This window comes from Gossypium raimondii, chromosome 1 (genome assembly GCF_025698545.1).
Source record: "Gossypium raimondii isolate GPD5lz chromosome 1, ASM2569854v1, whole genome shotgun sequence".
Lineage (NCBI taxonomy): Eukaryota > Viridiplantae > Streptophyta > Magnoliopsida > Malvales > Malvaceae > Gossypium > Gossypium raimondii.
Genome location: NC_068565.1, coordinates 7,537,617 through 7,609,705, shown reverse-complemented (window position 1 = coordinate 7,609,705; position 72,089 = coordinate 7,537,617). Strand labels below are relative to the sequence as shown.

The window sequence follows — 72,089 nt, the reverse complement described above, 5'->3', positions numbered from 1 at the left end:
GTTGTCTGTTTCGTTAGTTTATTTCTTTTGGGTTTTTGACAACAGCAAATTGTGAAGAACAGAACTCTCCTCTCGCGAAATCATAGTCGGAATCGTTCGGGGTAGTAGAGTAAGTGTTGAGCACTTGTTTTGAACCATTGTTGATTTCATAGTTTTGGTTAAATTAAGGTTTAGAACTGATTTTAGGGGTTTGCTATGTCGACTTTAGGTGTTGTTTGGCTCAAGAGTGTTTTCGCATCAAAATCGTACCAGGTGTGTACCCGAAAAGTAGAAAATCGAGTTTCAACGAAAGCCAAAAAACCATTCTATCGACGCCACACGGACATGTGTCTGGCCGTGTGGTTAGCCTTGTGCGAGACACTGCCTTGTGGTTGACGAGGGCATGTTCATGCGCAAGACACAGTCGTGTGGTAGTGTGAGTGCGGTCGTGTGGGCCACACGGGTGTGTGGGTTTTGGGCCAAGCCGTGTGGGCCACATGGGCAAGGCCAATCTAAGCGTGTGGGCCCACACGGGCATGTAGGCCCATAACTCTGAATTTTTCCCTAGGGTCACACGGGTCGTTCCGATTGATTGTGAGCCTATCGTAGGGTCGGTAAGGGCTAATTAAACCCTAAAATTTATGTTTATTTTGATAAGTATATACATATGATCTCTGTATATGAGCATGTTATGCATGATATTACTGTATCTGTTATTTCTTTATCTGTGACTAGGGGGTTTTGTCTGTGGGGAGGAAGTGTTCTGTTGGGCGACCTTTGCTTAGATTCTGGCAGCTTGGCTGCGTATTATCTTGTATGTGTCATAATGACACAATGTGGTGTGTAGAAATAGGTGGGTGTTTTTAACCCCACATAGTGTGATAGGATGGTCAGACATGGTGTGTAGATGATGGGGGTAGGATTCTGTATATTTGTTCTGCATATCTGTATCTATATCTCAGATCTCAGATCAGATCAGATCAGATCAGATACATGTCTGTATCTATATCTGTAAAGGACTTAAAATTTGATTCTGAATCTAAATCTGGTTGTGTATGTGATACTTGTATGTAATGCATGTCTATTTCTATTGGATTATGCACTGAGTTTACGAAAACTCACATTTGTTTGACCGTTCTGTCCAGGTAATCTACAGACTTAGGCGGATCGGTGCAATGGAGTCTCACGGTGACCACGAGTTTGTAAACTGACTCTAAATATTGGTTTAAATTTAATTAAGGACTATTGGATGCATTTTTAATCTTTTATTGCGATGTTTGACTACAACCTCGGTTTTACGAAAACTAATATTTTTTTAAAAATACGAGCTAGATTTCCAAAATATAACGATTCTTAAGATTTCCGTTGTAAATTATGATTTGGCAAATAAATTAATTAAATAACATTTTCAATAAAATGTGTGTAAACTAAAATGGGTTACAAAGCTTGAATGAACATGCACTGTTTCCAAAACCCTTTACTGTAACATTACCAGATTCGGCCACAACGTCTAGGCCGGGTTTAGGGTGTTACATTAAACATATTTAGTAATCAAGAATTAAATAGTTAATCAAGTCTTTAAGCATCCAAATTTCATGCATAATATAATCCAATAATCTAATCTTTCTCTATTCTTTTCAAAATCAAAATAAGTAGATATTCATAACAAGAGTTATTCATGCCAAATATAATCTCCAAAAGAAAATTTTAAAGGAATTTAAAAACACACCACATATGAATTTGATCTAGTACACTTGAGTGTCTTTTTTATTTATATTTTAATTCTTTTTTCTCCATGTTGGGGATCGACCCATATAAACAACGAACAAGTAACACAGAGAAGATCAAATACACATATTTTACGCGAAAAACCCTCAAAGAAGGAAAAACCATGGGCAAAAGAGACTTCAACTTTTCATTAAATGAGCACACAAATGAGAGTACAATATGGAGAAATAACTTAAATTTACAACTTGTACATTATCCAAAACCCCGAATACAAAGTTCAAAATGTCAAAGAGCAAATCGATAAAAAAACCCTAAATCTCATAAGACATTCACAAAAGAGGTATAAAATACTTTTCATAATTACCACGAAACTCTCACTAAAACTCATATGTGACTATATCTTGTCACCCTCAAGAAAAGCCTTTATTGCTTGTCTTATCTAAATCAGGGTTACAAAGACCCTATAAATAAGTTAAGATTAGAGTTCTAATCATACTTAAATACCACTAGATTAATCAGAGTCTAACTAGAGAAGAAGTCTTAGTTGAAGTCTAAAATGCGACTGCCAAATAGAAGAACACGTCGTGACATCGCAACATCCCATTCGCCTTGTCATGACATCATCCATCACATCGTCTCAACGAGCTGATGCACCTTATTCCGACGTCGGGCCTGTTTTAACCTTTCTTCGGTTGTTCGTCAATTCTCGTTTAAGGTGTCTGCAATGTGTTTGATAAATACGAGGCATACCCCACAACTCTCCACCTTAACTCGTATTTATCACGCCTCATTTTTCATGCCCCATCACGGGCTAAACTCGAATTTTGTAGAATGTCAACCAAGTCTAAACTGTGCTTAAACTTAAAAACTGAAGGACTCCTAGTCTTTAAACTAAATTTGTAAAATGCAACAATGGCCAATAATACTCGAATAGGAGAGAAAACATTAACTCTCTCCACCTTAACTATAACCCTTTTATGACCAACCTTACCTTAAATACTCTGTGAACCATTCGAGTTCTTAAAACCAAAAGTGGATTAGATTCTTCTTTAAATCAGGCACATGCTTGACATTTGACATGACTCCACCTTCAACCTGATTATGTTGGAGAACAACAAATCATCACCATTGTCCTTGGCTACATTAGCTACCTTCGTAATCATTTGAAACTGCTAGAAACTGAAATTTGTAGTCCGTCAAACTTCTTGATATCCAAAACCATTGTTGTACCACCGAACGAGTTGATCTGCGAAAGCTGAACCATAGCTTTGATACTAGTTTATTGGGGATCGACCCATACAAGCAACAAACAAATAAAATAAAGAAAATCAAACACAAATATTTTACGTGGAAAGCCTTCTTTCCCTCAAAGAGGGAAAAATCATGGGAAATGGAAAATTTAATTTTTCATTAAATAAGTAAACAGACGAGAGCACAATATGGAGAAAATAACCTAAATGGACAACCTGAACATTACCCAAAACGCCAAATATAAAGCTCGAAATCTCAAAGAGCAAACCGGTAAAAAAACTCTAAATCTCATAGGGCACTCATAAAACGTGTATAAAATACTCTTCATAATTACCATAAAACTCTCATCAAAACTCATATGCGAATACATCTTGTCGCCCTCAAGAAAAACCCTTACTGATTGACATATCTAAATCAGGGTTACAAAAGCCCTTTAAATAGGTTAAGATTAGAGTTCTAATCATACTAAAATATCCCTGGAATAATCAAAGTCTAACTAGAAGAAAAATTCTCGCTTGAAGTCTAAAACGCGGCTGCCAAATAGGAGAAAATGTCATGATGTCGCAACGTCCCATTTGCCTCATCACGACGTGGTCTATTGTGTTATCCCAACGAGCTGACGCTTCTCGTCCCGACATCAGACTTATTTTGGCATTTCTTTAGTTGCTCATCGATTCTCGTCTAAGGTGCCTCCAACATGTCCAATTAATGTGAGGCACACCCTACACTTTGATTTTATTTTGCCCCTTTACTTACGTAGGTTATGTTTAGGGATCACTAAAGTAAGAGACTTTCTTCCTTTTTTATTTTATTTCTTTCTTTATTATTTGTTTTCTTTGATTGTAGTTGTGGTGATATTTGATTCTTGGCTTAGGGTAAGGATGTATGAATACCTTGACTATGGATTTTCTTGGGTTATGGTTTTGGCCAAAAAGGAAATGGTGAGTGGGCTAAGAATGAAGGGTTGTTAAATTGGCTAGGTTAGAGGTGGGGCATGGGGTTGACAATGACTTAAATAGGATTTGGGACTTGAGTTGTTACTGATACAATTTGGATTATTGGGTTAGGGGATAATGGTGCAAAGGTTAAGCAACCAAATTTTTGAATTGTTAACTTATTAATACTTCAATGACTAATTCGTAACTTTTTTAAATTAAGCGACCAAATTGTAAATTTACTTGTTCCCAAATTTAACATCCATTACCAACTTAAAAACCCTATGACTCAATTGGGGGTAGTATACTTATTTTTTAATAAGTTATCATCTAATACAAGTTTAATCACCATTTATAAATATAAGCTTGACAAAAACATAAATCAACCTACACACTAAAATAATGATTAGTATATTAAATGTTGTTAAATTAAAAATTAGTAGTCTAGTAGATAAAAACCTGTAACACCACAAACATGACTTAGACGTTACGGCTGAATATGGAAGGTTACTTTGATAAATTGAAACTTCAACCATTTTTTTTCAAAATAAATATTATTTTGGATATAAAAAATGAAATTATAACTTAGCCTTAGGTTTTTAGTAAGAATGATTGTCACAAAATTGTGCGAGAGCATCTTAAAATATTTGCTTACGACTCATTTTTATAAAACTATAACGCTTCAGTTGCTTGTTTCATAAAACACATTATTCTGGTGAAAACGTTGCAGCGAAAAAAATTCTTAGATTCGTTTAACTTTAAAAATTGTTCAATCAATTTATATTACCAGTAATCATGCCAATTTTAAAACAACAAACTAATAAAAATATTTAGTAAAACTTGAAACCAAAGTAAATGTCTAAAAAATAAAAAACAGTCTAATAGTCCACAAAGTCCGAAATAAAAGTTTCAGAAGAATTAAAATTCAATAAAACAATCCGAGCCTTGGAGCGCTGCCAAATCTTAAGTTTAAGGATCACCTGAAAAATTTTAAATAATAGAGTGAGCTAAAAAGCCTTGTAACAGCCTGATTTTCAATGATGTCAAAAAACAGTGGTTCGAGACCACCAAATCTGATAAGTAAGCTCATAAATTTTATTATTTAGTATGTACGAGTCAAACGTGGTTTAACAAAGATTTTTGAATTAGCAATTTATGTTTTATAATAAACTATTAGGTTTGAGGGGTAAAAACCTAGGTTAAGTGGTTTTAGAAAATGAGGTATCGAGACCTCGTTTCTATAAACTGAGTCGTAAATATTTTTATAAATATTTACGGAGTGTCATTAAGGTAGTATTAAAGTTTCGTTAGAAAATTGTAACGTTTTGATAGTTAATTAATTAAAAAGGACTAAATTTAAAAAGGCGCAAAACTTGCTAATTAAAAGAAATAGTGATTAAATGGATTAAATAAAAATAATGGAGGACTTAAAGGACAAATATGCCCAAATTAATATAGTGGGACGGCATGTTAATTGAAAATAATAAAATAAACCAAATGGATGGTAAAATTGTAATTTGTATGAAATTAAACATACAAATTGAAATTTAAAAGAGAAATCTAGACAATTCTTCATCAATCTTCAGCAAAAACACCATAGGTGAGGGTTTCATGCTGTTTTTACCTATTTTGGCTTCATGTGAGTTCAATTCTTACTAATTTCTTGTAATTTTTATGTTTTTGAGACTTTTACAATTAGATCCAACTTAATATTACCTCGCTTTTTATTTGATTAGAAATTTTGGAAGTTGACATTGATGAATATTGAATGTCTTTGATGAAATAACATGGATATAGAGTTTTAATTTTGTTGTATGATGATTTTATAATGTGATTTTGATAGATATTGATTTTAGGACCAAATTGTGAAAAGGTTAAATATTAGGGTTTATTATTGAATTTTAGATGATCAAGAGTTGTATGATGGCCTAAAGCATTTAGATAAATTATCAATTGAGGAAAATTAGTTCATTTAATGGACTAACAAGTTAAAGGATTAAATTGTAAAAGTTAGGGTAATTGTCTAATTTTGAAAAATTGCGGGGTATTCATTGTGAAGTTAATTGGAAATGAAATATAAGCTAATGAATGAGTAATTTTATATTTTAGATCAAGAGCCCGTAGATACTCGTGAAAAGGGAAATTAGCATAATAGTCCCTGAACTTCTACAAATCTTACAATGTAACCCAGCTAAGTTCGTATGGTTAAAATTTAATAATTACATTGAATTTATGAATGATATCATGTATTTAGTATATTGTTGAAAAATGGAATATTGTTAAATTATAAATTTGAAGTGAATATCCGATTAAAATAGAACATGGGATTGAGTACAATCGTTGTGTGGCGAAAGACATCAAATGAGGAATTGACGGAAAATTACCCAAGTAAATCAAGGTTCAGCATTTTTTGCGAACTTCCGTGTTTACTTTCTGTTTAGCTCTCACGAGCTTCTATTTAACTCATATAAGTTTCCGTTCAGATCTTTTGAGCTTCTGTTTAACCTTTATGGGTTTCTGTTAAGCTCTTATGAGCTTCCGTTTAACCCTTATGGGTTTCTATTTAGCAATTCTGTGCTTCTGTTCAACCTTCGGGCTTCTGAAAATGATGTACTCATATCCGTAAATCGTTCTCCGATTTGGTGAGACTTGGTAAGTGACTTATGTAATTGAAATTGGGAGACTGATTGTTATTATTGGTATTGGTCTGAAATAAGCATATTCATCGATTGAAGTTGTGGTTGACAGGAAATTTACATTGAATGAATTTATTTAATTGATGTGTTATAGTAGGTTCGGTAAGATTTATGTTTGACCTATCGAACTTACTAAGCTTCATTAAGCTTACTTGTGTTGTTTAATGTCCTTGTAGATTAACGTGACGTCGGGAGATCAGATCAACACATCAAGCCACACTATCCAACTTATTCCGGTAGTTTTTGCAACGTATACTATGATTTATATGGCATGTATAGGGTTGGTATGGATTTGACTAAAACTTGGGTTGTATAAATGTTAGGAGTGAAGTTTTGTTAAAATAATCAACTTATATATATATATATATATAAGTTGGTTTGGAAATGAAGTAAATTGAAATGTGGATGTGAATGATTTATGCTTGTATGTATGTAATTAGTAGTAAATTTTAATAAATTAATGAGATGGATTAAATAGGTAAGTTTAAGTATTTGAGTATATGTGATGTTATGTTATGCTTAAAACATGATTTTAGCTTATTTTAATTGCTTGTTTGGGATGTATTGATGTATCAAAATGTTGTGCATAGGTTTATATCAAAATGGGTGAAAAATGTGGCCTTAAAATGGCATATTTTTGTCCATACGGGCAGAGACACGGGCATGTGTCTCAACAGTGTGTGACACATGGCCTAGCACATGGGCGTGTGGTCCGGCCATGTGTCCCCTATATCTTTAAAATTGAGAAATAGAATGCCCGGGTTTTTGCACATAGCCTAGCACACGAGCGTGTGGTTTGGCTGTGTGACCCAAGTCAGAGAGTTACACGGGCATGGACACGGGCTGGGAAACGACCGTGTGCCTCACATCGAATGTCCACACGGCCTAAAACACGGGCATGTCTCTTGATCGTGTGAGTCACACGAGCGTGTGTCCTATGCACCTAAGGACAATTTTAAAATTTTGGGAAAATTTTGAAATTTTTGAAAAAAATTTTTGAGTTCCCAATTTATTTTTGATGCATATTTTGGGTCTCGAGGGCTCATACAAGGGACCATATGAGTGTTTTATGATTAGTTTCTAATATATATATATATATATATTAAATTTTATGAATTATTTGTATTTTCTCTGAAAGGTCTGGTAATGCTTCGTAACCCTATTCTGGTGACGGATAAGGGTTAGGGGTGTTACAAGCCTAGTGTATGCCTTGGCCCACAAGCAAAAATCACATCAAAACGTGCTTAATCTCATATATCAGAACAGACAGATCAAAAATTTCACATTCATAAATGCATGTATCAGAACAAGATAATTCTAACCCCATCTGCTACACACCACACCAATTAGGGTTACAAGAACCCATCCATCCTTCACACCAGAATGTGGTCAGATGCCACTCAAAAAGTTTGTAGTTGTGCTGCCAGGATATATATTGTGGGTATTCCACCAGAATTGTAGTAAAACTGATAGAAACACACTTTCTCCATCACATATCATATCCCACCCTAATACATATGCATAGTTATAAACAGATTCAAATATGTAAGAATGTCATACTTAAAGATATTGTGCTCATTACGAACGAAACATACCAGAACATGCCAATTTTATATAAGTAAACATGCTTTCAATATTTATACAGACATCACTAATGTACTAGGAAATCATAATTGGTTACTTTGTTACCATCTATAAATACATACAGATCATTACATTTGAACCTACGGCCCAAAACATAGCCCGAACAAAGCTACTCAGAATGGGCCCACACACCCATGTGGCCTACACGGCCTAAACCATTGGGCTCATCTGGCCCATACGCCCTTGTGGATCACATAGCCAACCACACGGTCGTGTGATGTCGATTTACAGTTTCACACCATTTTACGATTTTTTTGGGTTCGGATCACACACCTGGACATTTTTTGATGCTGACACAACAATCACAATTCCAACACTTAAAAACAACACCATAACAAGTTGTTCAACTCACACATTAAACCTGAATAAAAAATTGGCCCTTACTCAATTAGAGTATTCGGCCTCAAGAGTTAGAGCATACAGCCTAAACAAACAAATCCAGTCCCTTACCCCAAAAAAAAGAGTCGACAACAATCTTAACCTATCGAAAAAGAGTTTTGCGCCGTTTATGTTTCAATTAACGAAACACAAATAAGAATTAGACCGAAAGAAAATTGAGAAGAACCTCTTATGAACACCACATTCAACGTTCTTAACTACACCATTAGATTGCACTTACCCTAGGATTTTACTATTACAAACGAAGAATCTTCAAACACACAAGACCAATCCAAAAACTAAGATTTTAACACAACAAAACCACCACGATAGAGATGGCAAAAGGGTGAATAAAAGGTATAAGAAAAAATAAAAGGAAAATTTTAGAAAAAGGGAAAAAGAATAAGAAACCAGAGAAAATCTTTTACAGTAGTCTAACGTGAAAAGAAAAATTGGAAGAGTGGAGAGAGAGAGACGGTAAATTTTTGGAGAATTTTGGGGATAATTTCAAAAATAAAATCCCACTAACTAACCACCTATCAAATTTTCCAGAATTCGAATTCAACCCAACTTCTACCACATAAGCGGCACAAAGAGGAAAGAACAAAAATATTTTCACTTTGCACATATAAGATTCAAACACAAGACCTTTGGGTAAGCTGAAGCCTTACCACTAAACCAGTAGGCTCATTCTTGTCAATAATTGAACACAAATAATAGATATGCTTAATATTCAAAATAAGGGGTTGGAGCAAAAATAATAAAAATACAAGGGGAGGGATTTCAACACAAGACCTCAGACACACAAATAAAACACATAACCACTAAATCAAATCAATATACTTGACATGTTTTAACAATTCAAAAACATGAACTTTAGGGCATTACAAAACCTATTTCACGTGTTTAAATAAAAAATATTATACAGAAAAATAAGTACTCATTAACCAAATTCAAACAACGACACTTACTTGAACTAATTTACTTTGTTGGGTTAATTTTTGAACTTCATATTTTTAATATTAACAATTTTGTCCTTATGCAAGTCTTCTACTCGAAATTTAATTATGAAAACTACTCCATAGTAATCTTCATTTTATAGGAAACTCTACTCCTAAATATAAAACATAATTTCAAAATATTGGAAAATATTGGACATGACAAGTCAGAAAAATGCTTCTAAGAAGAAGCATCTTTCTGAAAAGTTTTTAAAGATGATATTCCTATTGTGCCATGAAAAGATGGGATGTAAATTTTATCGCGGGATTTTTGGGTTTCAGAAACTTTATCATAGGATTTTGGGGTTTTAGAAACTTTATCTCAGATTCTCATATTTTCAAAATTAAAATTTACAGAAAGTGGCACGGAGCAAGGCAAAAACGTGTTGTATAGGACGCTTGGCACGAGGCAAGGCAAAAATGTGCCCTATAGGACACGCTTTCACCTTCTCTCCTCCACATTACCTAAAAGCGCGTCCTACAAGGTGTGTTTTTTCCTTGCCCCATGCCACGTCTCCTGAAAGCACATCCTGCACGACACGTTTTTGCTTTCTATCTTCAAAATCATCCTATTTCCTTAATTTCCAAATAAAATAACCTAAAACCCTAATTTTTTTAAACCGATATATATGCCTAATTTCCCAATTTGTTTACCTTTACTTTCGAGGGTTCTCCTAACATAGGCCATTTTTAGCCACAAGATAGTGTTTACCCTAAAGTGAACAAATTTCCTAAACACATTGCCTTCTATCCTCATAAGTACATTTTTATAAAGAATAAGCTAGTGTACTTTGCTTTTCCCTTTAAGTGGTCCCTCTATTTGTTTGCAAGACTTAACTCATTCATCTGAAAGACGTGTCATCGAGAATAAATATTATTGCCTAAGAACAAAGCAAGTAAAGTTCAATGAGGTGTGGTTTTTGCATACCTTTTGGAGGTTTTATTTTAATGAATATAGCCTCTATTGGTGCAACCTTGGAAGCAATGGCTTGGCTTTTCTATATGTTAACTATTAGCACTTAACTCATGTCGCGTACTGTATAAACATGGGATAGAAAAGATTTCTTGGTGAAGCTTATGTTCGAAGAGGAGAGGGAACCTTCTAACTATGCTCACCAATAAGTGTGTGACCACTTGAATGTTGAGCTCATGTTGTCAAAAACCCAACGAAAAACACTATAAAGACTCTTGGTACAGGTATGTGTGATCCTAACTTTTGTTTCTAGAATCTTATGTCTATAGAACCTTCTTTCCTATTTTATAGAAAGTGTGGCTCTTGTCAATGATTCCTTCACCTTAATCTCAATGGAGCTTTCTCCCAAAATTGTTTTTATTACGGATGAAGCTCAAAGAAATGACATACATTTACTTTTCAAAAGAAAGAAATGAGAAACTTTAAGCTACCCATTGGTTAGAGATGCCATCTTTGAGGCTTAATCATTTGTTGATAGAGAATGATTAGTTGAAGTAGGCCAACTAAAAGTACTTTAAGGACTTAAAAAGGGAGAAAAAGAGAAGTTCTATTTGGGCTTAGGTTGCCTATGCTAGGTTTTACTCTCGCCTCCACCAAGAGTCGCACTCGGTTCATAGAGGGAATGTTATCGATTCAACTTAGAATATGGGTTAAAATCCCATCATTTGCAAATTGTGAATTTTCATGCTGGGTGAAAGCTAGATTAATTGTACCCATCTTATCCATTCAACTTTTATATGTAATAGGACATAGGTTCAAATCCCTCTAAGCACAAATTATGAATTTATATGGTGAGTGAAGGCATTCCCCTCATGAGAACCTGGCACAGCTCTTGGTGAAGGAAAGAGACAAAATCTTGGACTAAAACTAAGCATCAACACTTGTGGCCCAATACCATACTTGTTGAGAGGAATTCATCAGCTCTTAACAGACAACGTTTCGAAGACTTATCCATGAATGATCGAAAATTTCCTCAATAAATATAAATTCTTTTTAATATTTTATAGTATATTAAACCATAAACAATTAAAACTTATTATAAAATCACATTGAGCAGAATTAAAGCTTAAACTAAATGTTCTTTTATAAGCCATTTTTAATTTAATTTAACTCAAACAAATCTGATCATGACATTATAATAGTATCTTAACGAAATCTGGAATTAAAGATGTTCACGAAATAGATTAGGTTTAGGCTCAATTTCAAAAAAAAAAAAAAAGAAGATTGAGTCAAAGCTGTTCAAATGGCTTGTTTTACTATTTAAAAATAATAATAAAATAATTTATTTAATTTAATTAATAAAAATATTTAAATAATAAAACGGATGGAAGGAAAGTGAAACTAGACTAACCGCCCATGCTAGAAATACTTTAAAAAAATGGGAGGAGACTCGCACTCGCTTCTATCCTTGATTCACTCGTGTGGCTTGTCGTGTCTTTATTTGTTTGTTTGTATGTTTGCTGGGTGATAAAAGGAAGGGGTCACTAACTTTGTGTCAATTTTTTAAGGTAATTTGTCTGTTGGCACACCCAAAGCTTACAACAATCTGACATCATATTTTGTATATTAAATTAACTTTGCATTACACTATTATTACAACAAACCCAAATGAAATCCAAATCCAATTTACATTATATTATGTTATGTTAATTTGAGAGAAAATTTTTCAATCAATTTTGTTTTTCATCACTATTGTATTGCTTGAGCCAATTTTGATAATCTTTCAATATTTCTTTTAATCTCCAACAGAATAAACACTGAATGGAAATGGTTAATATAATTTTTTTATCTTTTAGAAATTAAGTTTACTATGATATTTATATTGTTTTTCAACTTAAATTTGGTAATTAGAATTATTTTAGTCATTGAATTTACATTTACTAAAATTTGATAACGTATCATTTTGAAATTGTGTCACATCATCAAGTTCAAATATCAAAATAGACAAAATGTATTGTAAAATTCAAAACTAGAAACTATATTAACTCATTTGGAAATCTTAAATTAATTGTAATTAGTTATGTTTCTAAATTTTATAAATGTTAAAGAAGGAAAAAAAAGGTTTTGTACTTTGGTTTAAATAATTTAATTCAATATCCTTTTAACTGAATTTAGAAATATAATTTTACATGGATATATTTCTTTAATATTCTCAAACATTCTTTTTGGAGAAGTGGAAATGTGAAAGCAACCAAAGCAAATCAAGATCGAGGTATGAAATTTATGTCAGTTTGAAACATGGTACAATTTAATGGGTAACAAAAATTCAGTATGTGAAAATGACATGCTGCCTCCAAAATACACTAGGCGCAATTTACGCTTAAATTTTGTCTCACAATTATCTGCATGTTACTGCAATAATTACATTTTCCCGTAGACCTAGAATTTTTTTAGAAAAGAAAAACACTCCCTTGTACTATTGTATACGCATTACGTTGGTGTTTATGTTCATTGTGTTATCATGTGGTCTTGTTTGTTACGAGCATGCCATAATATACTCACCTTGTATACTACAAATATATATTTTGTTGGAAAATTTCATGCAGCACTCTCCATTCTTTTATTTTAAATGCAATAGTGATAGTTATATCCTTATGATCTTTTCTATTTTAAAAAAAGTAATATTCAGGTTTATATGAGTCATCATTAGCTATGGAGTTTTGTTATATTTCATATATTAAGCTCCAGGCCTAAATATGTTTATCAATCTAAAAAAAAAAGAAAACTATAAATGAACAGATTTCATATAAAGGTACTAGTGAGTCTTTATCAAGATTTGATAATAACACGTGCCTAACAAGAGAAACAAGCAAACAACAAGAACACATCTTTCAAGTAAGGATGTCGATCTAAATCAAATTATGCCTCCTGTTAGAGTTGTGTAACCCGAACCCCGTTTCATCCGGCTTGAAAAGTTCGAGGTACAACTCACTTATTAAAGAAATAAAATAGAGACCACTAAACTCGACCGGGGTATAGGGGAGAAGACCTTGTCGTACGGACCTTGCTGCACGAGTTGAATCCGTATACGGGTTGTTTAGCCCTTAAAAATTTTACATAGCCAAAAACCTCTTGTATTGTTGTTTTTCAACATGAGTAAATTTCTTCTCCTTTGCCCATGATTTTTCTCGTTAAGGGTTTTCCACATAAAATCTGTGTGTTCTTATTTTTCTTTCTTTTCCTTTCTTATTTTTCCACCAGTTGGAAAGCCACTTTGCAGACTACAATTGCTTTGTCTACTACTAAAGTTGAGCACATGGCGATTACTGAGGCTTGTAAAGAAGCTATTTGGTTAAAGGGACTCATTGGTGAACTTAGTAAAAACCTTCAGATTAGTACAGGGTTTTGTGATAGTTCAGAGTTTCATCTTCCTTACGAAGGATGAAATGTTTCATGAGATGACGAAGCACGTTGATATTCGGTATCATTTTATGCGTGATATTATTGCTCATGGTGATATTGTTGTGTGCAAAGTTAGCACTCATGATAATCCTGCAGATATGATGGCTAATTCACTTCCTATAGCCAAGTTTGAGCATTGCTTGGACTTGGTCAGTGTTCATTATTGAAGAATACCCTTTAAGGGGTTTCATGGAAGGGGTGGAGAAATTGTTTGTCAAGAATCCATGTCAAGATGGAAATTGTTAGAGTTGTGTGACCCGAATCCCGTTTGATCCATCCTGAAAAGTTCAATGTGCTAATTCTTAACCAACCCTTTGCTTACAACAATATATTTGAAAAACCTCTCATGAAGTGTGCCTACATGGTCACCATAGTTTACTGCCTCAAAACTAAGTTCCCACTTCCATTCGAGTGAGAATTGTGCTATCTAATCATAAGATTCTAAGACAATGTCATATAACATTGATTGAGATAACATTGAAGAGATAAATTAACAAAATAAAAAGAAAGAAGAAATAAAACATTTCGTATGATTTAGTAGCTTCAACCCACAAGGCAACTCCATCAATCTCATAAAAACGATGATACAACAATAGGAGTTACATTTTCCTTTCCTAATGATGAGATAGAGTAAGAAACATGTATAGAGACATGTACCATTTTTCGCAATTATCTTTACTAGTTATACTACATAGTTAAGAGGCATTAACTATTTCCTAACTATTTTGTCTACAAACCCTTAATATTTTAATAATATTAATTGTTTAGATGAAATATTCTAAGTTCTAGAGATATTCCACTCATGTATGCTTATAATCATGCCATCAACATAGGATGTATCTTGTATACCTTTTTTTACACTATGAGCACATAAAATAAAAACCTAAATGAATTACTATAAATAATTCAACTTAGAAACAAAATTGATACATGAAGCTACTACAAACTTCTAATACCTAAATCATGTTTAACCAATGACAAATGATTCAAATATTTGCTAAAATTTAAAAGAAAATCACTAAATTTGTTAAGAAGTACCATTGTAAATCTCCAACAAGCTATGAGAATAAGCAAGCCTAAATAGTATTTACTAAAACTTATATGAATACCATAAGGGTCATAGAAAGTACAATATTCAAATACGTTAAAGCTCATATTCGAAATATATTCAAGAAAACCCTTAAGCTTACAACATAAAAGCTTTAACTAATTCAAAACATGATGCCACGATTCTACATCAATAAAAAATCATTATAATCTTAACAATATCATTAAGAAAAACTAGAGAAAAAGCAATCAAGATATAAGGTCACAACAATTATACATCATAATAATCACACAGTATTATAAAATTAACAAAATTGAAACTTATAAGAACAAAATAAAACTATCCAAGTTTAAGTGACGCCATGGGCCACAATAAAAAAATAGTTTATAAAACAACTAAAGGCAAAAAGGCAACATTAACAAAATTTTAACCCCTTGCATAGGGGACCAATTCCTTCAACAACAAAATGAGAAGCAAAAATATGAACATAGACAACATTAGAAGAACTAGGCCTTTTAGTGGTGGAAATAGCATTGATAGCATCTTCACAAACACGCTACTCCCTCTCAGCTCGTAAAATAGAAGAAGCAACACACAATAGATTGAAGGTTTTTCAAACATCCAAAAATAGTAGAAAAAATTATGTGTAAAATCAATCATATTAGCACCAATTTGTGCTTCATATATCATGCTCTAACAATATAGAATGGTCTCTTTTTAGTCTATGAAAGTAGATCTTCGCTAAATGTTTCTACCTCCTAGAGGTCAATTTGTAGGTTTTTTTTTTTGCAACCTACTCTAGAGCAAGTTGATCCTCCAAGTACACAACCATTCCTTATAGCCTACTAATATCGGCATCCAACTATACCACCCTCGTATTACATGCAACCTTCACTATCACAAGTGCCATTTCTAGTTACAACACTTTCACTTCTAGGTTTCCCTTCTCATTCCTCAACGCCTTCACCCCTGTTACATCATATATGACTAATGAACCTTATATCATATTTCTAAGGGCATCCAATAGAACATTAACAGCCTACACAGATATTGGGGGCTTAGCATGCAAAGGAATCAAATATTACCATACAATCACAACATTCAAAATTTTGCAAACAATAAGAATTACTTACATAAAAGATGGAATAGTTACCCATAGCAAGTTGGCAACATTCAAATAGTCCATCTCCTTCACTTGCCAATGAAGTTAAAGTTGTTTGACCCATTCAAAAACTAATGTACCTTTCGCTTTGGCAAAAGGTACAAAAAAAACCAACACTCTTCTTGCCTATTTTTACTGATATTAATGTATTTGGTGGTTCTTTTACAACTTTCTTCATGGCGTTTCTATGCTCACAAAGTATCTCATTTAGTGTACCATCAGTCAAACCTAGCACAATAAGTATACAAAATCAAAGAAAAAACCATAATGCCTATTAAACTCAAAACATTTTAATGTGATTGTATAAGCAACTTGTAACAACAAACATAAAAAAGCATCATAACTATAAACAACCATAAAATTGTAAGATCAAAACTGTACCCTTAAAACACTCAAACAAAAAGTTTACTCTACAATATTTCAAGATACATGTTAAAAATCTTGATACTCATTACCATTTTGAAATACCACCATGCAACTATATGCACCTAAAAATCATACGAAAAAAATAGTATTTTTGCATAAACTTTAAAGCACCATAGCCCCACCCAAAACAAACCAAATACCATTGTACAACGAAAAATAGACAAGTTGAAAAGCAAAAGAGGGGGAATAAGTAAAGAAGATGAAAACATAAATATGATCAGATAATGTATTTGGGAAACAATTATAAAAATGGTAGAAATAGTGAGTGAAGAGGAAGAAAGAAGTTAGTACTACCAATTTTAGTGAAAAAGCAACATATTTATATAAAGAGAAGTTACATACACTTCATAAAAAAAATCTACATGGAGGGACAAAATATTTGGATTAGACAGTTTCAAAAACTACACAAGCCTCTTCATCTAACAATTGACAATAAATAGAAAAAGACTACATGTGCATAACCTTCAAGCAGCCTATAACTAATGCTAGATGTAATTATAATGCCTACATGTCTTTTCCCCAAGCTACACAATGTCTATGATATAATTAATGTAGCCACCTTTTAAACAATTGCAGCATCAAGATAATTTGCTCAAAGTCACAATTGCACGTTTCACTACCAATATCAACAAACTCAAACATATTTCCATTCTCCAAAGTTAATCAAAATTGTACAGTTAACTAGCATTTAATTTTTCAAAAATATTCTCTATAACCAAGTTCCCTTCTTACTCCTTAACACCTTCACCCTGCAACAACATATATGGCTAATGAGTCATTTATCATATTACCAAGGGTAATTAGTAGAGTAGTGAGAGCCTACACAAATTCCAAAGGTTATGCATGAAAAGGAATCAAATAATACCATACAATCTCAGCATTTAAAATTTTGCAAACAATAAGTATTACTTACATAGAAGAAGCAATACCTGCTCGTAGCAAGTTTGCAACTTTCTAGTGGCCCATCTCCTCCACTCTCCAACAAGGATATTTTTTTTACCTACTCAACATCTAACATATGTCTTACTTTAGCAAAAGGTATAAAAGGACTGGCACTCTTCTTTCCTATTTTTATTAAAGGTGTTGTATTTTATATTCCTTCTACAGTTTTTTTCATAGTGTTTCTATGCTCATGAAGTATCTCATGCAATGTGCCACCAATCATACCTAGCATAATAAGTACATAACATCAAAGCTACACCACAAAGATAATTGAAATCCAAACATTCTAATGTGATTGCACAAGCAACTTGTAGCAATTAACATAAAAAACATTATAATCGTAAAAAACCATAAAATTATAAGATCTTTACAAACATGTACACCCTACAACATTCAATGAAAAAGTTTACCCCTATAATATTTCAAGATACATGTCAAAAATCCACGACACTCGCTAACACTTCAAAATACCACCATATAGAAAAAAATATTTTTTTGAATAAACTTCAAAAACACCATAATCTCACCCAAATGAATCAAATATCATAGCACAACAACAAATAGATAGGTTCAAGAGCAAAAATGAAGTAGAGAAGATGAAAACATCAAACACGATAAGATAATGTATTTAAGAAACTACTATAATGATCAAAAACAATAATAGAAGGGTCAATTGGAAAGAAAATTATAATACTTCCAACCTTATTAAAAACATATTTTATATAAGAAACTAGCACACACTTGAAAAAAAAACTCTATACTGGAAGGAAAAACATTTGGATTAGCTAATTTCAAAACTTTATAGCCTCTTTGTATAGTGATCAACAATAAACACTCCAAACAACCTATTAGAATTGAGTGACCCGAATCCTTATTTAAATAAAATACAGTGGTAAAATAAAATAAAAGTAAAATCCATATAGAACTACACTTCTTTTCTTTTATTTTAGAATAAGGCTTTTTTAAACCTTATTAAATTCTATCTATTTGATATTAATTAGAATAAGGTGTTTCAATCTTACTACACTTCTATTAGAATATAGTTTTACAAGCCTATAAATAGACATAGTCTACTCCTCTTGTAATCATTCGAATTCGACAAAGTGAATTTTTTTCTCCTCTGCCCGTGGTTTTTTCTGAAAAGGTTTCCACGTAAAAATCTGTGTGTTCTTTAATTTTTCTTTATCTTTTCTTTGCAATATATATTGTCATTACTGACATTCTATTTTTTTACAAATTGGTATTAGAGCTTCCGGGTTGTTCATCTCAATCACTATAATGGCCTCTTTAAAATATGAAATTTCGTTGGTGGATCACAACACTAGATTCACGTTGTGGAAGATAAATATGCAGGTAGCTCTTGCACATATGGACTTAGAGAAAGCCCTAATAGGGGTAGATAAGATGCCTTCGATATTGACGGAGAAAGAGAAGAAGTGTAAGGATCGAAAGGCGTTAACATAGTTACATCTGCATTTGTCTAACGAAATTTTGCAGGATGTGATGAAGGAGAAGATCGCCGCTGGATTATGGAAGAGGTTGGAACAAGTATGTATGTCGAAAACTCTAACCAACAAGCTGCATATGAAGCAACATATTTATATTCACCGTTTGAAAGAAGGTGCGTCTGTGCACGAACACTTAACAGTGTTTAAATAAATTCTCTCAAACTTGGAGGCCATGGGGGTTTAGCATGATAAGAAAGATCTAGGGTTAATTCTACTTTATTTGTTACCCCCGTCTTATTCAACCTTTAGAGATACGATTTTATATAACCGCGAGTCTCTCACAGTTGATGATGTTTATGATTTTTTGACCTCGTATGATAAGATGAAATATCTTGTGGTTGAAACTGACTCTTAGGGAAAGGATTTCATTATTCGTGGGAGACAAGATCAGAATTCTGATGATGATTGTGGAAAGACACAGGAACGGAATCCTTGCGGTAAATCTAAGGGTAGATCTAAGTCTTCAAACAGAGGTAAAACTTGTAACTTCTACAAGAAGAAATGGTATATTAAATCTGTGCGTTATAAGCTACAAAACAAGATCAAAAGGGAGCCTGCGAATCAAAAGGGAGGCTACGAATCAAAAGAGAAAACAGTCAGAAAATTCCTGTGAAGCTGATGTTGTGGAAGACTACAGTGATGGTGAACTTCTAGTCGCTTCTGTCAATAATTCTAAAGTGAGCGAGGAGTGGATCCTTGATTCGGGTTGCACCTTCCACATGAGTCCCAATCAGAATTGGTTTACAACTTACGAAACAGTGTCTGAAGGTGTTGTTTTGATGGAAAACAAAGATTCGTGTAAAATCTCAAGTGCTGGAACAATTAAAGTTAAGATGTTTGATGGAGTTGTCAGAACACTTAGTGACGTACGGCATGTTCCAGAACAGAAGAGAAATTTAATTTCATTGAGTACTCTTGATTCAAAAGGGTACTAATATACAGCTGAAAGTGGGGTTTTGAATATTTCTAAAGGTTCCCTCATTGTGATGAAATGGTAGAGAAAGACTGCCAAGTTATATGTTCTGCAAGATTCCACTGTTACTGGTGATGCAGTTGTCGCTTCCTCTTCCTTGTCAGATGATGATATTACTAAATTTGGGCATATGCGCCTAGGGCATATGAGTGAGAATGGCAAGGCAGAATTGAACAAAAGAGGACTTATTGATGGGAAAGGAATTTGCAAACTTAAGTTCTGTGAGCACTGCGTTTATGGGTAGTAAAAGAGAGTTCGATACACCAGAGGAATCCATAATACGAAGGGAACATTGGAGTATATTCATTTTGATCTGTGGGGTCATCTAGAGTGCCTTTGAGAGGTGGAGCTAATTATATGCTAACTTTTATTGATGATTTTCAGAAAAGTTTGGGCGTTCTTCCTGAAGTAGAAAAGCGATGTGTTTTTCACATTTAAGTCTTGGAAAACTATAATTGAAAAATAGACGGGAAAACAAATAAAATACCTTTGCACAGACAATAACTTAGAGTTCTGTTCTGATAAGTTTAATAAATTGTGCAAGTCAGAAAGGATCATAAGACACTTGAGAATTTGTCATACTCCACAGCAAAACAGCATTGTAGAACGAATGAACTGGACGATCATGGATAAGGTTTGATGTATGTTGTCAAATGCCAACTTACCAAAGTTGTTTTAGGCCAAAGTAGACTCTAGTGCATTTTTTTTATCAACCGATCTCTATGCATTGCCATTAAGAAAAAGACTCCACAAGAGGTATGGTCTGGTAATCCTACTAACTATTCTGATTTAAAGATCTTTGGGTGTCCTACATATGCTCATGTTGATAATGGAAATTAGAACCGAGATCCATTAAATTTGTTTTTCTTGGTTATGAAGCTGGTGTAAAAAGGTATAAGTTATGGTATCCTAAAAATAGAAAAGTTGTGATTAGCAAATATGCTGTTTTTTTATGAAACTACTATGCTACCTAACTTACCTCTTAAAGACTCTTCCAATAAAGAAAATCAAAAGTAGGTGGAGTATCAGATTAATCTAGAATCTACAACAGAGTCGACTACTCAAGCCAGTACAAAAATTCAGAATAGAGTTACTTCTTCACCACAATACTCTATCGCCAAAAATATAACAAGAAGAGAAATTTAACCTCCAAAGAAGTATGCTAAGGCTGATCTAGTTGCTTATACTTTAAACGTGGCTGAAGATATAGATGCAAACCAAGAGTCGTCTAATTATTCTGAGGTGGTTAGCTGTGAAGACTCAAAAAAGTGGATGTTTGTTATGCAAGGGGAGATGGAATCACTTCACAAAAATAGAACATGGGATCTTGTGAAACTTCCTAAAGGTAAAAAGGTTGTTTGTTGTAAATGGGTGTTTAAAAAGAAAGAAGGGACTCCAAGAGTTGAAGAACTCATATATAAAGCAAAGCTTGTTAAAAAGTGTTACAGTTAAATTCCAAGAGTGGACTTCACAGATGTCTTCTCACCAGTTGTGAAGCATAGTTCGATTCGAGCTTTGCTTGGTATTGTGGCCATGCATGATTTGGATTTTGAGCAGTTAGATGTAAAAACTGCATTTTTGCATGGAGAACTTGAGGAGGATATTTACATGCAATAACCAGAGGGTTTTACAGTCTCAAAAAAAGAGGATTATGTTTGCTTGCTAAAAAAGTCCCTTTACGGTTTTAAACAGTCACTGAGACAGTGGTACTAGAGGTTTGAGTCATTTATGACTTCTCATGATTTCAAAAGAAGTAGCTCTGACAGTTGTATTTACTTTAAGAAAAAACAGTGATGGTTCTTTTGTGTATCTACTCCTTTATGTTGATGACATGTTGATAACAGTGAAAAATAAATGAGAGATAAGAAAGGTCAAATCCTAACTAAGTGAAGAATTTGATAAGAAAGATTTGGGACCAGCAAAGAAGATATTTGGTATGGAGATTCTCAGAGATAGAAAAGCAAGTAAATTATAACTAAGTCAGAAGGGTTACATTGAGAAAGTTCTTTGCAGGTTCAATATGTAAAGTGCTAAGCCTGTTAGTACTCCTTTAGCAGCCTACTTCATAATTTCATCGACTTTGTCTCCACAATCAGATGATGAGATTGAGTACATGTCACATTTTCCATACTCTAGTGCAGTGGGATCTCTCATGTATGCTATGGTTTGTTCACGTTCAGATTTATCATATGTAGTCAATGCAGTTAACATATACATGGCGAATCCTAGTAAAGAACACTGGAAAGTAATTCAATGGATTTTAAGATACTTACAAGGTACTACTGATGTTTGCTTACAGTTTGGAAGAACTAGAGATGGAGTCATTGGTTATGTTGATGTTGATTTTATTGGAGACCTTGATAGAAGAAGATCTCTCACAGGTTATGTCTTTACAATTGGAGGTTGTGCAATCAGTTGGAAAGCCACTTTGCAAACTACAGTCGTTTTGTCTACCACTGAAGCTGAGTACATGGCGATTACTGAGGCTTGTAAAGAAGCCATTTGGTTGAAAGGACTCTTTAGTGAACTCAATGAAGACCTTCAAATCAGTACAGTATTTTGTGACAGTCAGAGTGCCATCTTCCTTACAAAAGATCAAATGTTTCATAAGAGAACAAAACACATTGATGTTCGGTATCATTTTGTTCGTGATATTATTGCTCGTGGTGATATTGTTGTGAGCAAAATTAGTACTCATGAAAATCCTGCAGATATGATGACTAAGTCACCTCCTATAACCAAGTTTGAGCATTGCTTAGACTTGGTTGGTGTTCATTGTTGAAGTTAAACCCTTAAGGGGTTTTATGGAAGAGGTGGAGAACTTGTTAGTTGAGAGTTCGCGATGACGAACTTGTTCATTGAGAATTTGTGTCAAGGTGGAGATTGTTAGAATTGAGTGACCCGAATCCTTATTTAAATAAAATACAGTGGTAAAATAAAATAAAAGTAAAATTCATATATAACTACACTTGTTTTATTTTATTTTAGAATAAGCTTTTTAAACCTTAGTAAACTCCATCTATTTGATATTAATTAGAATAAGGTGTTTCAATCTTACTACACTCCTATTAAAATATGGTTTTACAAGCCTATAAATAGACATAGTCTACTCCTCTTGTAATCATTCGAATTTGACATAGTGAATTTTCTTCTCCTCTGCCCGTGGTTTTTTTCCGAAAGGGTTTCCACGTAAAAATCTGTGTGTTCTTTAATTTTTCTTTCTCTTTTCTTTGCGATATATATTGTCATTACCGACATTCTATTTTTTTACACAACCAATAGGAAAAGACCACATGTATATAACATTTACTCAATAATTGCACGTCCCCCACAATAAACACAATGTATGTGCCATAATTAGTATTAGCCACTTTTCGAACAATTGTAACATCACAATGATTTGCTTAAAGCCATAACTACAAATTTCATTACTAATATCAACAAACTCAAACATGTTTACCTTCACCATAGTTAATCAAAATTGAACACCTAACCAACACTTAATTTTTTTTATAAACTTTCTCCACCACTGAGTTCCTTACTAAATCCCATATGAGTAAACAAATGAGATAGTAAGAGCATCTTTTGAGTCGAAGTTTTAACTTGTTAACCATACGCCCTTTATAATTCCTCAAGGGATAAATTTTTAACACCTCAGAAGATATTTTTTTTTTATCTCTTAAAAGATCAACTCTTACCCCTTATGAGATAAAATTATAATCCATCAAAAGCTAAATTTGTAGTCTTACAGAGGATAACTTCTTAATCCATCAAGGGTCATTCTTATATCCTTCTAAGTATTTCAAAATGGGATTATCCATGCATTCTTTAAGGGATGATTTCTTACTATCTCAGAGGATAATTTACCAAAAACCCTTAATGAGCAATAATAAAATTCCCTATAAACTCTCACAAAGGATTGATTATTAAAATCCACAACAAAAACATCGTCATTCATTATTACCTCAAAATATGAGAGTGCATACTTTAGAGGATATTTCATTTTACATGCTTTCTTAACTTTTAATCGTTAAGATTAGACTAACCACTAGTAACCTCATGAAGGCATCTTATGATAGCACAACACATTCATGATAAAATCATCTCGATAATGTACGTCTATAATAGAGAATCAAAAACCACCTCTACTCTTCGATAGCAACAAAGCCTCACCCCAAGCAAAAGCTTCTACCAGATCTCATGCCACAAGGAAATGTCTCATAAACAAAATCATATTTTGCCAAAATACTTGTATAAATTGATTAAATAATGTCAAGTTGCTTGGTCCTCATCTATGTTGCCTATATGTCACCTAATAGAATTGAGTCCGTTAAGGGACCTATCTAGTTAAACCGACATCATTCAAATTTCTTCACAATTCCTTGTTAACGCCACCATCACACCAAATAACTACTTCAGTTTCTTGCACCCTATAAGATTGTGATACAACTAAAGCATCAAATATCGACTTTCTTAGGTCCCTAATAGGTCACTTTATAACCAACCTCATACTTGAGAGGGACATATTATTATACAATAAATATTAAGCCCAAAAAATAAGCACTATATCCAAATATGTTAATCAACCTAAAAGAAAAGAATCTTCATAAATGGATAGATGTCATGCAAAGGGCAACTAGTAGGTCCCTATCAAGATTTGATAATAGTACCCACCAAGGATTAGGTAGTAGGATTAATAAGAAAATGGCAAGAACACCATTTCCAGGTAAGGACGCTGACTTCAACCAATCATAAGCAATGAATGGTTAAGTCTTAGGTTTTCATGAACTTTCATGTTGCCTAGGCACCCATGACACCTTTAGTATAAAAGACTCAAGTATATTCACTCTAAAGTTTGAGCTTACCATTATTCATGCTCTACTTGAGCATTCCCTAAACTTTCTTTGTTCTTTGTTTCGGGAACCAATTTAATATTTTTTTGTTAAACATGATCTTTTATAATAACAAATTTTGTTATAAGGAATTGTTTGCTTCTCTCATGAATTAATGAGAATCTTTTGTATATATAGGACACTGGGTTGAAAGTGGGTATCTGCTTTGGAATGTCATACTCCTTCAATGGAAGGTATTGTCCCTGAGTAGAGGTTTTGTCTCTCATACTCCGAGTAGAGCCTAAAGGGGTTCATAGAGTTTAGGGAGTGCCTCGGTTGGTAGAGATACAACATGTAAGCTCACAAGAGAAGTGTTTGTGTAAAATATTAACTATGCATATTGCACCTATAAGGGTTCAAACCGCCAAGGTAAAATGATAAAATTTTTCCTTGGTGGACCAAGCGCTCTCGTCGAAACTCCTTGAACCCTTTTGGGTTTTCCTAGGAGTAGGAAAACAAAAAATTGAGGCTTAAACCGGGCATAGACACCCCTAGGACAATACCTCTATTGTTCGAGGATCCAATCATTACTCAGAGGACACTCAAAAGCTTCTCCCAATAAAAGAGCGAACCCCCTCAACACAGTGTAAATAACTTATATTTTAATACTCTCAAAATTTGTTATAATTTTTCATTAACCTGACAATTTTTCCTTGCACAAGCAATTCCATCAATATTGTATTTGTAGCTTGTATTTTGCTTATAAAAAAAAATAAAAGAGAATAATAATTTAACTTTTTTTTATTTTTGCTAACCAAACTGTAGTCATAGTTTTTTTTTTTAATGAAAATACTGTAGTTATAGCTGATCCGATGTTTTTAAGAGGTGAAGTCTTGCATGACTCGATTCAATGGCTAATACTTACAAATTCTGTAGTTTCTGATTTTTTTCCCCAAATTATTCGTCTCCGTAGTAAAAATTTAATAATATTCTTTAAATATAAAGGATAGAAATGTTTATTCCAAATATTTAGTGTTTATACTGAATGTCATTTGGTATTTGACTTTCTTTGAAATAATATAAAATGTTTAAAAATAACCATAAAAAAATATATATATATATATAATTTTCATTTATCAAGTAATTTAATTATATTTTGTAATTAATTTCAAATAATATATCAAATAGATTTTATAATTTAATTTTTAAATGAATAATTTAAATTATTTTTAATATAGATTTTATAATTTAAAATTATTATTTAATTTTCCTTTTTCAAATAAAACCTAATATTCATAAAATAATATTTAAAGAAAGAATAAATCTCAAAATTCTAAAATATATCATTGGACACGTATGTCTAGGATTGTATAAAATAATATTAATTAGACTAATCAAAAGAAAAATAATTCTATTATGATATTAATGGGTAAGATAACAAATATATAGTGGGGTGAAGTCTCTCTTTTATATTTTTTTATTATTTCTATTTTTGGGTAACAATAATGCATTAATAATTAATGAATAAGTATTATCTAATATATTTTGCTGTTTTAGATTAGCATGCACTTCTTTATTTGCTAAAATTTTATATTTAGGTAAAATTAATTGATGTGAATGAGACCTTAACCATATTGATAATCGAGACCTTAAGATTTTAATGCTTTAAATTTGATTCTTACCTAAATTATATGTGAGTTACCGTTAAATTTATTTTGATTTAAATTTTAGCATGTATGATTTTTTTTCAAAAATAGAATATAATGTTTGTTATGCAGTCCAATATGCTTAACTATGGTTATAAATTCAAATAGGTATTGTTAATTTATTTTTGATTTTGATTTTGTACAATTTCATTTTTATTTTAACATTCATATATTTTATTTTATTTATGAAATTGAGATTATAACTATGCAAAAAAAAATGGGATTTTTCATTTTTTTTTTTAGAACTTTCAAAAGAGAAAAAAGAATGAAAATATTAGTTGTAGTTGAATAGAGAAAAGAAAAGAATTGATGGGTACGTGTAATATAAACAAGACAAAGGGGAAGTGGGGGCAAATGATTAGGAAGAAGAAGGGAAGAATAAAAATGGTCATTTTCGGGGTTCTGACTCTGAGAGAAGGGGGGTGGGGTCCAGATGTCCGTGCACGCGCGCACGCCGCGTGGACCCCACTCGTTGACTTAAGTATCTCAAAGGTCATATAAAGGAGAAGATGACGTACGCTTTGTAATTGTAATGTTAATTTAAGGGACTAATCTATTCTTCTTATCTTAGTCTTCCCTCCCTCTGCCGCCTCTCTACTTCTACCCCCCACTTTCCTCTTTTTTACCTCCTCCTTTTTCTCAACTACATACTTGAGATTAAGTTTTATGGATTAATGGAAATTCTGGGAGGAGATACCAAAAAAAAAAAAAAAAAATCAAGAGTAGTGAAATTTTTCAGAAACTTCTTTTTGTCCCCATTGGCCACAGTTACCATCCTTTTCTATCAACACGAGTCTTTTGCCGAGACCAATATCACTTCAAATATTATTTTAATCCCTCTAAAAACTCTCTTAAAAAATAACACATCACTCTAAACGTCAAGCCTGCTGACTTTAATAAATCACTATCAACAGGAATCCTTGGCTGCCAAAATATCTTGATTGACATATGCACCCACAAAGTCTTAATCCCATCGACAATCAAACAAACCACATGGTTAACATTGAATTTATGGTAGGAAAAAAGAAGAGATTTCGGGAATGACCTAAAGATGCCAAATTTTCTTCATGACCATTACCAAAAAATGAAATTAATATTAGTCAACTGAAATTGGGGTGAACCATTTAGTGACGGCAATGAAAGAAGAAATGACTGCAAAAGTTAAGGTAAGAATTCTCAACATTCACTACATTCCTGAACTGGAAATGGATTCCTTCACATTCTGTTTAATGCTCAATAAATAATTACTATCATCATTTTTACATTTCCAAGTTTAAATTAATTTGCTTTAAACCTTCACTTTGCGTATCCCAACAAACACTTTCTTTCACCATTCCTCAATTTACAAATAACATCCCCATTTTTTAGACTTAGCTCAACCAACTCCCTATTTTTCCCAAGGAGATTAATATATTTTTTATCTTTGCTTTACAGTTTTTGAAAATTAAATTTTTCAATGTTATATTTAGAATTCAAACCTAAATTTCTGAATCAAATGCAACTCCTCGGGAGAGCACCTCTCTCCCTTGAATTTTTTTTAAGAGAATTTTAATATACAATCAACTCTCCTCATTTGTTGTCAAAATTTTGGATGTTATATATATATAACAACATTTGAAATCTAGATAATATTATAATTTTAAAATTTTCAAATTAATAATATTATTAATTAGTGATGGTTAGATTGGATATTTAATTAAATTTACAAATTATTTTCAGTTAATAAATTATGATTAATATATTTTTATATAAAATTCAAAATTTTATATAAATAATATCTTAACTAAAATTTATTATTTTCTTTTCAATTAGTAATATAATTAATTTTACTAAAATATAAGACAAATAGTTCGTTATAGACAACTAATTTAGTAAATGGTGTACTTCATACTTTATGGTTGTTATAGAGGGTAAAAATAAAACATAAACAGCTCTACAACAAACTTAGCCATTATAATGAAATATTATTATAAAGAGAGTTGATTGTTAATTGCAAAAATTTAAACTGGTTCTTTAAGAATAAAATTTTCATTTTAATTATTTCATTTCATAACATTATTCTAATTTAAAATAAGTTAAAATAACATTACATTTTTTTTTTGGTATCCATCAATTAATACATGAAAATTTTTAAATTAAGAGGCTTGATATTAGTGTTAAATTAAAATGATGTAAAGTTTTGAAGCAAATACAACATGTGTTCTCTTTTTCTAGCCTATTACATATATTTTCCAATGTGTATTAGAGCTTATATACAATATGCTATAAATTGGCTCCTCCAAGATGGGATTTAGTTGTTATGCTAATTAAACTAATTATTATCACTTTTGCTCTATGCATACTAATTTATTTTAAAACAACAAACTTATAATTGCACTTCTTAGATTTGATCCTACAATCTCAAGACAAAGACATTTGATGAACTTGGGTTAAGGATAAGAACTACTCATCTACTTTTTATTTGTTTGAATCATAAATAAGACAAATTTATTAAATCTAAAAATTGTACAAGAATGGGTTTTAGATAAATATATATACCATGTTTTATGGTTTGTTTGTGCATATGTTGTTGTAGTTTGTATTTGTTTGAATGGTAGCTAAAAACATATTGATTCCAAATTTTATGAGATTGAAATCAAATTTAGGTCTTAACCCAATTAAAATTAAATCATGAGCTATGATTTCATCACCAAGTCTTTTTCTTTTATTTTTTTATTCTTGTATTGGAATATTATTATAAAGGTAATCATATCATTTATAATGTATTTATTAAAATGAAACTATTTACTCTCTAAGAAAATTACCCACTTCTTTAAAAGAACTACACACTAATTAATTCAACTACCTATTTAAGTACCTTTTCATCATTTTAATTACTTTTCTTTAAAATATAAAATATATATGAAATTATTATTTAATATTCAGATGATATTATTTTCTAATCTTACTTGTAAAATTTAAAAACTCCATCTTTATTATATCAATTAATTATCCAAAAGAATAAGGTTTTCATGAATGGATCCAGTGGAGAAGTTGATTGGGTGACACTCTCATTCACACGTCAACCATTTTATAATATTAAAATAATATTTATTTATTTATGAAATTAATTTGATTTTGTGGTTTAATTTTGGAATAAATTTTATTTATTTCTTTACATTATTATAAATGGATGTCTCGTTTTTGTGCCACTTTTGTATAGTTTGTAAGCTTTTAACATTTGGTGTACCATTTTATTTTTTCCACATTTTTTATTAGTTTTGTAAAAGTTAAATTCTTATAGAATGAAAATCATTGTAATTTTAACAATCAAGGTTTTAAAATAAACATATATATTTTTGTATTTTAATTTCTTAATTGTGTTTTTGTGAAATGTTATAATTTTTTAAATATTAAAAATAATTCAATTAATACAGTTAATTCGTACATCATTTAAAAAATAGTATATATATAAACACCATTTTAATTTTTAAAATTCAAAATATAATATATATATATATATATATAATTACAATATCATATATATATTAGTAATGTTATATTTTAAAAGTTAAATATAAGTAATGTTAAAATCAAATAGTGGGTGTCTATAATTAGCTCAACTTCGTGTTTTCCTTTAGAAGTCATCTTTGGCATGAATTAATTGTGCAAATTAAGCAGACCCTACATATAAAGTAATGAAAAAACACTTTGAAAAAGGAGAGAAAATCAAAATTCCTATATATAACAAAAAAGACTATGCATCATATTATATATATATATATATATATATATATATTAAAATTAATTTCGAAACTTTAACAGAAAGTTAATAAAGCATCTAAAATATTAAATCCAAAGCAGAAGGGAAAAAAAATTCAATTTCAAAATGACCTTTCCCCTTGTCTTATCACCCCTAGAAATGTCAACCACATCCTGGTTACTTGTTTCACTATAGTACTGCCAATTAAGCTGTTTAATCCTTTGGCTGCTTTGGGTGTGTATGTGTGTGTGGGTATATATATATATATAACCTGAGATGCAGCAAATCGTTTTCTATCATTTTATTCAACCATAACCCCCCCCCCTCAAACAAGCCTCTCCATCAAACAGGTCCTTCACCATAGCAACTGTAAGGCAGCAGCTGAGTTTTATAGCCATGGCAGACGAGTTTAATACAGGGACTAATTGGTGGGATTCATCAAGGACAGCTGGTTCATCTTCTTCATCTTCAGGGCTTAATAACAGCTTTGCTTGGGCAACTGAAATGGTTGATATCAAAGCAGCAAGGTCTCCAATGGATTCGGTCTCATCAGTTTCAGGCAGTTCAGTTGTTTTCCATGATAACCCAAAGCTTCAAGTTGGACTCGGACCTGATCATCATCATCATCATCATCATCACCATCATCATCCACCTAGTGATTTACAAATGATGGGTTTAGGACTTCCTTCTCAAGCCATGGATTGGAACCAAGCTTTGCTGTAAGTACTTCAAATATACTTTGATATGTTTATATGTTTATTGTCGGTTTAAAGTTTTAATTTTTGTTATGTTTTTTTTTTAATTTATTCTTAACAGGCGTGGGGATAAGAGTGAGGTTAGTTTCAGGTCGATGCTTCAAGATCATAACTTGAATGCTTCAAATGCAAACTATCCGCATCAACAGCAAGAAACAGGTGGGATTGGATCGTCTCAACTTCATTGGAGAGACAAAATGTTTACTGGGGATGCTGAGTTAAAGCAAATCGGGAGAGGGTTTTCACTGGATCAATCTCAGTTCAGTCCCCATGGAAGTTCCAGTGATAGCACTGTGACTTGCCAGAGCTTGCCTTCTAGTTTCCAGATGGATTCTTCTACAGCTTTGTATGGGAGTCCCTCAACCATTCTGCAAGGGCTATTGGGGTCAGAAAATCAACCACAACAACAACAACAACAACAACAATCCTCTTATGAGAATCGTTCAATGAATTACCAATATGGAGCAGCCGCCGCTACAAGTTATGGAATGAACACTAATGATCAATTGTTGCCTAATGCTTTGTCGAAAGTCCCACAATTCTTAAGAAGTTCACCTCCAAAACAACAACTCCATGGTCAATTACATTTCTCAAACAATGCTCCTTTTTGGAATCCATCTGCAGCAGCAGCAGCTTCCATGACTGATCATGTTAGGCCTGGGTTTTTCCCCTCATTGCAAACCCAATTTCAAACAGGAACTTTCGATGAAAAACCAAAGGTGACCCCCCCTCCAGGAAAAAAAAAGTGGATTGAAGAATCTTTTACTTCCATTTTATTTCTATATTAGGGTTTGGAATATATGTTGTAGTTAGAATTTTTATTTATTTCATTTTCATATGTCAGCAGAATATATCCGAAGTTCGGGAGACGAGCACTGTGGTGAAGAAAAGTGGAAACGAACCCGCTTCTACTAAAAGGCCTCGAAATGAAACCCCATCAACTATGCCAGCTTTTAAGGTACCATCACTTTGATAAAACTTTTCACAACGGGATTTTTTTTTTTTTGAATTTGTTTTATATGATTCGATAGAAATATAAATGAGAATTTCATTCAATAGCTTTGATTGATCATAGGTGAGAAAAGAGAAGATGGGGGACAGAATCACTGCACTCCAACAATTGGTTTCACCTTTCGGAAAAGTGAGTTTTCTCTTCATCTTTTTGTTTTTTTTGTTTTTTTACTGTTCGTCAGTCTTCAGAGAAATCAAAGTAAATGAATTTTTCTTAATTATTTATTTGTAGACGGATACAGCCTCAGTGCTATCTGAAGCCATTGAATACATTAAATTCCTCCATGCACAAGTCAGTGTAAGTTCCATGAACACCCCCGCCTAGTCTTCCCTTCTATGCAAATCATAAAAATATTAACAGTGTTGTGATAAGGTTTTGTGTTTTTCCTATAGCAGGTTTTAAGTACCCCATACATGAAAAATGAAGCCACCATACAACATCATCAACAGGTACTATTAATATATTATTAATACAACATTTTTCTTGGTGTTATTGGTATAGAGTTGATAGCTCATAATCTTTAATGGCAGAATCCTGAGAAGTCCAAGGACCCAGCAGAAGGACCTAAACAAGATCTAAGAAGTCGAGGACTATGCCTAGTGCCAGTCTCCAGCACATTCCCATTGACAAATGAGTCGCCTGTGGATTTCTGGACACCAACATTTGGAGGAACTTTCAGGTAGATGACTGAAATGGTGGGGGGAAAAAAAGGGGGTCCATAGATATTATATGTAAATGGAACAGATTCTCTGCAAACTATAGTGTATATTCTTATCAGGAAAATCAAAACCCTAGATACAAGTTGGAGGGATGATAATTGATAAGAATGAAATTGGAAAGAAGTCCAGACTCCAAGAAGGGAAAATTGAAAGGGAAAATAGAAGATAGAAAAGGGAAGAGGACTCTTCAAAGAAGAGGGGGCAATAGCAAGGTTCCAACAACAGGCAAAATGATGCAAGGATTTGGGCATTGTTGAAGGGGACCATATGAGATATAAACTGATATTAATTTGTTTTTGTAATAATTGAAGAATAATTATTGTGAGATGAGAGGTTATTTTATTGGATTAGGAATATGAATTCAGAATTAAACAATAGTTGCTGATTTTATAGGGAAAAAATAGAAATAATTTAGAAAGAAAAACTGAACCCTTTGTTCCTTTTTTGTTTTTTATAATTTTGTGTTTACCAACATTGTGAATAGAGGTGCCACTACTACCTTTAATTTAACAAGTAAAAAGGAAAAGAGAAGAATAATTGAAATGTTGAATAAAGAAATGTGCATTGATTGGAAATCTCACTTTTGATTTTGTTATTTGTTTGGAATATGTTAGTGGAAGTCAGAAGGTGGCCCACTCCAGCTCCTCCTCTCTTTCACCTTTTATTTTCAATTTTATAATATAATAACACAGTAATAGCATCAATGTGGAGGAATGTATGTAAAAATACTATCAGTTCATGCCTTTTGCTTTTCAATTGAGTGGTCACATTGAAGAGCTTCCATTGGAAGGTAAAGAAAAAACACTTTATTATTTATACATCTTTTTTTTGTCCATTTTTAATGCTTTCAATGGAGACCTTGTGAAAAAATATCCTAGATAATAATGAGTATATGTGGCCTTCCTACCTCTTCTTCATCAAAACTACTTTTTAAAGATTAATATTACAAACTTTATGAAAAATTAATCTAATTCTTAAGCAGTTTAAAATGTTGGATTAACTTTTAATTTTATAAAATTATGAAAAATTAAAATATAAAAGAAAAGTGAGATAGAAGTAAATTTTAGAAATCAAATATAATGATTAACATTTCATTAAGAGGAGAGTTGGATTAATTGATGTAAAATGAGGATGGCTTTAACATTCACAAATATATGATAAATATTTATCTTCACAAATATAATGTGAAAAGAAGCATCGCATACAACATCCTAAAACTATTTACTAATTACAAAATAACATGAATGCTAGTTTTTATTTTAATATTTATATATTATAATTAGATTTAATTAAAATAATGTATTTTTATCGCAATAGACATATTTAAGTTGAGGAAATCAAGTAAACCTGATTTTAATTAAAATAATATTTTTTAACCTTTATTCAAATTTATTGGTTATGTACAAGCAAAATTGGGTGAAACACATTGATATCATCTTTATAAATTAAAAGTTTCACCCAAATCATATTTATGATTCAAGATCTAAAATTTCAGTTGATGTGGACACGTGTTTTTTGACATATGGCATATTCATTTTATTCACATGTTGTAATTTTCTATATAACCAAATTTTAATCACGCATTAATTAGAAAACATCTCATAGCCCACACTTACTTTATAAATAAGTGTAAATTTCATCACTATTTTCATAAGCTTTCTAGTGAAGAAAGAACTTATTGTTTAAAACATTTATATATTATTTATAATATATGAAAGAGGGAAATAATAATATTTCAATTGGTCTAGAAATAACTTAAAACCACCATTTAATATTTTTATTCTCAATATAATTTAAATAAGTGATTGTTTTTATTAAAAATAAAAAAGTTAAATTTAATTTTACATTGACTAGAGAATACGCTTATAGCTCACTTCATTATTTTATTAAAAATATTTTAATCCCTTAAAAGTCAATTTTCATCTCACATTGACGGAGAATTCTCCCATACTCACACTTACCCTATAAATAAGTGTAATTTTTCGTAATTTTCATTAAAATTAATTTTAATCTCACATTGACTAGAGAATACACTAATAGCTCACTTCTTCACTACTTTCATTCAAAAGTTAATTTTAATCTCACATTGATTAGAAAACACTCTTATGCTCACACTTACACTATAAATAATTGTCAATTTCTTCGCTATTTTCATTAAAAGTTAATTTTAATCTCATATAATTAAATCATAAAATATTTAAAATATATTATCTTTTAAAAACTTAAGTATATCTTTTACCTATTGTTTCATCAATAATTTTAATTAATATGTCGTTATTTAAATAATAACAATTTTATAAAATAAACGAACAATTTGTGCATCGAGTCGGATAGAAAACTAATAAAATTATAATTTAATACTTCAATTTATTATTCGAATAAGATATACCGATCAATACATTTGAAGGTTAAGCGTCTAAACATCTTTTCTCACAAGTTTAGAATAAAATATATAGCATCAATGCGATAAAAACTAGTACTATAAAGGCCATTGTATCAAGAGATAGATTGTATTTTATTTAATTTATTCAAAAAATGAGTAAATTAGTCCCTAGATGTTAAATCAAAGAGCAAACTAGCCGTTTCAATTAAAATTTCTATCTATTTCTATTGTTAAAAATTAGCGTGGCTGATCGAATAACTAAGCAATTACACGTAGCGTGCCACATATACTTCATGTTGACATACATAAACCAGTTTTTAACAATAGAAATAAAATAAAAAAAACTTTTAACATACATACTAATTTGCTTTTTAATCTAATGTATAAGGATTATTTTACTCATATTTTTAGTAAAGAAAACAAAATGCAATTTAACTCTGAATACAAGAGCCTCCATGATACTTTTACTCAATAAAACTCTTTTGAGTATTATTATCACATTTTCGAACATTTATAAACTATTTTAAATAAAGATGAAGCTAATTGAAACCTTTGTAAATATATGGGTAGAATTACTTGGCTATATATGAATTGGGTATATTTTTATATTTAAATTTCAATAGCTTGGGAAGAAAAACTTTGGGTTACCTCATGATTAATAAATCTAATTAAAATTTCCAAGAAAACCCTACCATTTATAGGACCAAAAAGAAGAAAGCTGGACATATATAACAGACTAATCATGAAGAACTTTATGAGATTCTACAATCTAATAATCTTCTTTTGTACTCTTTCTTTTTCTTCAAAGTAAAGAATAAAATGCACTAAGAATGTAAATATATAATCTCAAAAAACCAAATAAATTATTTATATTATATCTTTACTCCTACTCTAGTTGGCCTCAACTTTTGCACCCATTGGCTACAAAAGAGCTTTGTAAACATATCTTGTACAGTACCTTGGGATCAGTACTCTTTGATGATCAATTCACTTCATAAAGTTGCAAAATTAAAATTTCAACTAACATTAACTTTAGTGAACAATGACAATAATATTATATGTACCAAAATGAAAGAATCTAGGCATTGATCATTGCTCTTCTCATACTCTTCCATGTGATCCCCAAGATTTCTTAGGTTTACTTTTAGTAGTCTATATTTGTCATATCTCTTTAACAAGTTTTCATTTTTGTTTCCAACTCTTTTGTTTTTTTGGGGGCTAATATGTCAATTAGTATTCTTTATTTAAGTCTTTATTCATTAAAACCCTTAATGGAAATATACTTGAATGTGAGAATCTTGTGTTTATCTTCAAATCTCTTGAATAATACTTTAGTAGTTAAATTTAAGTGAAAGAAAGGATCAAATTCACAAAACATACTAAATTTATCATTATGGCTAAAAAAATAAAAATTTTAGTCTTTCATAAGAGTTTATGGAGTCTTTTTTTTTTTCTTGCATACATGAAGAATTAGTTCTTAGTTTTACCCATTGGATGAAGCTATTTGTTTTACGTTAGGTCCTCAGAAAAATTAGAAATCAAGTGAATTGATAAATATATATCTATAATGTGCCTAATAACTAACCCTTCGCATTCTGTAGGCCCATTAAGGGGGTAGATGTTGGCCACGAGTTTTAAAACTACTCCATCGAACCGTCGACCACTAGTTAAGGTAAGAGAGGCCCTTATCATCTCACCTAACTCCCGTGGTTATAATGTTCTTCCACTTTACTCATTGATAAAGAATGATATAGGCTAGATTTAAATTTAAAATGCTTGGAATTGATGAAAGGGGAGTCATAAAATGTAAGCCCCCACCATTAAAATTTAATTCCAAGCATTTTATATTTGAGCTGTCCAAATTTAATGTTAATTAGTTAGGGCTTTTGATATGATATAATATCCCTCCCTACTACAATAATTAAGCTATTTTTCCAGAGTATTTATGCCACTTGAAAGCTAAAATATTTTATGTTAAACCCATCATTTTAGAACATAATTCATTTCATCAAAAAAGAAGTAACTTGTCTTCAAAGCTCCCTTACATATTCTTTTTATTTCTCATCATTTTCAATTTGAATAATTTAGTTTTAAAATCTAAGTAACTTTTAGCCATTAATGAATCTCCTCACCCAAAAATGCTTAGATTAGTTACTAAAATTCAAGGTTTTTCCGAGACTGTTAAATTAAAAATATACATGAAAGAGAAATGTTTACATTTTAAATCGAGTCAAATCTAAATAAACAAAATGTTTGTTAATGTGAGATCCAAGTTTAATACAAATCTGATCCTTCTTGAACTATGAATATCTTTAGTACGGATGAAACAAAAAATAATTACGTTAGAATCGAAATTAAATTATAAATTTTAGGGGCCAAAACACAAAATTTATCATTTTGTTACCTATAAATTTAGTGTATTAACATAAGAAGACTTAATTCATACATAAATATTAAAATGATTTGGCATAACTTAATAATAATCAGTACAAAATTAAAATTAAAATTAAAATGATGAGTTCTTGTTTCTTATTTTTCTAAAAAAAAAACTTACTTAAAAAAGTTAAAAATTTCCTCCCATTTCGTGACAAAGTGAAAGTAATTCATTACTAATTCATGTATTACGACATGTTAAAAAATAATACCCAATCAAATAAAACAAATTCATGTATTAAGATGGGTTGGAAAATAATATTCCACTCAAATGAAGCAACAAATAAGAAAGGTTTAAAAAGCAATTTTATCAAACCTTTGCGTATGCGGTCCTCTACAAAAATTCGGTCATATATGAGATCGACCAATATAAACAACAAATAAGAAGAATAAAGAAAATTGAACACACAAATATTTACACGGAAAACTCTCAATTAAGTGGATAAAAAATTACGGGTAAAAGAAACTTTATTAATGAGAAAATAATCCGAAAAATACAAGATGGAGATAATAAAAAACAAATTCTGAACCTTGAATACAAAGTCCTCCAACTGAAACACAAAATTCTCTTAAAGCTTTGTTAAAGTTATTTCTTAATTGTGTTATATTGTATTTTTTATTAACATTTCTAGAGTTACTAAGGCCCTTTTATAGGCCAAATTCAAAGGTCAAATATGATTAAAACGTCTTAGATTAATCAGAGTTTGATTGAAAAAAATAATAAAAATTTAACTAGGAGAAAAATATTAAATTTATGTAAGAATATATCGTGACGTCGTATGTCGCCTCATCGAGACTTCGACTCTGTTTCGTCCAAAATGCTAATAGCGTGCGTATACCTAAATAGTAGGTTTCTATCGGTCATCAAAATTTGATAATTCTGAAGCAGAAAGAAAATGTTAGGTGGATATAGGTATTTTTAAGTAGGAAAATTGGTGGACATCTCTATCGATTTGGTCTTACAAAAGCTCCCCACAGCCATTTACACAAGGGTCCCTAAAAAAGGCAACCACTTGTAATAGCATAAAAAGTGGGGAATATAATTGAACATTGCAGTTCCAACTCAAGGACCCAAACAAAACAAAAGCCTATGTTAATACACAATTTGACATTTAATAAATCACCAAACTTACCATAAATCAGAAACCAATGTAAGGTGTAACACACGTACAAGCATGTACCAGGACATGAATTATTGCTTTCTTTTCATATTTGTAAAATATAGAGAACTGAAATTCTAGAAAATAAAAAATCAAAAGGACAAATTGTGGTTTTCTGTAGTAATTTGAAATCAGGCAGCTGTCTTGAGTTTCTTTGTGATTCCGGCAATGTACTTCCCTTGGTGGAAAGCTTGCGCCAACTCGAGTTCGGATGGCATTCTTGTTCCGTCCCCAGCATAGGTTCCTGCTCCGTAAGGGCTTCCACCCTTCACTTGCTCCATCTCAAACATGCCAGCACCAAAGCTGTATCCGATGGGAACAAATATCATCCCATGGTGAACAAGCTGAGTGATTGCAGTCAACCTGTGATTAATTTGGAAAAGATACAAGTTAGGTTTTTATCGCTGTTCCATTTAATATTTGGTTGTCGTAAGTCTATCATATGCCACTGATATAAGAATTTACGGTGTAGTTTCTTGTCCGCCACCCTGAGATCCAGTGCTATAGAATATCCCAGCAGGTTTTCCAGCAAGTTGCTGAGTTCTCCATAGACCTCCAGTTGCATCCATAAATGCTTTGAATTGGGCAGACATCATGCCAAATCTTGTTGGGAAGCCAAAAATAAACCCATCAGCCTCAGCAAGGTCATGCGGTGTAATGATCGGTACATCACTTTTCGGTGGGGCACTCATCTTTCCAAGAATCTCATCTGACAGAGTCTCAGGGACCTGTACCAAATGTATGCCACAGTTACTTCATTTACTTTATCAATTCTATGGATGTTGTCTAACAAATAAATCTTGTGAAGCTTCTTATCTATATATATTTGCAACAGCAGAGCTTTACAAAACTTGGTTAAACAAATGGAAGGCAACAAACCAAATCAAGGAGGTTCAATGCAACAACAAAGCATATTTGTAAAGATTTCATCAATAAAGAATATCAAACCAAGAAACCACAAGATGTTCAAATAACTAATGGACAATAAGATACGGGATAGCTGATTAAGATCTCTTATAGGGAAAATGGTCAAGGGTTCTCAAAAGGAGACAGCAAAATGACAAACTTTTAAAAAGCACTAATTAAGTAAAATATAGCTTGATGGAGAAGAAAAGAAGCATTAGAAAAGGAGGCTGGGGAAAATATATACATTGCAATCGAGTATGAAACAGTTGAGACCAAAGCCTAGTTAATGACTTGTGACCAGACATTCTAATCAATTTACCAACCTTGAAATCTTTGGAGAATAGGACCAATAGATTCCATTTTAAAATCTCTTTTCACCTTCCTTATCCATAAATAATCTGTTCATTGCTTTTAGGTAATCTAGACTACTATAAAGAAAGCAGGTATTTCAACCACAGCAGCATGCTACAAATTATTACCTGCCATAGTTTCGCTTCAACACCTTCAACAGATGCCGCCCCTTTCTTTATCTCCTCTGCTAGTTTTTCCACATGTCCATACATGGAATAGTATCTATAACATCAGCGAGAAGTTTTGATCAAAAATTATTCAAAAAAGAAGGAACAAAAGAAGTTCCAATAAAAAGAGTCACTATATTTGCAAAAGGATTAAGCATAACCGAGGCTAAGAAAAAAGTATTCTAATGAAAATAATAATACAAAAAATAACTTGATTGAACCAAGAAATATAATAATTGAAACCAATGTATGTTTCTAGGTAATAAAAAGGACATAGCAGTTTTCACGAATTATATTATACATTATGGTCATGAAATTTTGGCTCGACAAAGAGTCATTAGGCTATCATCAAAAAATAGTATGGTCAAAAAGTTTAACTAAATTTAAGACAAAACTGGACCACTTAGTTCGACTCACACGACAAACTGCCAATCACAACATCATACAACTTGTGCAATCATGATGAACAAGCTACAATAAACCATCAATCAGCAAGTGTTGAAGTCTAAGTTAAAATCACACAAAAGCTATCACAGTTCAACATATAGTGTGCCGGCTCATAAAACACAATTTTGAGAACTATTTTAAGGTAAAATGGAGATACACTAGACCATCAATCATGGGCAGATACATGACCCAAAGAGTAGGGGAGCTTGAAGATCAATGCCAGGATAAATTTTTGGCAGAGGAAAATTCTAGAAAAGGGACATATAACGGGTTAGAAAACAGAAAAACTATGAACCAACCAAAAAAGTGTCTGCCCATCTTACCAAACATCACTATTCATCTACAATAACACAGGGCACAGGGTTCTAAGGTGAAAGCTGCCACAAACTAGGATATCAGAATAAAACCAAAAAAATTAAGCAACCAGTATTAAACTAGCAGGTTTAGTGCATAATGACAACTGCATAGTATATAACTAATCACCCCTGAAGAGAGCATGCTATGCCATACATGATACCTTGTTACAAGGGAGAATAGTTTCGGTCATTTCTATAATAAATTAATGTCAGATGTCGCTTGCAGATGGCGCCAAAGAAATTTATCTTATGTCAATACCTACAGATGTCATAGCTTTTGAATTCCAAGAATGCATATGAGTACACAATAAGCATACAACAAAAGCATCCAGAGGTCTCCAAAGTGCATACAATCTACAGTAATATAGTAATTCAATAACATGCCAAATGTAAGTCTAATATATGGTCTTACTAAAAAACATTGCTAATGGCATAAGATTTTGTAATTCAAAACAATGATGACAGAATCTAATGTCCTTAGCCCCACCATTCAGAATCTCAGATAGGTTTAATTTCTTAAGAACTTGCTCTGGCCCCAAATAAAATAAATTGCTGACTCCACTTGAGCCCTGTTTAAACTTGCTCTTGGAGGAACCTCACAAACAAGTACAGATGATGACAGCAGCAAGTGCAACTAAGTGATATTGACTTAAGTATACATATAGGGAATAGTTGTGAGGACATTCTTGATTCATCTAAAACTCAAAAATATGTCGGCAAATACAGAACTAGATCCCCACTCCACCCCCCTAAAACCGACAACCTGTCTCCATATTATTGTTCAACAAATTCAGTTCTTTACACAGCTTATGTCTTAGTTATCACGTCATCTCAGAGAGCAGTACAAAAATCGCTTGTTAATGCATATTGCAAACACAGTTTCATCTTTAATACAGATACTAGCAGACATTTAAGAAAAAAAAATTAATCCGACAGCATAATAAATTTAGAAGCTAAATCTCCAACTAGAACAATAAAACATAGCCTTTCTCAACCCAAATCTATTTGCAACATGCAAGTTTTCCAACAAATAGCAAACAATTAAATCATGGTTTAATAAAATATGCAAAACAGATCCAGTTAAGAGTTCATGGTTTACTAACTAAAAAACTGTCCTTGATAGGCTCATTTCCTTTTCTACTTCCTAATCAGTTTTCCCATGTATCAATTCAAACAAACATAACCAAATTAAACACAGCTTTAATCTGATTGACCTTTTTGATTGTGCCTCATAAAATAGCCAAATTAATCCCATTACCAACAAAAATTAGATGAAAAAGAAACTGAAACTACTGACATCCGTAACTTCTATGGTTATTTCTTAACTAATTGACTCCAAAATCAACAGCCGAGAAACAAAAACCAATTGATACTGCATTTCTCCGGTATCCAACTCGAAATTAATTTCTAACTCAAATGATTAAAAATCGCATTTTTCCAGCTCCAGAAACTTCAATTATACTTTAGGGAACTAATCTTACTCTAATTATTGTAAGATTAATTGAAATTCCAAAGTTTCCGTTAAATTATAAATACAGAAAAGAAAAACCGAGTTCAGCAGAATCAACTCAAAGCAATAAACTAATTTAAAAAATTAAATCAAAAGAAAGCTAAAAAGGGGAGGGGGGGGGGAATCACAAATCTCAACTCAACTGAAGTAATAAAAAAATCAATCAAGCATCACAATCAAACAGCATTTCAAACCCACCCACCCCCCCCCCCCAAAAAAAAAAAAGAAAAGAAAAGAAAAGAAAGAAACTAAATACAAATAAATTTATTTTCAAAATTGAAGAAGAGGGAAATAGAATTAAACTACATACACAATATACAGTTTGGTTGCCATCGATGAATTGGACAGAAAATTCCCTTTAGTTTGAAGTTTGTTTTGGTTTGGTTGTTTTTTTTTTAATCAGAAAAGAATGGTTGCAGAATGTGGGAAAATGGAGGAGGCAGAAAGCTGTACTTATAGTTGATTGCAGGGTGTGTTATTAGTTAGTAAAAGTGAGATTAAGGAAACGGTGGCGTACGTAAGGGGTTTTAAAATGGGGTTGGTGGTTGATTTTAAAAACAATTATGAAATTTAATGATGAGATGTTGTTGTCACGCTCATCATCATGCGGGTCGTTACACATTTTCAATTTAATGCTTCATACTTTACTAGCTTATCTACTTTTTATTAAATTTGTTGCCTCCAACTTATTTATACCTTTTTTATTTTATATTTTTAACTGTTCTTTAGGTCTAACTATGGCCTCAGTCTTTTTAATTTTGGAAGATGATTTAATTTGTAAAAATGTTAGTCAAGTTTTGATTAATGGAATGAAAAGATTTGTGTGAAGTAAATGGGGGGACAAAAAGATGAGTGTTTTAATTATTATTTGGTTTTTTTAGATTATTGGAATTTGGGGTCCAATAGAAAAACAAAAAGGATGAAATTGAAGACGAGGTGGGTTAATTAGTGACAAATATGGGATGACGTCTCCCATGCTACATGCTGACCCACTTTGAATATAGGGTTTTAGGCTTAATCCCTCTTTTCATCCTTGTTTTAGTGTTTGCACCAACTTTTTTATCAGTTTGCTGCTAATACTATCATTCTGTGATTTCGTTGCCTAATCCAAATTTCCGTTTAAAATTCCAAACTACTGAGTTTTTAAAAAATTATTTTCAAGTTCTGGATGCTTATAAATTATAAAATTATTTTTTTATTTTAAAATCTAGAAAAAATTATTTCACTTTCCACATAATATTACTAATCATCGCATCTTGTCTCAAGCTGTTCTATTTCAACAAACCGAAACCCATCTCTTGAGCAAATCTAATTGCTTGAGTGCTGGCTAAAGCTCCCATTATGAGTCCATCACTTTTCCTTATCACAATGCCTATACTTGATTAAAAGCGGAAAAGCATTGAAAACCAGACAAAGAGTTAAAAAAAGAATTTTAACATATTTTTTTAATGCTTTTAAAAATTTAACATTTGTAGAGGAATAGAAAATTAATTTAAATATATAATTAATATATTTAAAAATATATTTTAAATTCTTTTAAAATATAACATTAAAAGTAAATGAAATTTCAAATAATTTTTCATTCCTTTTCATTTTTTAAAATAACATAAATTATAAACATTTTAAATATAAAATTAATTCATGTTTAAAACTAATTTTAAATGCTGACTAATAAAATTAACAAGTAGATTAAAAATTAAAAAATTAATTAAATATTAAAACAAAATATTATAAAAAGCATATGGAGATATATATGAGGACAAATATGTTTTGAATTTTACTTCACATTACGTTTTAGTCATTCAATTTTTAAAACTTATGTAATGACCATTAACGTTATTAAGTTATTATAGTTTAGTCACTCATCCGTTATCTCCCATTAAAATAAACATTATATTTATCTAATTTTATCAACTAGAATGCATTTAAAATATATACTTATCCTATAAAAGGAGTATTGAAAATGTATATAATTTTTTAAAATGCCTTTTAAATTTTTATTTTATTAGTATAGAGACAGAATAACGATATTAAAAGCTTTGGTATGTTTTTCTAGTAGCGTTTTGATCTTTCAAAAATATATAAGTTTCATCTAATTCTTTCAAATTTTTAAAATTAAAATTCATATAATAATAAAATTATACTTTTAACTTCAAATTTATAATTTAATTTTAATATCTCTTAAAATAAATTTCTTGATTTTACACTTAGAGTATTACTAATAGTAAAATGGGTTTAGCTATCATTTTAATTGAATTTGCGTTTTGTTTCTGAAATATTTTCTAGTTTCATTTTTAATTTTAGAACACAGTTTTTTTATTTAAAAAACACGATAAGTAAATAAAATAAAATTTTGTTTTCAATAATGAAAACTTGGAATATGTTTGGCACCTGTTTTTTTATAATAAAAACATGAAAAATAAATAACATTTATATGGATTTCAAGCACAGTATAAAATTTAATATTTGAAAAACTATTGATTTTTCCTTTTGTGTATTTATATGAGTTTGAACTAAAATCAATTCGTTTAAAGTTAAAATTTTTTATTTTTATCATTTTTTTATAATTGTGAGAGAGGAATGGGATTACTTAAAATCAAACCTAAGCTCTTGCGACTACGACATACTATTAGTGCCACTGGGTCAACAATTTTTTAATGGTTTTTAATTTTCACATAATTTCATTTACCTTCAACCAAACACGATTTCATGAAAACTAAACGGAATCTTAATTTTTTATTTAAATTTAAGTAACTATTTTCGTAATAAAAGTTTAGGAGGCGTAAAGCTACCTCAATTTTGGGGTTATAGTATGCCACCGACTTCATATAGAATTGAAAATGGTACTTACAAAATACTTGTAACACCCCAAAAATCATAGTATTAGAATTAATAAAACCACCAAGAAAGGAGCTTTAGTCTAGGTGGTAGAGAGCTCAGTAAATCTCTTAGAAAGTCAAGGTTCTAGCCTCATTCTTTTAGTTTTCCTCTTTTATTTTTCAGCTACCAAGAAACAAATTCAATCTAGTTCATATTTTAAATGTGGTAGAAAATAACCAAGTATGGTTTAGTAGCGCAAGTGGTAAGGCTTCTAATCCCTTTTTACAACCAAGTTTGAATTATGCTAAAACCACTCCCCCATTTCTTTTCTTTTCTTTCAATTTCAGAAAAAGAGGAGTATTTTACCATTTAACCCCTTTAATTTTTGAAACCCTAACTATTTAATTCATTTTCCTAATTACATGTGGATTTCTACTTCTTTTCAACCCTAATTAGATTTTCTCTTTTCTCTTCTTTAAATACATCTTTTTCTTTTATTTCCTCATTTCCTTTTCCTAAAAATCTTCATCTTCTTTTGCTAGAAATCTTATTTTGATCCCGAGATTGAAATTGAGTTTGTTTAACCGATTTTCTAATCGATTTAGCGAAATGCCATCAATTTCATCTCTAACGTACCAAGATTGGTAAGAACTGTAATACCCAATCTGTCCGGCCCAATTTTGTAAATAAAAATAAAAATAAAAATTTATTAAAGTCCATTTAGATTGGCCCGATTACTCAAAACCCTAAACCCAAATTTAACCAAACCCAACATAAATTCCTAAAACGGTGACCCAATTGCTATGTGGCCCAACGACCAGCAGAAACCCTAGCCTGTTTCAGCAGCCGTTGCTGCCTCAGCCACGCACGCCTCCTTACGGCCACCTTCGTACCTCCACGTCGGCCTCCGTACCTGTACCTACAACGCAACAAAGCAGAACCAACAAGCAACAACAAAAAGGGAGCAGACAATAAAAAAATGAAAAAGAAGAGAGAATGAAATATATTTTCTTTTCTTTTGTAATTTCGATTGAATTTTATTTTTCGGCTATATAAAGCCATTTTCCAGAATTTGTAAGGGGACACAGAATATCAATAGAAAAAAAATCAAAAAAGCAAAAAGATTGAGTTTTTGAAGGTGATTTTTTTTTCAAAGTTTTTTTTCCCTTTTTCTATCGTTCTGTTCTTGTTTCTTTTTTGATATACTCAAAATAAAAAGAAAAGAAGAGGATCTTACCTTTGTAAAGGTGCCAACGAAGCCCTGTTCACTCCGTTCAAATCGGAGCCGGAGGGGGTTTCGCATTCGGAGGCGGTAGAGGGGAAAGATTCAGCTTTTAGATTTGTTTAAAGTGGCTAGGGGACTAATGATTTAGGGTTTTTTTGTGGCATTTATACTATTGAAACCAGGGATTTAAATAACGGTCCGATATCAGAATAGCGGCTGTTATATAGCAGTAGCGGCACCGTCAGAAACCGCTTTTGCTTTGAAAATAGCAGTGTGAAGCGGAGTCACGCCAATAGCGGTGGGTCGCGGTCGCAATTTAACGGGTAACGGCCAATTGCGGCAATAACAAGCCGCTATTCCCGTTATTTTCTGTTGCCGTAAATTTTTAAAAAAAGTCATCCCCTCAAACAAAAATCAACAGAAACAGTGAAACACAATAAAACAAAAGGGAATATATTCTCCTACCTGCAAAATCAGAGAGCTTTCAATCAAAAAAAAGTAATAAGAAGTCCAAAAAAATAGAAAAAAGTAGTCAAAACTCAAAAGCAATAGAAAATATGAAATTCTGTTTCTTATATTTCGGCAAACAACAAGCAGCAGATGAAAGCAAGGAGCCGAGGACTTGAATCTGAAAAGCAAACCCTGCCCTAATCACTTGCACATTCAGAGATTCATAATTTTCAAGTAAGTAGTACCTGAAATTTTGTCTTGATTTTTGCTTGTTTGTCTTGAATCTGCAGTGCAAATATGTTCTTTAGAATTGAGGACACCATTTGAACTGCTTGACGGATGCCATCTATTTCCTCTTCGAAGTTCTAGCCTTCTAGATTTCTTCCAGTTCTCTCTCAGCCCTTCTAAGCCAGTATTCCTTTACCTGGTTTTTCACACTTTCAACAGCAGTAGAGGCAACATATTCGGCCATTTTTGTTGATAGTCTGATGAGTGATGAGGTTGAAGTTTAGAGTTGGAGACTTGGAGCCTTGGAGCCTACTGGTTAGGGTTAGGGAATAGAAAGAATCGTTTCATTTTATTTTAATTTTTCTGTTTTTGTTTTGGTTTATGGCTTTATTGGCATGCTGCTCTGTTTTGTTTTTTCTGCCTATTGTTTTACTCATTAATTAGGGGGCAACCACCGCCCATTTTAACCACTAGAAAATAGACATGTAAATTTTAATTTTATTGAGAAATGGTAAGTTGGTAACCTCAATTTGCAGCCACCTTCCATTTTATCCACCTGTCAATTGTTAAAAATTTTCTTAAAATAATTATTAGAAAATTTCTTTATTAAATTTAAAAATATATATATAAATTTCTAGACACAATTTTTAATATGACATGTAATAAAGTCTTTATAGTTAATTTTCCCCTTAAGTCCCTTAAGTCTTTGTTATCTATGAACAAACATTCATATATTAAAATTAAAATATTTGAAACACAAAATTTTATCATATGTTTGTTGATAAAGTAAATGTTTGTCCACAAGAATCTAGAAAAGGATTTATGGAATTTCCAATGAAATGGTACCTTCAAATATAAATGTTAAGCAATTTAAGAATCTAATTGTAACAAGTAAAAAAAAGTAAAACATATCTTAGAAAAAGAAACAAAACACTCCTTTTGAAAGAAATCGAAAATGAAGATGTTTAGTTAGCTTATAAATAAAAAACTTTAGATTTAACTTAAGAAAGTAAAAAAAAAAGATTTCTAAATATAATTTAGTTTGCATAATAAGAAAATTTTGAATTTTAAATTTGGTCCAATTTGAATTTAAATTATGTATGGATTATACAATAAATTTAAATTGTTCATGTTAATGATATTTACTTTTTTTTGTACTATATTGTTGATAATATAAGTAATGAGTTGCTTATATTTCTAAATATATTTTTATATTTCTTATATATAAATAAAAATAAAGCATGCCACCACGTGAAGAGTTCCCGACTAAAGGATTGGAGGGTGCACCAAGTAATGATATAGGTTGGCACTTTGGAACTCCAGTGCCAAATGCGAAAGGAAATATCGTATGTAAACTTTGTGGTAAAGTTGTGAAAGGAGGAATAACACAATTTAAAGAGCACATTGCTCATAAAACCGGCAATGTTGCACCATGCCCTAATGTTACTGGTATGTGATACTTTATTATTATTTTTAAATGTTATTGTAAATTTATCAATAAAGATTATATATAATTGATAATAATATAAAGTGTGAATTATTTTTATTTTATTAACAGATGTCATTAGAGAAAGTATGATGAATATGCTGAAAGAAGGAAACACAAAGAAAGTAGACAAAAAGAGGAGAAAAGATGAATTCTTATCTCAATTGAGAGAAGAGGAGGATGAACACGAGGAATTCATTAATGAGATTTCTGCTATAAGGCAAACAACTCGAGAAAGTATCTAATCACAACATGAGTGGCATAAAAGGGAAGAATTCAGACGAAGTACTAGTGGTTGGGATAACATTTATGAAGAAGGGCGATCTTCTCAAGGATTAGCTAGAGAAAGAACACGTAAATCCATCCCAAGTGAGTCTGAGTTTACCTTAAGGGGAGCTATACCTGAATTGGTTAGAAGCAAAAGTTCAAAGCAACCAAAGGTCAATGACTCTTTTTTAAAGAGTTTTCGAAGAAAGATAGGTGAAGCGGTATCTAAAATTTTAATATATGAAAGACTTCCTTTTCAATTAGCAAGCTCTCCATGGTTGTATAACTTAATTCAAGTGTCAACAGAAGTTGGAAAATGTGTAAAGCTCCCAACACCTTATGAGGTTTCAGATGTGTATTTGGAATCAGAGTATCAACGAGTTCGTGATTGGGTAAATGGACTAAAGACTCATTGGAAAGAATTGGGTGCAACTCTAATGTGTGATGGTTGGACCAATAGTTTGAATCAAATTCACATCATTAATTTCCTTGTTTATTGCAGTAAAGGAACCATTTTTTGGAAATCGGTAGATGTCTCAAGTGTCCATAGTAGAGATGTTGAATTCTACTACTGTTTGTTAGATTCAGTTGTAGAAGAAATTGGAGAAAATTACGTTGTCCAAATAGTGACTGATAATGAGGCAGCAATGAAAGCTTCTGGAAAAAAATTAATGTTGAAAAGAAAACACCTATATTGGACCTCATGTGCAACTCACTGTTTAGATTTATGCCTTGAAGATATTGGGAAAAAGCCCAGTGTAGCAAAAGTGTTAGATGAGGCAAAGAAAGTGACTTGCTTTATATACAATCACATTTGGACTGTTGATTTGATGAAGAAGTATACACAAGGGAAACAAATACTTCGACCCGCTCTTACTCGATTTGCAACTCATTTCATTCAACTTGAAGAGATAACAAGGCAAAAGCAAGGTCTGAGAGAAATGTTTAATTCAAAGGTCAGTATTTTATAACTAGTTAATATAATTACTTAAATATAGTAACCTTTAGTGATTTTATTAGTTCCAAATAATTTAAATTATATTATTTTAAAAATTTTCTTATGAATATATAGGAATTTAAAGAATCAAAATGGGGACAGCAAAAGTCAGGGCCTGCTTATGAAGCCAAAAAAATTGTTTTGGGAAAAGATTTTTGGAAAAAAGCCAATTACCTCATAAAAGTTTACAAGCCCTTAGTAAGAGTATTGGGACTTGTGGATAGCGATGAAAAACCAATGATGGGCCTTATTTATGAGGCTGTTGATAGAGCTAAATGAGAAATTCAACAAGATTGTCAATATTTCACAGAGTATGAAAAGATTATTGACAATAGATGGAATTTTATGCATTCCGACTTGCATTCAGCTGGTAAGATAAAATGTTTCATATAATTAAGAACTATTTTTATATTTTATTATTTTAAGCTTTAGATTATTATTATTTGATGATATTCTTATAAATTATACTTAGGTTATTTTCTCAATCCTTAATTTCAATTTGGGGTGGAGCATTCTGAGAATGTATTAATAGAAACATTAGAAGGTACACGATCAGTAATTGAAATATTAGAACCTTCTCTTGATACTCAAGTCAGAATGGTTAATCAGGTTAGATTCAAGTACTATTATTTGTAACTTAGTTACATAATTTGAAATAGAATTTTTATTTTTATTTTTACTCTATCTTTTATTTATGCAGTTGTTACTATTTAGAGATAAACATGAGACATTCGGTACTCCATAAGCACAAAGAGCTTGGAAGCAAATGAATCCGGGTAAACAGTTAATTAAATTATTTAATTTAATTTATATTATTTAATTATAGTGTACATTTTGAAGTTATTTTGAAATTTAAATAATATTATGCAGCTGAGTGGTGGATAATATACGGCACATGTGTTCCTGAATTACAAAAATTAGCAATTAAAGTGCTTAGTCAAACAACTTCAGCATCAAATTGCGAACGAAATTGAAGCACATTTAGTTATATTCACACCAAGGCAAGAAATAGGTTAAAGTATAAAAAAACTTGAAAAAATAGTGTTTACCTATTATAATATGAGGCTTAAGATGAGGCATCAAAAAAGAATGAGCACTGATGATATAAATGCTAGTTTTAATCCTATCAGCCTTGATTATATCTTTGAGGATGTTGATCCACTATCAGAATGACTTCATGAGAAAGAGAATCCATTGTTAGATGGTGAAAATGCCAGTGTGTTGCCTGTGGATACCTCTGATGATGAAATAGATGTTGATCAATCTCAACAACAAATTTTGTCTCATTCAAGTTCTAGTTCAACTCCAAGTCAGAGTGGCGATGGACCCGATGATGGTGGTTTAAGTCCAATTGATGATGATGATGTATATAGTGGTGATAGAGGTGAAATTAGGTCTTCTAGTCAGTATAGAGGAGAATATGGGGTTAGTACCACTGGTGGACATTTTCGTGACAGATCAGAGTTTGATGGAAATATGTTTCCTGAACCTAGGAGAGATAGAAGTGAACCTAGAGCTCTATGAAAGGGAAAATGCAAAAAGCAAACTTCTATAGGCTCTTCATCTGGTAGGAGATCGAGTTCTAGTAACCTTGGGTATAGTAATTCATCTACTAGCACTCAAGGTTTTTATCTACCATAACAACCTTCATATTTTCAACCTTCACATGGTTATCCACAACCATATGGTTATTATCCACCATTTCCTAATTATGGTGTGCCATACCAGCCTCGAATGCATCCTCCTCCACCAATGTATCACCCACCTCCACCTCTCATGTATCCTCCTCCTCAAATATATCCTCCATATCAATTGTATGAAAACCAAGGTGAAAATGTTACTTTTTTTTTATATATTTTTGGACAAAGGCCAAGAGAATCAAGTCAAGAACGCTCCCAAAGTGAAGGTGAAGAATTTGATCTTCCTCGTCATTCCACTAATTGGTGAGAACTAAATCGTACCACTATCATTATTTGTAAGGTATGTTTTTTTTAAAGAAAAATTTTGTTATTGTTCTTAATTTTGATGATATTAAAACATTTAAAATAATATATATCTTTAGATAAATGAATGGAGTATATTTTATGAAAAGATAATTAAGAATCGAAGCATGTTAAATTATATATGAAAGTAGAATGAGAGTGAGAATAAGTGGTAGGAAATAGGAATAATTAATGAGAATCTATACATTAATTTATCTATTCCTTTTTCCTTTTGCAAGATAGAATGTTTATATCTTCACCATCTTCAAAGTCACAAGAAATATTGAAGATATCTCTCGATATGAATTTTCAATTCTTTTATCTATAAAAACTTTCAAACTTATTAAATATGATAAATGTTTAATATTTCCTTTTTTTTACTTTGTTATTAGTTAATATAACATTCTTAGAAAATTCGTAAATAAATGTAAGAATAATTAATGATTATAAAAGTCGTGTTCTCATATCATATTAATAAAGGTTCATAAGTGTTAGAAAACACTCTAAAAATCATTAAAAGTGACTTTTTATAATTATAATTATAATTACTATGTTTTACAATAAGTTGTGCGAATTTGAAAAAAATTCACGACCGCAATACACGCAGTGACCGCAATAGCGTCCGTTATGTCCGCGACCGCGACAAACGCGATGCGACCGAAAACACAACCGCGACCGCAATTTAAATCCCTGATTGAAACGACACTGTTTGGGCCTTGCTTCAATGGCACCAAAACGGTGCCGTATTGAGCCATGACCCGATGACCCGATCCGATGGCGGCTTGACCCGCGCGTTTTGGTATGGGGAGGGTTATTTGCGTTCTAGGTCCTCCTTGTTTGTGTTTGGTTTCAATCTATTTTATGTTGCTTCTTTAAATTGGGCCGCATAATTTGTTGCTGACTCCATTTTAGTCCATTTGCAGCGCTGCGTTTTACTGGGCAAGGAATATTTCCTATTTTAGTCCCTATGTTATTCGCACTTTGTAATTTGGTCCCTGCCTTCTTATTTATTTCAGATTTACCCCTAAATTTCTGTTTTAATTCCAAATTAGCCCATTGTTTTATTAATTAGTTTAATATTAATTTATTATTATTATTTGTTATTGTTATTGACATTATTATTATATTTGATTACATATTCGTTTACCTTTTTTACATATATATATGTTACTTTATTATGCACTATTATTTTAAATTTTTGTTTTATTATTATCATACATTATTTTTCTAACTTTATGATGAATTATTTTTCTTAAATCTAATATAATATATTTTAATAACTTTTATTTTTAATATACTTTTAAAACCCTATTTTATATATTTCGTTGATTTCAAATTCTTTATATATATTATTACGTATATATTATCATCTTTATTATTATTATTATTATTATTATTATTATTATTATTTCTCATGTATTACTTATTTAAATTAATATATGTATATAACTTTATGTATTTTGATATAATATTTATCTTTAAATTTATTGGGATACTATTATTTTATGAAGTATTTGTGTTGAATTGTATTTTATTTATTTCAAACTTTCATGTATATATATATTACTTATTTTAAACTTATTTTAATATATAATTTCCTTCTTTCATATTTCTTAAGTTATTTTAAAACTTGTACAATTTCATGTGTGTTAATTTGTTTGGTGCTTTGATTGATTTTATATTCGTTAGCCTTTGAATGTTAATAAAATATGTAATATAAGATGGTTGCCCTTATGTATGTAGTATTGCTTATATGTATTCTATTGATTCTTTGTTGTTCATTAGCTTACACTTAGCTTACGAATTTTTCTTTCGCGATACATATTGTCATCTTATTGCGTTTTATTAAAATGACTATATTCTATTCTAAGCATTAAAATCGATTTATCCATAAAATAACACAGTACTCGAAATTTGGAATCCTCGAGAGAATTGAGCCCTAACGTATTGGGTTCCAATTTTCCTCGTTGAATCTAAATAATCGAAAATTTTCTTTAATCAAAACACATAAATAAAAACTCATTCTCGGGAACTCAATACGTCGTGTCCTAACGTATTGGATGTGACATGCCGTTTTCTCGAAATGAAGATTTAAAAAAAATAATAAGGGCTATATTCAATGCTAGGAATTTTGAGAAATTGTGCCCTAACGTATTGGATTTCAATTTTTCATCTGACTTAAAGCAATTGAATATCCCTTTTTAACTTCATCGCAAGAGTTTTGAAAATCAAAAGACAAGCTTATTCTCGAGGACTAAAAATTTCGTGTCCTAATGTATTGGGCATGACATTTTATTACTCTGAGACGAGAAGGTCTTTAGCATTCGCCTCGATTTATCCAAGCATCTTTTATAAAATTAACATTAATAAAAAAAGAAGGATCATATTTTTAAAATCTTTTCAAATTCTCGACACTAAGACATTAAACAATCAATTCGGTACCAATTTTGGGCATTACGAGGGTGCTAACCCTTCCTCGTGCGTAATCGACTCCCGAACCTATTTTCTAAAAATTCGTAGACCTAAAATCATTTTCAAGGTGATCCGATCACACCTCTTTAAAAGATCGATGGCGACTCCTATTTTCGTTTCATTTCAAGTCGACAACAAATTTTTGCTTTCAAAAAATGGTTTCGACAAGAACATTCCAAATCTTGATAATTAGATCTCGAATATCTATAGAATACTTGTTCTCAACAATTTCAAGATCGATAAAATGATCTATAAAGAATATTCCCAAAAATCTTGATAATTTTGATAAATCTTGAACGTCAATATTAATTCTTGCATATTTGTCCTTCAAAAGATCCATTGTAGGTGTCCTAAGCTAGACTTGGACATGAGGATCATCATGCGAAACCCAAGAAGTCAGGTGTGTGTTCTTTTATGAGAAAATTGAGGTAAAACCTAACCTAGCCCAGACCACTTGAGTGTGTGGGCCGCTCGTGTGGACTACACAACCCCATACACGACCAATCCACCCCTGAAACCCTAGGATTTTGCTTCTCACACGGCCTAAGGCCTCTAATACACTACTGTCTTCCCCGTAGGTTGAATTATCGAATTACTACACGGCCACAGTCTCTCACACGGCCTAGCCACACGATCGTGTACCCCTTCCACACGACCCAAGGCTTCCCACACAATCCGGTCACACAGTTGTGTGTCCTTTGTAACTTAGAAATTATAGTTTTGACCCAAAATTTTATGTTTTGATCATATTAGTCCCTAAATAGGTTCCAAACTATTTTTAGTGAATTAAATTATGCAAATAGGTCCCTGATGATTATGATATGAGATATATTAAAAATCATGATTGATCGATTTAATGTGACATTTATTTGTATTTATGAATATTTGCATGAATTATGAATAGTATATGATACCTTTGTATATATATACTTACAATTGTAACAACCCGAATTTGGGCCTAGTCAGAACAGTGGTTTCGGGACCACAAATGTAATATCTTAAAATTTTCTACAGTAAGATATAATCCTTGGTATAGTAAAATAAGGGAATAAAGTGACAAAAAGGGGAATTTTGAGTTATGGCAACGTTGGGAAGTATATTATGATATAATAATTTAAGAAAGGATTAAATCGCAAAAGTGAGAAAAGTTTTATTGTCCAGGAGTAAATAATTAAAATTTGAGAGGTTAAAGTGTAAATATGAAAAAGTTGAAAGATCAATAGTGCAAATATTTTAAGGGTGGAATGATCTAGAAACTAAAAAATGAATGAATTAGGACCAAATTGAATAAGTCAATAATTATGAGGACTAAATCGTAATATTACCAAATTAAGTGATGACTCAATGATGGAATTTTAAAAGATTATGAAGGGCAAAATGGTCAATTAGAAGAGAGAGAATCTAGAAGGCAATGATGATGTTGGTGATATTTTAGATTAATTAATTAAATAAATAAATATTAGTTTATAAATATTTTAATGAGATATTTTATTATTTTATTATTATCGTATTTAATATATAAGGAGAGAAAGATGAAGAATTATTATAATCTTTCATGCCTCCAACGTGAGGAGAGAAAAGAAAGAAAGAAAATTTTCTTTCTTTACAATTTGGTCTTTTTATAAAAAATTCACCATTTTCACTTAGAAATCAAAAGATATTTCATAGTTACCAAGAGAGAAAAATAATAAGGAGACCATGGGGAGCTAGAATATCAAGTTAGATTCAAGAAAAAGAAGCTGGAGGAGAGAGAAAATCTAGTTAAAGGTTGAAATCAATAGGACAATGTAAGAACATCAAGATTTCAATATATTTATGAGTTTGATATTATTGAAAAGTATGAAATTGATGTTAAAGTAGAGTTTATTTATATAAGGTTCTATGTTCTTGATATGTTAGTGAAGGAAATAAGAGGAAGTGATGAGAAATATTGTAGAGAAAGGAAATGAGGGTGTTATAAATTTGGTTATCAACATTTTACACTAAAATAGTTTTGGACAGCAGAGAAGACTTGAAAATCACCAAAAATAGTGGAAATTGAATTAGAGGTTGAATAATATATGAAATTAAAGTTGAATTAGTCTATTTTTACATAAAAGAGACAGAGTAAGCAAAAGAGTTTTATATTATGAGATATTTGAATTTTAGTGAGACAATGCTAGAATGATTTCGAAATCCCTATCCCGACTTTGGAAAATCATTAAAATTGTAAAAAAATAATTATGGGATAAAATTTATGTTTTAGAATCCTGAATGAGTCTATTTTCAAAATAAATAAACTAGAACATATCCGAATTCTGTACAATGAGATAATTATTTTTAGTGAAGAGGGTTAGAACTATCGAAGCAGTGAAATAGGGGAAACTTTAAAGAATAAGCTGTACTTATTGGATATGCCAAAATTTTAAAAATTTTAGGGTAAGAAGATATATGAATCTAGTTTCAGATAAAATTAACAGATCTTAATTTGGAGCTCTGTATCTCGAAATATAAATAAAATAGTGATTCTGACTTAGAAAGTCAGCTTGAATTTACATTCACAAAAAAAATAAGGTGAAAGTATGGATAATGTTGTTTAAGTGTGTTATATACATTAAGGATGTGGAATGGAGAAGAGGAGGAGGAAAATTGGAAAAATATATGAATGATTAATGTATAATTGGTCATATGCTTGATTATAATCAAAAAACGTTGAATTAGAATTATTGGTTATGGTTTAAGCTCATGTGGGAAAATAAAGTTTCATAGTATGTATGTATGGTATATTTGGTATATGATTTCGCATGAAGTAAATTCATGAATGGTTTATGAATTAACACATGTTGGTAAGTTTGATACGTGAATAAATGTTGTGCTCATCCATGCTTATGATGCTTATGCTATATGTTTATTTGGCTAACATGTTTGGTGTACATGCTTAGGCTTTGGCCAAGTTGTAGCTGAATTATGCCACGTTAAACTTATAAGTTATGAATTTTAATGATAAATGCCTAGAAAGAAATATGCTTGTGATCATGAAAGGGTGGTAAGGTTTAAATTACGTATTCTCTATTGAAATTGTTTATCATGTGGTTAGTTCCAAAAAGAATTATGTTTAAATGCACTAGTTTGTAGTTATGGTTGAATGATATGTTTATGCTTTTGTGTAATATGCATAGGAACGGGTGTGGAACAGTAATGAATTAGTAAGTTCATACTTGAAGGGAAAAATGACGAAAAAGGGAATGATGAGTTGAATTGATGTTGTTATTTAAGCTAGAGTGATATTTTCATTGCAAAATTGAAAATTTCATAAATGTGTTAATGAATGATATAATCGATATACGTTGAGTTAAATGGTAAATACGTATCAGTATTGAACTTAATGATATTGAATTGTATGTGAATTAAATGGAAATTGCTAGTGATATGATTCGAATTGTGAGCATGAGTATGTATTGGGTCTCGTAGGCCCTGTTTATTATGAATATAATATTTTGAGGATATATTGTGAAGAGTTATAAAAGTATGTTAATAATTTTGAAAGTTTTAATTTAGATGAAATTGTATAATTCGGTTAAATACGTTTACAAGTGTATATGTTCTGGTAATGCCTCGTACCCTATTTCGGTGTCGAATACGGGTAAAGGGTGTTACAACAATCATATGAATGACATGCCTATATTATTATTCATACTGAATACATGAAAAACTTGAATTGCTACTGATTAGCCATGAGTCAGATTATTTAATATGCCTTAATGCATTGCATGGGTTAGATTGTTATGAACGAAGGAAGATGAAGCAATATATCTGCAAGAAAAATGACAAGTGCAAAGCATAGCCATGCGACAGTTCTTATCTACAAATTATTGTGTATTCACAGTCAAATGACATATTCCATTTGTAGGTATTGTTGTGAATCCACAACCAAAGGCCGATTCCAACTACGAGTTTATGTTGTAGAATCTATAGCCAAAAAGCAAGTTTTATCTGCAGGACTTTTGTTGTGAACCCATAACCAAAAGCGGATTCCAACCATGAGGGCTTGTTGTATGTCCACAAAAAATATGGCAATTGTTATATGCGAACCAGTAGTGGTTTTTCCATAATGTGGTGTAAAAGTAAATGAATTCCAAGGAACTTCTATTGTTGTGTGGAGTTGTGGGGTAGAAATTATTCTATTTAAAACCCAAAACTGTATGGCATCATTTAAATCATGTGCATACAAATCTAAAAATTATGTTATGATACATATGCGTGAATCTATATATATGTCTATATATGCATGGAATATGATTATTGTGGCAATTCTGATGATTTGATTATCCTGAAAACTGTTATTGTGATTTCTGATATATCAGTGATGGTTGCATTTGAAAAATCGATATTATGAATTGAATTGCTATATTTGATTATTCTATGCAATATTAATAAATGTTTCCTAATGAGTATCGCATTGATTTTGTTGTAAATGGACTCATACTAAGCATCAAAGCTCACTCACCTTTTAATTTCATCCTTACAGATAACCCACCAGGTTAGAACGCGGGCACGACATTTGGAAGGTGTAACAGCCCGTCTGGCGAAGTCTTGGTATCTGGTTACCGTTTGATGTCCTAGTAAAATAAGTGTAGATATGAGTAAGTAAAATATTTATTTTCTCTAAGGATAGGATTTTTTGTATGTGCCACTTGGCGAACTCTTAGTTTTGGCGTAGATCTGTGGTTTGGTAGACTCTTCTGTTAAGTGTATGCCACCTAGATGCTTTGGTGAACTCGTTTGGTTTGCAGTTGAATAGATTTGTTTATTATTTTAGTAAGGAAATTTAGTTAGTTAAATTGAGACTTAGTTAGAGTGGAACTAAGCTACTATAGATGAGAAGATTTTAAATTATGATAAATGCATTTAATCACGGGAATCAAAAATGTTAGTGGAATTATCTAATTTTTCCATGAAACCTTGTCTCCGTGCTTAAGTATATAAGGATAGTAGTGCCTTCACCAAAAATCTTTGTGTTTTCTTTGTATTCATCTTCCTCCTTGATTTTTTTTTCACTTTCTAAAAAACTTAAGTCCAGAAAACCTCTTCGAAGTTGGGTTCGCTGTAATCAGCTAACTTACATGTTTGTTTTAACTCATTGATAATTTCTGATGAACCATAGGTTATTTTTGAAGTTATTTACGTATTTTTAGTTCTACATGCATAAGTGTTAGATTGGTGTGTAAGGAATGAAACTTTCTGATTTTGAGTTTAATGTTGATGTTTCTTGCATGCATGTTTAGATTCGATAGAGTAGTGATCTAATATGTTGAATTATCCATATTTTTAGCTCAAGAAACTATTGAAGGTCCGAGTGACAAAGGCAAATGACTTGTTATATATACTTTGGTATATTTCTGGTGAGTTCCTTCTTACTTTCATGTGTATGGTATTTTTTACCTTATAGTTTTGTAAGGTAACTATTCTTACCCTGTAAAGGATAACAAATATATGTGTATAAATAATGGTTGTCCAGAGTCGTCAGTCTAAGTTCAGTATGTCTGGAATAAAGAGTATGAGTCATTTTCATGTTAAGCCACAATCATATGCTTCTGATATGAATGATATGATATGATCTAATATGTGGATATGAAGTTGAAGGTATATGTTTGTGTAGCCTCTGGTAGGATAGATATATTATAAACTAGATTGGCAAATCACGATAAAACATGTTACTGAATGATTTTGATATGGGGAGCTATAAGGAGAGAATGTATATGAATGAAATGAAAACATATGATATGTTTTTGACTCTGAATTCTGGGTATGTGGCTGGCATGAAAATGGAATGTTTAAGTTATGTTGTGTTGGCTTATAGTATTCGCCCATGTGATACGCCATCAGGGTACTGAGTCTATGAGTCATGTATACGCCATTGGGCGTAATCTATGATTCTATGAGAAATTTCTTTGAAGGACTGAATTTTACTATTAGTATTCTTATTTAAGATCTCTGTGGAACTTACTAAGTTCTTATAAACTTACCCTGTTACCCTTTCCTTCTCAGGCATGTTGAGTAAAGGATAACTATTCAAAGGACTACGCCAGAGGGCATCTGCTACTGTGAGACATTTGTTTATTTGTACTATGCATGACATATTAAAGTGATGTCTAGTTGTATTTTGATAAGGATTTGTATTTGAAACTTATGTTTGATAAACCACTTTTAATAAAGATTCGTTTAAGTTTGTGAAATGGTTTCGCAGTGTAATATTTCGAATGATGTAAATATCTTATTGAAGTTTATACGCCATTTGACTCGTACTTTATTTCAGTATTTTATTAAAGGTTTAATTTAAACACTCAGTTTTACAAAGTTTACACTAGAAACAATTTTAAAGACAAATGATTTCTAAGTAGTGACACGTCATACTTGGATCCTTTTTAAGGGATCGGGTTTGGCGTGTTACAGAGGATCTCGGCACAATCCAACTTATTTTCAATTTATTAAGACCTATTCTTTTGGTTTATTTTATTATTTAATGCCTATAATGTTTTATTTCAATTGTGGCATGAGATTTAGGACTTAAGATGTTTTTATTGTTGCATGACATTTAATTATGATTTTAATTAGGACATTAAAATTTTACTATTAATTGATGATGCATGAACCACGATTTTTATTAAAACTTAGATAAATACCATATTTTCCGCTGCTAGAAAATAATTTAAACGTTAAGGAATTATAACTCGACATCTAAACTAAGTTTACTATTAAACTAAATAAAAGTATTAAATAAACTCTTTTCAAAAACTCCGTTAGCCCTTTAAGCCATCTCGGTGGTTGATGTAGTCTTTCGAATTTGGGTCTAACGTCTAGACCGAGTCGGGGGGTTTCAATACTTACCGAATGAAATTACCAGAGAAACTTGAATTTAATATTTGATTAAATACTAACAATTACTCAACCAGATGAATTAATATTTAAATATTTTTTTAGATTTTAAAATTGGATGAATATTGTGAATGTTTAGGCTGCATAAGAAAAACTTTTGATAGCCACCTTCATTGAAATATGGTTTGTACATTTATAGAGGAATAAAAAATAATTTAAAATATGTAATTAATATAATTAAAACATAATCAGATTAAAAAAAACATATTTTAAAATTTTTAAAATATAACATTAAAAGTAAATGAATTTTAAAATAGATTTTCAAATGATTTTCATTCCTTTTGATTTTTAAAATAACATAAATAATACAAATTTTAAATATAAAATTAATTCATGTTTAAAACTAATTCTAAAGACTGACTAATAAAATAAAAAGTAGATTAAAATTTAATTACATATTAAAACAAAATATTAAAAAAGCATATGAAGATATATATGAGGACAAAGATGGCAATTTCATGTTGGTTGGAGAAAATTTCAAGGTAATGTGTATAATTTTATACAAAGTGTATTAAATCATTATAAATATTAAGATACATAATAATAATCTCGTAAATTACATCCATTGTCCTTGAACTTTACCTTAAATTACGTTTCAGTCACTCACCTTTTAAAACTTACGTAATATCTAACGTTATCGAATTGTTACATTTTAGTCACTCATTTGTTGATGAAGTGGCACGTTAATTTAAAAGGTTAATAACTAATATGTCCCTTAGATTATAACTAAAATATCATTTAAATACTTTCTAACCTTTTCAACTAACTTTTATGAATTGTCAATATGTATATGTACATACATATAATAATTTAATTTAAATCTTTTAATTTCTTTAGCATAATATAAATAAATTTTAATTTGTATCATAAATAAATAAGTCTTAATACAAAATAACTTATTATATTTTATTAATACATACAATTAATTAATGTATTGCACAATAATAAAAATTAGTATTTTAATAGTACGTAAAAATATAAATGCAAACCTGACCCTAGCTCTGTTCAAACATTATATCTATCTAATTTGATCGATTAGAATGCAAATAAAATATATGCTTGATCATATAAAACGAGTATTGAAAATTGCATATAAATTTTTTAAATGAATCCTTTTAAAATTTCATTTTATCATGATGTTAAAAATTTTGGTACGTTTTTCGACTAACATTTTGACCTTTCAAAAGTATCATATTTTTTGAAATAAAAATTCATATAATAATAAAATTACACTCTAATTCTAAATTTATAATGTAATTTTGATATCTCTTAAAATAAATTTTTGACTTTACTATTAGTAAAACGGGTTTAGCTATTATTTTAATTGAATATGCACTTTGTTTCTGAAAATATTTTCTATTTTCGTTTTTAATTTCAGGAACACAATTTTTATTTTTATTTTAAAAAATTAAAGAACACATTAAGTAAATAAAATAAAAATTGTTTTCAATAATGCAAACATGAAATATGTTTGGCGCCTATTCTTTCATAATAAAAACATGAAAAATAAAATAATATTTATATAGATTCGGAGCGTAATACAGAGTTTAATATTTGAAAAACTTTTGAAATTTACAAAAATTGGGTTACTTGAAATCAAATCCAAACAAGGCATTATTATTACCATTGGGTCAACAACTTTTAATGGTTTTAATTTTCACATAATTTATTTACTTTCATCCAAACACGTTTTCATAAAACTAATTTTTCGTAATTATTTTCGTAATGAAAAGTTTAGGACCGGCTTTGTATAGAATTGAAATACTTGCCAAATAACTAGCGAAACTTGCTAAAATGCTAATAATTACTCAACCAGATGAATTCATATTTAAATAATTTTGTTAGATATATTGGGATAGCCACCTTTATTGATATATTGGATCAGAAACAATAAAATATGAAAAAGCTTTGAAGAACATTGCAATTTGCAGAGGTTCTGTCTGATAAAAAGAATAATTTTTCACTAAAGGTTAGCTTTTGTACGTAACAGTAACTAGGAATTCTCCACATCATGGATTACATTAGACACCTTTGAGAAGCCAATTCAGCTTTTTCCAACTCCCTGTCATGCATCCACTTGATTATATATAATATGCATTTGCATGGTCCAATGCTCCAACCACATAATAATCATCATCACCATTCAATACCAAATACTAATTTATATCATTTTATGTGACTCTTAAAAAGTTGAGCAAGTTTTCACCTGATCTTGAGGTCATGGGTGCTCTCTTACCTAACTGCAAACTTTAGCTAAGAGCTTATCGAAACTCCCTTTAATTACTTACCCTAAACATTTTATTTGAAAAAAAATTGCATTTTATCTTGGTTTTGAGAAACCCTTTTAGGAGTAAATATTAAGTAATACCGTTAAAAGAATTTGAATGTTGGACCAAATGGTAAGTTGGTTGAATCCATATATAGGTCAAATGGCAGTATTTGGTTGAAGATGGAAAAGTAATCATATAAACAATGAAGGTCAATATTTTTTAACCATATGAAAAAGGGAGATGGAGATGTTGATTCTTCCCGAATCTACTACCCCTTCTACGGGAGGAAATCTTATTTGATTTGCTTTCTTTTTTTGTCCATACTTTTCACTATGGTCCTTTTTTTTCAATTTTTTCTTCATTTTTTGAATCAAAAGGACGTGGTTCATATTGATGCTTCGAGATCTGTTAGAAAGATTGAGGACGTTCGACAAGCAGTAAAAATTTGAAAAAGTTATATGTTTGGAGTTTTCTTGGAGATGAAGAAAATTTATATAAAAAAATTCGCGTAATTGAATAAAATTTTGTGTTTAAAATTTACTTGGAGATAAAGAAAATTTATATAAAAGTTGTGTGGGTAATCGGAAGAGTTGTCCTATAACATACGACTACCGAGTGCTATTATTAGAGACTTGAAGTATTTTATTAAAATGTGATTGGATGAAGCTTAACCCTTATTTTAATAGAATTATTGGTTGACTACTTTTGAAAGATTTTATGGGATGTGATTGAAAAGTTTAAATACTAAAATTTGGTGAGTTTCTTTTGATTACAATAGTTAAAGTAGTGTAACCAAAATTAAGTTGTATAAATATATAAAATTTGATTTTAATTCGATTAATTTATGTATTTATCTTTTAAGTCAATAAATCCTAACCCCAAGCTTCCATCTCTTTCATAAAATATAAATACCCCCCATAAGTTATCTGAATAGAGATAAGACCCCCACCAAGAATGGAAAATTGACTTTTGCTTCAATGACCCCTCACACTGTCATCACCCCTGCCATAATGTTTCAATCCTTTTTAAATTTTTAGTCTTTTCTTTTTTGCTTGTTTAGAAAGTTATAAAATTAACCAGCTGTCTCAGCTTTGCTTACCTATAATCTGATGAGATTACCTGTATGATTGAAAAGGCAAAGACTGATATAACAAGCAAAAGTGGTCCTGGATTAGCATAAAATTTCACATCCAGGAGGAACCTTAAGGAAGTTCAACAGCCGGCCACCACTTTTACTATTAACCTAAGCCACTTTTTTGGACCATCTTTTATGTTCTTTTTCCAGAAATGAATGATATCTAAAGGATGGGGAGGCTTCAACAAATCCATTCCAGGATTAGATTGAAAGTTGCTGCTTACCCCCCTTTTTTTCCTTTGCATTCATTGTAGAAAAAAAATTTGAAAGTTGAGCCTGGAAATTGTCAGCATGACAGCATCAATTATCAGTTACAGCTTTTGCAATCACATTTGGTTTATGCTTATCCTTTTCTTCCAGGGTGATGATCCCAAAGTCATGTCATCTTTGAAATGATAAAATAAAAGTCCATATGTTCACATTTAAGGAGGCAAATTTGTGGAGGCCAAAAAAATAAAAAAAACCCGAGTTTCCCTTAGTGGACATGTCCTTCACATTAAACATGTCATATTCCCATGATAAAACTGAGCTATATATGATTGAACTTCAAGGTTCTTAACTCTCATGTCCTAAAAAATTCTTAGGTGCTTTGCAACATATTTAGGGATACTTCAAGGAGCCAAATTTTAGAGGTAATTTGGTCTCAGCTCACTGTAACATATTGGATCTGGCAACATGTTCATTAGAATTTCACCTACTTTTTCTCAAAATGAATCAATATGCTGCAAAGGCTTCAGGTTCCGTTAATGATATTAATCAGCATTCATGGTTTTATGGAACAGATCATGTCATGGGACCGACTCATGGTTTACTGCTAATGTCATCATTGATTTCGATTCAAGAGGGCATTCATTTTCGCTTCCCAACATCAGAACCAGAGATGACATGGTTGGTCTCCCCTTGGAATGCTATTGTGCACATATAAGGCTCAGTGGATCCATTATGATCTCCATGCCTGCTGCAAAATGAAACCCTTATAGCAATTTTGTTTCGATAAAATTACAGGTAGAAAATACAATATCGAATACAAAATTAATCAAACATTTCAATCATCAACCAACGAACCAGTACTAACTAGGCGAATTCAACATAAACTAAAGCCAGACATGATGAGACTTGAACTTGAAACATAAAGATTCAACGTCCTACTCCCAGTCACCAAACCAAGGCTTGTTTGGCTTTTAGCATCTATATGTTAGTTCAAGATACGAAACAGAAATAATGACAATAGTATCTGTTGCTTCTTGCATGTTTAATAAGGTTGTCATTGTTTTTATGGCAAAACCCTCGAACTTTCTTCAGTTTGGGTTATAGAAAAAAAAATAAAAATAGAAATAAAATGTACATGAAATAAGCTGGCTATTGAAATGTTACACTACAGTCTCAAGGAAGAGCACACCAGAATTTTCCAGCAATCTTTTTCATTTAGTTTGTAGATCCTAAACAGCATCAAGGAAGCAGTCAGGCTAAGATTAGCAGGGACCAGAAATGTCAAAGCAGAACATTTGCAGAAGCCCCGTTGAATCATGAAACATTTACAGTTTATTGATTGAATAACTCATAGCCTTTATATTGTATAGGTAGAGACAGATGTCACTGCAAAATCCCATAATCGTACAGGAATTTACAGGTAGTAGAACTCTGGTTTCTTGGATAATACACAATCTATCCCCCAAAGCAAAAAAGAAGAAAAAGAAGGTACCTACTATTGATCACTATCATCAGGCTCTTACTCTTCATCCTCTTCTGAAGAAGAATCTAAGACGAGAGATGAGAGGATATCCTTGGCATTGGGATCATCAAATTCCACTAATTTCCACCATTTTTTTGGATGAACATAGCCTAACTCGAGAGAAAGAGGAGATGGTTGCCCAGTTCCAAGCAGGGGTATCGAAAAAGGGATCTTCCTTATCTTTGAGCAATTTATTATTGAAAGATATTTGAGAGACTCGCAAGGGATTCTAACTCCGCTACTACAAATGCTTTTCAATTCTGGTAATTTGATCAAGTGCAATGTCTTTAACTTGGGAAAAGCAAATGTTGTTATAGAACCCCTTCTGTCTACATTTTGATTTTCTTCATCTTCTTCTGCAATTATTTTCTCCAGCTTTTTACAGTGCTTAACTTCAATATACTCCAAGTGTTGGAAGTCTTGCAATAGATGAACTGGAAACAATTTCTTTATGTGAGAACAACCAATCAGATAGAATTCTTTAAGAGAAGTGAAGATGCCAGGTGGTGTTGGAGTGTGAGATGTAGATGCAACTGCTGCTACTCTTACAAGTTCATGCAAGTTCCATAATTTTCTAAGACGAAGAATCTCAATGTTCTGCAATGAGTAGCAAGACGATAATGAGAAATCAACCACGCACTCTATCTCTTCACACCAACTAATGGTACATGTCTCCAACTCATTTGCTTCACAGAACAAAGAAATATTGCTCAAACTTTTGAGATTTCGACAGTGCTCAACAGTAAGAGTCTTTGTGTCTTTTGGGAGCACCACAAAATCTTCATTCCCCATCTTGCAATTAGTAAAACAGACCTCTTTGTCAATTTCAACATCCTCAAGGTTACCACCAAACCTAGGAACCAAGTAGCCTGTCTTAGGTGATCCAACTCGAAGCCAGTATTTGGTTGGCCATTGACTCGATAGAGACTTGGCATATCCTTCAAAGTCTTGCAGCACATGAAAAGCTCCTAAAAGAATCTCCAGCTTTCTGAGTTTGGCTACTTCCTCTCCATTTATATTCAACCAAGCTTTCAAGACTTGGAGTTCAGAAAACCTTGATATTATTCCCATTGGTAGATTCTTTAGACCACTTGCATATAAATTGAGATATGTGAGGTTTTCTAGCATTTCTATACCATGAGGGACTTCCTTAATATCTGTATGAAAAAGATCCAACTTCTTCAATGCTGTAAGCTTTGCTAATGAGGGCATGTGTCTTAACTGGCGGCACCGTCTAAGTATAAGTGCAGTAAGACTTGTCAAGGTGGAAATGGAATTTGGCAGATCACAAATTCCAGTGTCAGAAAGATCTAGAACCTTTATCTTATGCATGTGCTCAAAGAAAGATCCTAAAATCCTAAGGTAATTATTTTTTTGCAATAACAAGGTTGACAAATTAGGGCATTTCGGTGATATCAAAAGAACTTCTGCTATTGAATTATTCATCAAGGAAACCTTCTCAAGAGATTCCTTCCATTTATGCTCACTTGGTATTTTCTCCAATCCAGTACCAGCTTTTACCATAAAGTGATCACCTCCTTTGATAGACAATGCCATGTCTCTCACAACATCATGCATCTTCACTCCTTCCTTAACATTGTCAATCATTACGTTCTCTAACAAGCAATTATTTACAAGCTTATTTAGAACAGTATGACCTCTGTCATGCATTGCCTGTCTATTCTCTAATTCATCAATGAGTTCTTCATCTATCCAATTTTCAATCAACCCCTCCTTTTCAATGTGATAATCCTCAGGATACAAGGAGCAATATAAGAAGCAATTTTGGATTTTTGAATCTCTCAAACGATCATAGCTGAATTTCAGGCGCTCAAATATTATGGTATCTGATCCTTTCACACTTGTAACCCTTTCACGTAGTTCATTTAGTGCATTCTTCCACTCAAAGGCATCATCCACACCTTTCATGCTATTAGCTATAGTCACGATAGCAAGTGGTAGGCCACCACATTCACCAACAATAAGGTTCACATGTTCTTTTAAAGTTGGATCTTGTAGAACACCATCCCCCACCTGACGCAAAAATAAGTTCCAGGATTCCGCTTGTGAAAGAGGCTGTACTTTAAACACCTTGCAACCCATGGACTTGCACACCTCGATTGATCTACTAGTGATTACCAATTTGCTCCCATTATGTGATGCTGGTTCAGGGATTCCCACATCCGAGAGAGCAAACTTTTCCGAAACATCATCTAAGATCAGCACATATCTCTTTCTCTCCAAGATTTCCATTAGTAAAGTTGGCCACTCCAATTTATTTTTAGGAAGACTGTGGTCCAAAGCACATGCAAGATCTTCTTGTAATTTAACAACATTGAATTCTCTGGATACCGTCAACCAAATCACTGCATCAAACTGATTTTCCTTTAACAATTGATTGTTGATATGCTTCATGATGGTGGTTTTGCCTATGCCCCCCATTCCACATACACCGATCATTCCAACGTCATCGCCCCTCAGATACTCACAAATTTGTTCTTTTACATCCATTTGGCCTTCTAAATCTGTTGTTAGCAGTGTCACTCCGGTGGCTGGAGGACCATCAACTGCCACACCTTCCGGGAAACTGCCTTGTTGGTAAATTCTCTCAACTTCTTCGATCTTTCTGCAAACAAATCTCCCTAGGCGAGCACGAGAGAAGTATGAAACAACACGAAACTTCATTTCTATCTTCTCCATTTCAACATTTGTGCTTCGGACAGTTTCAAACCAATTCTCCACTTCTTTCTTCACCACTTTTCTGCAACGAAACTCTGCTTCCTTTTTTAGTTCGAGGTCTTGCTTTCGGATATTTAAATCGTTCACTTTTCTTCTAAGGTCATTAACATTTTCTTCGAGTTTTCGGTGTTGATTTAAATATCTACTGGTTGGTCCCCCCAAACACTTTATCACTTCAAACAGTGGCTCTAAAAACTCCATATTTATTAGGCCCCCTTCCTGTAGTTCACAAAACAAACATATATAATACATATATATTAATTATATCTCCCAAAAAGCTGTTCCCAACAACATTTATACATCAACTCTCTTTGTTGTTTATATTAGGTGAATGCACATATTATTTTTCCAACTTAAAGAAAAAAACATCATAATTCCTTGAACAAATATTGCCTATGGTTTGTAGTTCTGATTTACAACAGTAAAAAAAAGGAGGGAAAAGAAGAGAGCTAAATTAAATTTCAACAATAACAAGCGTAAAACCCTAGAAAATATTAAGGTTGTCAATTCTTGATTAACGTAATCTAACATAAGTAATGTTACATCCTTACAGAAGACGTTTGGGCTCTGTTTAGTTAATGAAAATTTACAAGGAATAAAGAAATTAAAGGAAGAAGAAAATAAATAGAAGAAAAATGACAATTCTTAGCTTGTTTAGTGATATAAGAAAAATATGAAGGAAAATTTTATCATCCATTTACTTAAATAAGAGAATATTAAATGGCAGTGTTAACTTTTTTTATTCATTCCATTAGGAAAAAAAATATTACAAATTAAAGTGAAACTCAAGAACATTCAAATCCTAGTAGTATGATCAATCACACCCAAATGAGTCAGTCGTCCAAGATTCAACTAAATAACTAATATGATCCACTGATATGGACAAAAAAGCAAACACCTGGTTTGCAACTTCAAAACTGCAAACTTCCAAGAGATTATTTAATGTTAATCCTTTGTATTTTCCTTAATTAAAGACGACAAAAAGTTGGAATCCTTAAATTTCATTTTCCCTTTTCTCCAAATTTTCCATAAATCAAAAGGTCCTTAAGAAATGATTGCAAGAACAAAAATTGACATTAAAAGTACCTGGGTTTCTTTTCCAAATTATATTCAGAAAGATGAGCTGAAAATTAATCCCCTTGGCTCCTTGTGAAGTACAAAGATGTTGGGGGGAAAATAGCTGACATAAAGCAGGGAAAAATCTACAGTGTTATACAGGTTAAAATCTAATATGCAAAAATCGTAAACTAGACAATTCCATCATTAATTACCTGGTGTGATCAAGTGATGAGGCAATTGATAAGATGATACTTCTCTTATCCTCCGTGGGTACTGTTTGTATTTGTAAAAGTAAGGAAATTAAGATCACTTTCAAAGCAAATTTAGTCAAGAAAACAGCAAAAATGAATCTCTTTCTTTGCTAAACCCTCTATGATTAGAAGACAGTCAATTATCCTATACCAGTGGTGATAGAGAGTAAGTCAATGACAATAAGATAAGATCAAAAGTAGTGTCACCTAACTTGTATAATTAATAAAAGGGGGAGGCTTTTTTGGGATAAAATTATATAAATATATTAATAATAATTTGTGGAATATGCGATAAAAGACAGTAGGAAACCTACAAAGATTGACGAATAAATTGTACAATTACCGAATCGAATTTCATGATTAGTTACAATCTGGGTTTAGAAAATTATTTATATAAATATCAAGTTTTAAAATCATGTGATAACTGAGTTCCAAGATTAATCAGGCAGCAAACTTAGACTAGTAGCTAATTATTGGGTTTTAGTAAGGGGTGAGAAATTTCTTCAATGGGATCTAGTGGGTGCCCGAGATCCTAAATTTTTTTATTTAAATCTTTTTGTAATTTATATAATTTTAAATTAATAAGTTAAAATTTTATTTTAACCCCAAATAATAAAAATTTAATTTAATCTTTAGAAAAATATATAGATATACACTATTAAAATGATAAATCGTAAAAATATAAAATTTAATTCTGCTCTCCCGCAGTGAAATTTTCTGACTTCGCCCTTGATAGGATCCCAAATGACAATGATCCAAACCTGTATACTAATTTGCTTTTGCATCTGCAGCATAATTCAAGAATCTAAACATTAAATTTAAACAATTTGTTGAGGGAACAAGAATTATAACCACAACAATTATCTTCCTTCAGTCTCAAACTACTAATGAAAAATCTAAACCTAGATGACTCTTGCTTGATCTTATCTTGCTCAAGGTTCCAGTGACATTAATAGTTTGGAGCATAACAAATTGAGTGGGCCATACAACCTTTTTCTTATCTGGCCTCTAATAATGATAAACTTATTTCATTTCTTGAAGACGATCCGTCGTTTCCGGATGAACAATCTGCTTCAAAGGGTTTCTTGTAAAATAAGAAACCAGGTTGTTTAGGCAAAGGCAGTTCATTATGACTTCCCAACATTAGAACCACGGATGACATGTTTGGTCTTTCCTCAGGATGTTGTTGTATACATAAAAGGCTAATGTGTATGCATCTTAGCAATTCGGATAGGTCTCCAGTCTCTGCTAAGAATTCATCAGCAAGATCCAAAGGTTTACCTTCTTCCCATAACCTCCATGCCTGCAGCCAAATTCAAACCTTTTTAGCATTTGTAGTTTTAAGTGACAACATAATATGATTAATATAATATGCGTTGATGTTTACATGTTCAATGAGGTTGCCGCTTTGATTTACATGATAAAATCCCCTGTTCTTTTTTCCACTTATAAGCTCCAACAATAATATCCCAAAACTAAAAACATCTGACTTTACAGAAAACACCCCATCAATAGCATATTCTGGTGCCATATAACCAC

The 72,089-nt window shown here is 31.5% G+C and overlaps 5 protein-coding genes across 12 annotated transcripts in view; 2 read left to right on the top strand and 3 right to left on the bottom strand.

The window, feature by feature from the left end:
* Nucleotides 1–30,467: 30,467 nt before the first annotated feature.
* LOC105779907 (transcription factor bHLH123) lies at nt 30,468–33,384 on the top strand. Of its 2 annotated transcripts, none has more exons than XM_012603925.2 (7): nt 30,468–31,042; nt 31,140–31,797; nt 31,926–32,036; nt 32,154–32,219; nt 32,322–32,387; nt 32,483–32,539; nt 32,621–33,384. In XM_012603925.2, the coding sequence occupies exons 1-7, from the start codon at nt 30,720–30,722 to the stop codon at nt 32,771–32,773; spliced, it is 1,434 nt and encodes a 477-aa protein (XP_012459379.1). In that variant the 5' UTR covers nt 30,468–30,719; the 3' UTR covers nt 32,774–33,384. The 2 variants fall into 2 exon arrangements, with proteins under 2 accessions (XP_012459379.1, XP_012459388.1); XM_012603934.2 differs by having other exon boundaries at nt 30,469–31,042; nt 32,486–32,539.
* Nucleotides 33,385–38,736: 5,352 nt separating this feature from the next.
* LOC105779928 (probable NAD(P)H dehydrogenase (quinone) FQR1-like 1) lies at nt 38,737–43,002 on the bottom strand. Its single transcript, XM_012603947.2, has 4 exons — nt 42,833–43,002; nt 40,171–40,264; nt 39,251–39,513; nt 38,737–39,148 (listed from the first exon to the last, which is right to left on the bottom strand). Exons 1-4 carry the CDS (start codon nt 42,853–42,855, stop codon nt 38,917–38,919), a joined length of 612 nt encoding a protein of 203 aa, XP_012459401.1. The 5' UTR covers nt 42,856–43,002; the 3' UTR covers nt 38,737–38,916.
* A 5,484-nt stretch (nt 43,003–48,486) lies between these two features.
* On the top strand, nt 48,487–51,519 carry LOC105786729 (uncharacterized). Its single transcript, XM_052626041.1, has 4 exons — nt 48,487–48,694; nt 48,804–48,951; nt 49,000–49,954; nt 51,178–51,519. The coding sequence occupies exons 1-4, from the start codon at nt 48,487–48,489 to the stop codon at nt 51,517–51,519; spliced, it is 1,653 nt and encodes a 550-aa protein (XP_052482001.1).
* A 13,704-nt stretch (nt 51,520–65,223) lies between these two features.
* On the bottom strand, nt 65,224–70,743 carry LOC105779890 (probable disease resistance protein At5g63020). Of its 5 annotated transcripts, none has more exons than XM_052631095.1 (4): nt 70,512–70,743; nt 70,327–70,420; nt 66,472–69,459; nt 65,224–65,727 (listed from the first exon to the last, which is right to left on the bottom strand). In XM_052631095.1, exon 3 carries the CDS (start codon nt 69,439–69,441, stop codon nt 66,499–66,501), a length of 2,943 nt encoding a protein of 980 aa, XP_052487055.1. In that variant the 5' UTR covers nt 69,442–69,459; nt 70,327–70,420; nt 70,512–70,743; the 3' UTR covers nt 65,224–65,727; nt 66,472–66,498. The 5 variants fall into 5 exon arrangements, with proteins under 5 accessions (XP_052487055.1, XP_052487058.1, XP_012459339.1 ...); XM_052631098.1 differs by having other exon boundaries at nt 65,224–65,724; XM_012603885.2 differs by having other exon boundaries at nt 66,476–69,459.
* A 603-nt stretch (nt 70,744–71,346) lies between these two features.
* The window catches only part of LOC105779867 (G-type lectin S-receptor-like serine/threonine-protein kinase At4g27290), a 4,018-nt gene continuing 3,275 nt past the window's right edge, over nt 71,347–72,089 (bottom strand). Inside the window, exons 6-7 of one of the 3 annotated variants that reach the window (XM_012603829.2) lie at nt 71,938–72,088; nt 71,347–71,853 (exon numbers count right to left, since the gene is read on the bottom strand). In XM_012603829.2, coding sequence (XP_012459283.1) covers nt 71,548–71,853; nt 71,938–72,088 — 457 coding nt within the window. In that variant the 3' untranslated portion in view covers nt 71,347–71,547. Of the gene's footprint in view, nt 71,854–71,937; nt 72,089 lie in introns of those variants that run through there. The other 2 variants (XM_012603847.2, XM_012603839.2) reach the window with 2 other exon arrangements.

Excerpts from the sequence above, each read along its gene's own strand:
- LOC105779907 (XM_012603925.2), top strand. The coding sequence starts at position 30,720 with ATGGCAGACGAGTTTAATACAGGGACTAATTGGTGGGATTCATCAAGG. Across the intron at positions 31,043-31,139 it reads GATTGGAACCAAGCTTTGCT|GCGTGGGGATAAGAGTGAGG; the intron begins GTAAGTACTTCA and ends TATTCTTAACAG. Across the intron at positions 31,798-31,925 it reads CTTTCGATGAAAAACCAAAG|AATATATCCGAAGTTCGGGA; the intron begins GTGACCCCCCCT and ends ATATGTCAGCAG.
- LOC105779928 (XM_012603947.2), bottom strand. The coding sequence starts at position 42,855 with ATGGCAACCAAACTGTATATTGT. Across the intron at positions 39,514-40,170 it reads TTGAAGCGAAACTATGGCAG|GTCCCTGAGACTCTGTCAGA; the intron begins GTAATAATTTGT and ends CATTTGGTACAG. Across the intron at positions 39,149-39,250 it reads GGCGGACAAGAAACTACACC|GTTGACTGCAATCACTCAGC; the intron begins GTAAATTCTTAT and ends AATTAATCACAG.
- LOC105786729 (XM_052626041.1), top strand. The coding sequence starts at position 48,487 with ATGCCACCACGTGAAGAGTTCCCGACTAAAGGATTGGAGGGTGCACCA. Across the intron at positions 48,695-48,803 it reads ACCATGCCCTAATGTTACTG|ATGTCATTAGAGAAAGTATG; the intron begins GTATGTGATACT and ends TTTTATTAACAG. Across the intron at positions 48,952-48,999 it reads AATGAGATTTCTGCTATAAG|GGAAGAATTCAGACGAAGTA; the intron begins GCAAACAACTCG and ends GTGGCATAAAAG.
- LOC105779890 (XM_052631095.1), bottom strand. The coding sequence starts at position 69,441 with ATGGAGTTTTTAGAGCCACTGTTTGAAGTGATAAAGTGTTTGGGGGGA.